Source organism: Triticum urartu, chromosome 4A, assembly GCF_056163025.1.
Source record: "Triticum urartu cultivar PI428250 chromosome 4A, HENAU_Tu73, whole genome shotgun sequence".
NCBI lineage: Eukaryota > Viridiplantae > Streptophyta > Magnoliopsida > Poales > Poaceae > Triticum > Triticum urartu.
In genome coordinates this window covers 554,987,455-555,059,543 of record NC_141876.1, presented here as the reverse complement: position 1 = coordinate 555,059,543, position 72,089 = coordinate 554,987,455, and the positions used below count along the sequence as shown (strand labels likewise).

Below are 72,089 nucleotides of genomic sequence, written 5' to 3'. Positions count from 1 at the left end.
CAAAATACCAAAAACATTACTTTTACCACTGTTACCTTTTGCTACCGTTACCACTACTATCATATTACTTTGCTACTAAACACTTTGCTGCAGATATTAAGTTACCACTACAACTTGCTAGGGCTAGAGAGATTGAAAATATTGAATCTGATGATACTGATGAAAGTGATGATGAAGAATCACTTGTAATTCCTAAGGGTTATGTTTTTGATCAAGAAGCTTCTTTCGCTATTTTAGCTTGCAAAAATAGAAATGAAAAATAGAAATGAACTCAAAAGGTTATTAGCTAAATGGAGTAAGCAATCTCTAAATGCTAGAATGAAACCTGACCCTGCTTTTGCTACTTCACCTATCTGTGTTACAGATAAGGATTATGAATTCTCTGTTGATCCTGATATAATTACTTTGGTTGAATCTGATCCTTTTCATGGTTATGAATCTGAAACTGTTGTGGCACATCTTACTAAATTGAATGATATAGCCACCCTGTTCACTAAAGATGAGAGAACTCGTTACTTTTATATCCTTAAAATATTTCCGTTCTCATTAAAGGGTGATGCTAAGATATGGTTTAATTCTCTTGATCCTGGTTATGTGTGTAGTCCCCGGGATATGATTTATTACTTCTCTACTAAATATTTCGCTGCTCATAAGAAACAAGCTGCTTTAAGGGATATATATATATAATTTTGTGCAAATTGAAGAAGAGAGTCTCCCACAAGCTTGGGGGAGGCTTCTCCAATTACTTAATGCTTTGCCTAATCATCCTCTTAAGAAAAATGAAATACTTGATATCTTTTATAATGGACTAACCGATGCCTCCAGAGATTACCTAGATATATAGTTGTGTTGGTTCTGTTTTCAGGGAAAGAACACCGGATGAAGCTGAAATTCTATTGAACAATATGTTGACAAATAAAATAATTGGACACCTCCGAAGCCAATTCCTGAGCCTATTCCTAAACCAACTCCGAAGAAGAGGGGTATTCTATTTCTCAGTCCTGAAGATATGCAAGAGGCAAAGAAATCTATGAAAGAAAAGGGTATTAAAGCTGAAGATGTTAAGAATTTACCTCATATTGAAGAATGCATGGTCTTAATTTACTGCCTGTTGAAGAAGCATATAATCTTAATCCATTACCTATTGAAGAAACTCGTGGTCTTGATAACCCGACACAGGTAGTAAAGGTAAACTCTCTCTACAGATATGATAAAGCTGAAATCCCATTTACTAAAATTGCTAGCCCATGCTTAGATGAGTTTGATAAATTTATGGCTAAGCAAGAAGACTTTAATGCTTATTTGGTAGACAATTGAAATACAATTCAAATATGCTTGAACACTTGGGTGATTATATGGCTAATGTTAAAGGTGAACTTAAACTTATTAGTAAACATGCTCCTATGGTTACCACTCAAGTAGAACAAGTACTTAAAGCTCAAAATGACTTGCTCAATGAATTGAATAGTAAAGATAATGATAATGATAATGTTGTTAGAGTGGCTACTAGAACCGGTAAAATGACTCAGGAACCTTTGTATCCTGAAGGCCATCCTAAGAAAATTGAGCAAGATTCTCAGAGAAATAATATAGATGCACCTAGTCCTTCTAAAAGGAAGAAAAAGAAAAATGATAGGACTTTGCATGCTTCTAGTGAACCTGTTATTGAACCACCTGAGAATCCAAATGATATTTCTATTTCTGATGTTGAAACACAATCTGGTAATGAACCTGAAACTAGTGATAATGTTAATAATAATGTTCATGATAATGCTCAACCTAGTAATGATAATGATATAGAAATTGAACCTGTTGTTGATCTTGATAACCCACAATAAAAAAATCAACGTTATGATAAAAAGGACTTTGTTGCTAGGAAACATGGTAAAGAAAGAGAGCCTTGGTTCAGAAACCCATGCCTTTTCCTCCCAAGCCATCCAAGAAAAAGGATGATGAGGATTTTGAGCGCTTTGCTCAAATGATTAGACCTATCTTTTTGCATATGCGATTAACTGATATGCTCAAAACCAATCCTTACGCTAAGTACATGAAAGATATTATTACAAATAAAAGAAAGATACCTAAAGCTGAAATTTCCACCATGCTTGCTAATTATACTTTTAAGGGTGGAATACCAAAGAAACTTGGAGATCCCGGTGTACCAACTATACCATGCTCCATTAAAAGAAACTATGTTAAAACTGCTTTATGTGATCTTGGAGCCGGTGTTAGTGTTATGCCTCTCTCTTTATATCGTAGACTTGATTTGAATAAGTTGACACCTACTAAAATATCTTTGCAAATGGCTGATAAATCAACTGCTATACCTGTCGGTGTTTGTGAGGACGTGCCTGTTGTAGTTGCAAACGTTACTATTTTAACGGACTTTGTTATTCTTGATATTCTCGAGGACGATAGTATGTCTATTATTCTTGGAAGACCCTTTTTGAATACTGCAGGGGCTGTTATTGATTGCACTAAAGGCAATGTCACTTTTCATGTTAATGGTAATGAGCATACGGTACACTTTCGGAGGAAACAACCCAAGTTCATAGTATCAACTCTATTGGAAAAATTCCATCGATTATAGTTGGAGGTTTTGAATTTCCTCTTCCTACTGTCAAGAAGAAATATGATATTCTTATTATTGGGGATGTGCATATCCCCGTTGAGGTAACGTAGTGTTATTCAAAATTTCTCCGGTTCCATGTTATTCGGAATGAGTTCGTTAACAAGACTTGATCAACCTTGTTAGTGGATTCCTTTTGATGACCATGAGATGGATGAAACTAGAAGGCACAACCCTCTGTACCCCACTTTTACTTTCTGTTATTTATATTAAATAAAATAAAAATAAATTTTTTTCTGTCTGTTATCTAATTATCCGTGCAATATAAAAATATCTCAAAAATAAAAGTTCTCCAAATGCCCTGAAATTTAAATATGATTTTTTCTAGAATATTTGAGAATATTTGGCACTAAGAACACAACAGGGGGGTCAACCACCTACCCACGAGGGTGGAGGGCGCGCCCCCTGCCTCGTGGGCCCACGGTGGGCCTCCTCCACTTATTCTTTCACCCATACACTTCTTCTTCCTCCCACAAACACGAATATCCAGCTCAAGCACGAGTTCTAGCTCATCTTGCTGCCATTTTTGATCTCCTTGCTCAAAGCACCTCTCACAAAATTGCTTGGGGAGGTTGTTCCTTGGTATGTGACTCCTCCATTGGTCCAATTAGTTTTTGTTCTAGTGCTTTATTCATTGCAAATTTTTGCTGCTTAGGTGACCCTGTTCTTGAACTTGCATGTCAAATTTATATGGTCAAAAGTAGTTTTGATGCATGATATAGGCCCTAGGCACTTGTAGGAATAGTTGCTATCAATATTATTGAGTTTGGTTTACTTTTATTTTGAAGTTACTAAAAATTTCAGAATTTTTCAAAAAATGATGAGGAGACTTTTGAGGGGCTCATCGAGCCAAAGCTCGAAGGAAAAGGAACCAAAGCCTAAGTATAATCTGCCTCGCACCCCGGAGGTTCGGGCGTGTGAATGGCCTTCCGATGATTTCTTGAGAGCAGCCGGTATTTATGAAGATTTTCATGAATTCGCTAAGAATGCAGGCCTCACCGCTTTCCTCCACGACCAATGCGGTCAGTATCTCTTACTCACAAATACCTTTGTGCAAAACTTTCATTTCCATTCTAGGAACTCGCCACCTATGGTGGAGTTTCATTTATATGATGAGCATAAGGAGATGTCACTTTATGATTTTTGTCGGGTTTGTTTAGTCCCTTTTGAGGGCAAGACAGAAGAACCACATCGCGATGATGTGGAGGGGTTTATTGATACTATCACTGTAGGGAAAACAAGGAAGGTTTTCGATGCACGAATCACTAGCATACATTTTCCTGTTTTACGTTATTTTGCATTATTTGCTAGTCGTTGCTTAATTGGTCGTGGAAACTGTGGAAACCTTAGTATCCCTGGTATTATTATTCTGCTCCAAGGTTTATACAGTGATAACTCTGTTAGTATGGGTGGTATTATTTCCAAACGGTTAAGTCTGAACCGTACCAAGGGCCCCATCTTTGGAGGCATCTATGCTTCACGCCTAGCTGCACATTTTAACATACCTATTAGGCATTTTGAGAAGCAAGAAAAGGTGCTGCCCCGTGTTTATCTAGATTATAAAAGTATGGTGGCACATGATTTTATTGTTAAGAATAGGGAAGGAGAGCTTAAATATCAATTGTTCTTTAATAAGCATCATCCTGAGACTATTACCCTTCCTGCTCCTTCTTTGTTTGATTTATCTTCAGGCACGTACCTTGTTCCGTTGAAGGCTATTCACGCCTATCAGAACCCTACACCAGCCGTGGAGCCAGAGCCGGAACCACAAGTTAATCCTTCACGACGGTCTAATTACCAGTGGGATCCAGAGATGATTGTCAGCCAGTGGCAATCAGAGTCTTCCTCTTCTTCTTCTCAGTACGACCCCAACTACTATTATGGATATCCGCCAGGCCAGCCATGGCCATAGACCAACTTAGGCCAAAAGCCTAAGCTTGTGGGAGTACGTATTTCCCACCGACATTACATTTATGTTCACACACTCATTGCTAGATGTCGGTGCTCATACTTTTTCATTGTATCATCCATGCTAGTTTATTTCCCTTTTTATGCTTTCTTCTTGTGTGTTTAATAAACATTAAGAAAAACCAAAAAAAATAGTTGTAGCTTTTAGTTAGTTTAATTTCCATGCTTGTAGTAGTAATTAAAAAGAAAACCCAAAAAGATTTCCTGTTCTTCTTTTGCTTGTTGGGAGCTTCCCCATGTAAATAGTTTTATTTCTTTTCTTTTCTTTGGGAGTCGATAGGAGAAGACCATAATTAAATTGTTGAAGTGGCTCTTATATGCATTATTGTTGATCTGACAAAAGAGCCCATATTGCCTTGTCTTCTCGTGTTTATTGAATTCTTGCAGATTCCAGCTTAGTCCAATGCACGTGCACTATTATTATTCACATCGTTCGGTCGTGCAAGTGAAAGGCAATTATGACGATATATGATGGACTGGCTGAGATGAGAAAAGCTGGTATGAACTCGACCTCTTTTGTTTTTTGTAAATATGATTAGCTCATCGTTCCTGATTCAGCCTATTATGAATAAACATGTTTGCAATGACAATTAGAGATCATAGTTTCTTGTGCCATGCTTGATTAGCTATGAGTTATAATGGTTTACCTTGCGTGCCAACATGCTATTGAGATAGTTATGATGTGGTATGATAGGGTGGTATCCTCCTCTGAATGATTTAAGTGACTTGAGTTGGCGCATGTTCACGCATGTAGTTGAAACAAAATCAACATAGCCTTCACGATATTTATGTTCATGGTGGATTATATCCTACTCATGCTTGCATTCGGTGTTGATTAATTTTAATGCATGTTCATGATTGTTGTCGCTCTCTAGCTGGTCGCTTCCCAGTCTTTTGCTAGCCTTCACTTGTACTAAGCGGGAATACTGCTTGTGCATCCAATCCCTTAAACCCCAAAGTTATTCCACATGAGTCCACTATACCTACCTATATACGGTATCTACCTGCCGTTCCAAGTAAATTTGTATGTGCCAAACTCTAAACCTTCAAATAAATATCCTGTTTTGTATACTCGAATAGCTCATGTATCAACTAGGGTTGTCTGTATCTTCCATGTTAGGCAGGTTATTCTCAAGAGAAGTGGACTCCGCTCCTCACTCACGAGATAAATGGCTGGTCACCGGGATGCCCAGTCCCATGCTTTATGCAAACTAAATCAAAATAATTGCAAACAAAACTCCCCCTGGGACTCTTGTTAGTTGGAGGCACTCGTTGTTTCAAGCAAGCCATGGATTGATGCTTGTTCGTGGAAGGGGGAGTATAAACTTTACCATTCTATTTGGGAACCGCCTATAATGTGTGTAGCATGGAAGATATCGCCATCTCTTGGTTGTTATGTTGACAATGAAAGTATACCGCTCAAAATATTATTCACCTCTATTTTAAAACCGAGCTCTGGCACCTCTACAAATCCCTGCTTCCCTCTGCGAAGGGCCTATCTATTTACTTTTATGCTCACTCATCATCCTCTTATTAAAAAGCACCAGTCGGAGAGCACCGCTGTCATTTGCATTCATTACTGTTAGTTTACATTGAGTATGACTTGACTGGATCTCTTTTACCATGAATTACAATGTCTAGTTAGTCCTTGGTCTTTAAAGGTGCTCTGCATTTATGCTTTGCGGTCTCGGAAAGGGCTAGGGAGATACCATCTTGTTATATCATATTATGATTGTTTTGAGAAAGTGTTGTCATCCGAGATTTATTATTATTACTCGCTAGTTGATTATGCTATTGATATGAGTAAATTTGAGACCTAAGCGTTATTGCAAATGTGGTTAGTTATAATCTTTGCTGAAAACTTGAATGCTGTCTTTACATATTTACAACAACAAGAGCAAACAGAGTTTGTAGAAGTTTTTTCTTTATCACTTTCAGTTTGTCAACTGAATTTCTTGAGGACAAGCAAAGGTTTAAGCTTGGGGGAGTTGATACGTCTCCAATGTATCTACTTTTCCAAACACTTTTACCCGTGTTTTGGACTCTAACTTGCATGATTTGAATGGAACTAACCCGGACTGACGTTGTTTTCAGCAGAATTACCATGGTGTTATTGATGTGCAGAAACAAACATTCTCGGAATGACCTGGAACTTCATGGAGCATCCACCTCGGTCATATCATCGTAGTGCTTAGGCAAAGCCCTGCGATGGTAGCATCATCATCACCATCATCACGCCATCGTGCTGACGAAGCTCTCCCTCGACACTCAGCTGGATCAAGAGTTTGTGGGACGTCACCGAGCCGAATGTGTGCAGATCACGGATGTGTCGTACTTTCGGTACTAGGACCGGTCGATCGTGAAGACGTACGACTACATCAACCGCGTTATCATAACGCTTCCGCTTACGGTCTACGAGGGTACATGGACAACACTCTTCCCCTCTCGTTGCTATGCATCACCATGATCTTGCGTGTGCGTAGGAATTTTTTTGAAATTACTAAGTTCCCCAACAGTGGCATCCGAGCCAGGTTTATGCGTAGATGTTATATGCACGAGTAGAACACCAAGGAGTTGTGGGCGTGGGTATATACATATTGCTTGCCGTCACTAGTTGTTTCTTGATTCGGCGGTATTGTTGGATGAAGCGGCCCAGACCGACATTACGCGTACGCTTAAGCGAGACTGGTTCTACCGACGTGCTTCCCACACAGGTGGCTGGTGGGTGTCAGATTCTCCAACTTTAGTTGAATCGGATTCAATGAACAGGGTTCTTTCTGAAGATCAAAAAGCAATCACTATGTCGCGTTGTGGTTTTTGATGCGTAGGTAAGAACGGTTCTTGCTCAGCCCGTAGCAGCCACGTAAAACTTGCAACAACAAAGTAGAGGACGTCTAACTTGTTTTTGCAGGGCATGTTGTGATGTGATATGGTCAAGACATGATGCTAAATTTTATTGTATGAGATGATCATGTTTTGTAACACAGTTATCGGCAACTGGCAGGAGCCATATGGTTGTCGCTTTATTGTATGCAATGCAATCGCCATGTAATTGCTTTACTTTATCACTAAGCGGTAGCGATAGTCGTAGAAGCAATAGTTGGCGAGACGACAATGATGTTTCGATGGAAATCAAGGTGTCAAGCCGGTGAAGATGATGATCATGACGGTGCTTTGGAGATGGAGATCAAAGGCACAAGATGATGATGGCCATATCATATCACTTATATTGATTGCATGTGATGTTTATCCTTTATGCATCTTATTTTGCTTAGTTCGACGGTAGAATTATAAGATGATCTATCACTAAATTTCAAGGTATAAGTGTTCTCCCTGAGTATGCACCGTTGCTACAGTTCTTCGTGCTGAGACACCACGTGATGATCAGGTGTGATAAGCTCTACGTTCACATACAACGGGTGCAAGCCAGTTTTGCACACGCAGAATACTCGGGTTAAACTTGACGAGCCTAGCATATGCAGATTTGGCCTCGGAACACTGGAGACCGAAAGGTCGAACGTGAATCATATAGTAGATATGATCAACATAGAGATGTTCACCATTGAAGACTACTCCATCTCACGTGATGATCGGACATATTTAGTTGATATGGATCACGTGATCACTCAGATGATTAGAGGGATGTCTATCTAAGTGGGAGTTCTTAAGTAATATGATTAATTGAACTTAAATTTATCATAAACTTAGTCCTGTTAGTATTTTGGCATATCTATGTTGTAGATCAATTGCTCGCGTATAGCTACCCCATTTTATTTATGATATGTTCCTAGAGAAAACTATGTTGAAAGATGTTAGTAGAAATGATGCGGACTAGCTCCGTGATCTGAGGATTATCCTCATTGCTGCATAGAAGAATTATGTCCTTGATACACCACTGGGTGAAGGACCTATTGCAGGAGCAGATGCAGACGTTATGAACGTTTGGCAAGCTCCGTATGATGAGTACTTGATAGTTTAGTGAGCTATGCTTTATGGCTTAGAACCGGGACTTCAAAAACGTTTTGAATGCCACGGAGCATATAATATATTCCAAGAGTTGAAATTGTCTCATACTCATGCCCGTGTCAAGAGGTATGAGACCTCTGACATTTCTTTGCCTACAAGATGGAGGAGAATAGCTCAACGAGTGAGCATGTGCTCAGATTGTCTGAGTACTACAATTTCTTGAATCAAGTGGGAGTTAATCTTCCCGATGAGATAGTGATTGACAGAGTTATCTAGTCACTGTCACCAAGTTACTAGAACTTCGTGATGAACTATAATATGCAAGGGATAACGGAAACGATTCCCAAGCTCTTCGCGATGCTGAAATCGGCGAAGGTAGAAATCAAGAAAAACATCAAGTGTTGATGGTTGACAAGACCACTAGTTTCAAGAAAAGGGCAAAGGGATATAAAGGTAACTTCAAGAAGAATGACAAACAAGTTTTCACTCCCGTGAAGAAGCCCAAAGCTAGACCCAAGCCTGAAGCTGAGTGCTTCTACTGCAAAGGAAATGGTCACTGGAAGTGGAACTGCCCTAGATACTTGGCGGATAAGAAGGATGGCATAGTGAACAAAGGTATATTGGATATACATGTTATTGATGTGTACTTTACTAGTGTTTATAGCAACCCCTCGGTATTTGATACTGGTTCAGTTGCTAAGAGTAGTAACTCAAAACGGGAGTTGCAAAATAAACAGAGACTAGTTAAGGGTGAGGTGATGATGTGTGTTGGAAGTGATTCCAAGGTTGATAAGATCACCATCGCACACTCCCTTTACCTTCGGGGTTAGTGTTGAACCTAAAATAAATGTTATTTGGTGTTTGCGTTGAGCATGAATATGATTGGATCATGTTTATTGCAATACGGTTGTTCATTTATGTCAAAGAATAATTGTTGTTCTATTTACATGAATAAAACCTTCTATGGTCATACACTCAATATAAATGGTTTATTGAATCTCGATCGTAGTGATCATACACATATTCATAATATTGAAGCCAAAAAAATGCAAAGTTAATAATGATAGTGCAACTTATTTGTGGCACTATCGTTTAGGTCATATTGGTGTAAAGCGCATGAAGAAACTACATGTTGATGGCCTTTTGGAATCACTTGATTATGAATCACTTGATGCTTGTGAACCATGCCTCATGGGCAAGATGACTAAGACTCGGCTCTCTGGAATAATTGAGCGAGCAACTGACTTATTGGAAATAATACATACTAATGTATGCGGTCCAATGAGTGTTGAGGCTCGCGGCGGGTATCGTTATTTTCTCACCTTCACAGATGATTTGAGAAGATATGGGTATATCTACTTGATGAAACATAAGTCTGAAACATTTTAAAAGTTCAAAGAATTTCAGAGTGAAGTGGAAAATCATCGTAAAAAGAAAATAAAGTTTCTACGATCTGATCACGGAGACGAATATTTGAGTTGCGAGTTTGGTCTTCAATTAAAACAATGTGGAATAGTTTCACAAATTCGTGCCACCTGGAACACCACAACACAATGGTGTGTCCAAACATCATAACCGTACTTTATTGGATATAGTGCAATCTATGATGTCTCCTACCGATTTACCACTATCATTTTTGGGGTTATGCATTAGAGACAGCTACATTCACGTTAAAAAGGGCACCATCTAAATCCATTGAGACGACACCGTATGAACTGTGGTTTAGCAAGAAACCTAAGTTGTCGTTTCTTAAAGTTTGGGATTGCGATGCTTATGTGAAAAAGTTTCATCCTGATAAGCTCAAACTCAAATCGGAGAAGTGCGTCTTCATAGGATACCCAAAAGTAACTGTTGGGTACACCTTCTATCACAATCCGAAGGCAAGATATTCGTTGCTAAGAATGGATCCTTTATAGAGAAGGAGTTTGTCTCGAAATAAGTGAGTAGGAGGAAAGTAGAACATGATAAGGTAATCGTACCTTCTCCCGAATTGGAAAGTAGTTCATCACAGAAATCAGTTCCAGTGATGCCTACACCGATTAGTGAGGAAGTTAATGATAATGATCATGAAACTTCAGATCAAGTCACTACCGAACCTTGTAGGTCAACCAGAATACGTTCCGCACCAAAGTGGTATGGTAATCCTGTTCTGGAAATCATGTTACTAGACCATGACAAACCTATGAACTATGAGGAAGCGATGATGAGCCCAGATTCCACGAAATGGCTTGAGGCCATGAAATCTGAGCTAGGATCCATGTATGAGAACAAAGTGTGGACTTTGGTTAACTTGCCTGATGATCGGCAAGCCATAGAGAATAAATGGATCTTCAAGAGGAAGACGGACACTGATAGTAGTGTTACTATCTACAAAGCTCGAATTGTCACAAAAATGTTTTCGGCAAGTTCAAGGTGTTGACTACAATGAGATTTTCTCACTTGTATCGATGCTTAAAAGTCTGTCTGAATCATGTTAGCAATTGCCGTATTTTATGAAATTTGGCAAATGGATGTTAAACCTGCATGGATTTCTTAAAGAAGAGTTGTATATGATGCAACCAGAAGGTTTTGTCAATCCAAAAGATGCTAACAAAGTGTTTGAGCACTAGCGATCCATTTATGGACTAGTGCAAGCATCTCGGAGTTGGAATGTATGCTTTGATAGTCTGATCAAAGCATATAGTTTTATACAGACTTGCGGTGAAGCATGTATTTACAAGAAAGTGAGTGGGAGCACTACAGCCTTTCTGATAAGTATATGTGAATGACATATTGTCGATCGGAAATGATGTAGAATTTTCTGGAAAGCATAAAGGAGTGTTTGAAAGGAGTTTTTTCAAAGAAAGACCTCGGTGAAGCTGCTTACATATTGAGCATCAAGATCTATAGAGATAGATCAAGACGCTTGATAAGTTTTTTTCAATGAGTACATACATTGAGAAGCTTTTGAAGTAGTTCAAAATGGAACAGTCAAAGAAAGAGTTTTTGCATGTGTTGCAAGGTGTGAAGTTGAGTAAGACTCAAAACCCGACCACGACAGAAGATAGAGAGAGAATGAAAGTCATTCCCTATGCCTCAGCCATAGGTTCTATAAAGTATGCCATACTGTGTACCAGACCTATTGTATACCATGCCCTGAGTTTGGCAAGGGAGTACAATTTTGATCTAGGAGTAGATCACTGGACAGCGGTCAAAATTATCCTTAGAGGACTAAAGAAATATTTCTCAGTTATGGAAGTGATAAAGAGTTCGTAGTAAAGAGTTACGTCAATGCAAGCTTTGACACCGATCTGGATGACTCTGAGTCTCAATCCGGATACATATTGAAAGTGGGAGCAATTAGCTAGAGTAGCACCATGCAGAGTATTGTAGACATAGAATATTTGCAAAATACATGCGGCTCTGAATGTGGCAGGCCCGTTGACTAAACTTCTCTCACAAGCAAAACATGATCACACCTTAGTACTCTTTGGGTGTTAATCACATAGCGAGGTGAACTAGATTATTGACTCTAGTAAACCCTTTGGGTGTTGGTCACATGACGATGTGAACTATGGGTGTTAATCACATGGTGATGTGAACTATTGGTGTTAAATCACATGGCGATGTGAACTAGATTATTGACTCTAGTGCAAGTGGGAGACCGAAGGAAATATGCCCTAGAGGCAATAATAAAGTTATTATTTAATTCCTTATTTCATGATAAATGTTTATTATTCATGCTAGAATTGTATTAACCGGAAACTTAGTACATGTGTGAATACATAGATAAAACAAAGTGTCCCTAGTATGCCTCTACATGACTAGTTCGTTTATCAAAGATGGTTATGTTTCCTAACCATAGAAATGTGTTGTCATTTGATGAACGGGATCACATCATTAGGAGAATTATGTGATGGACAAGACCCATTCGTTAGCTTAGCATTATGATCGTTACAGTTTCATTGCTACTGATTTCTTCGTGACTTATACATGTTCCTCGGACTATGAGATTATGCAACTCCCGAATACCGGAGGAACACCTTGTGTGCTATCAAACGTCACAACGTAACTGGGTGATTATAAAGATGCTCTACAGGTGTCTCCATGGTGTTTGTTGTGTTGGCATAGATCGAGATTAGGATTTGGCACTCCGTGTATTGGAGAGGTATATCTCGGCCCTCTCGGTAATGCACATCACTATAAGCCTTGCAAGCAATGTGACTAATGAGTTAGTTATGGGATGATGCATTACGGAACGAGTAAAGAGACTTGCCAGTAACGAGATTGAACTAGGTATGATGATACCGACGATCGAATCTTGGACAAGTAACATACCGATGACAAAGGGAACAACATATATTGTTATGCGGTTTGGCCGATAAAGATCTTCGTAGAATATGTAGGAATCAATATAAGCATCCAGGTTCTGCTATTGGTTATTGACCGAAGATGAGTCTCGGTCATGTATACATAGTTCTCGAACCCGTAGGGTCCGCACGCTTAACATTCTATGACGATTTGTATTATGAGTTATGTGATTTGATGACCGAAGTTTGTTCGGAGTCCCGGATGAGACCGGGGACATGACGAGGAGTCTCGAAATGGTCGAGACGTAAAGATCGATATATTGGAAAGCTATATTCGGACATCGAAAAGGTTCCGAGTGATTCGAGTATTTTTCGGAGTACCGAAGAGTTACGGGAATTTGTATTGGGCCTTAATGAGCCATACGGGAAAGGAGAGAAAGGCCTCAAGGGTGGCCGTGGACTGGTCCGGATTGGACTAGGGAAAGGGGATGCCCCCTTCCTTCCTTCTCCTTCTCCCTTCCCTTTTTCCTATTGCATGTGGGAGGTGGAATCCTACTATGACTCCACACTTTGGGCGCGCCCTATGAGGGTCGGCCTCCTCCTCCCTCCATCCTTTATATACGTGGCCAGGGGGCACCCCATAGACACACAAGTTGATCATTGATCTCTTATCCGTGTGCGGTGCCCCCTCCACCATAATCCACCTCGGTCATATCGTAGCGGTGCTTAGGCGAAGCCCTATTCTGGTAGCATCATCATCACCGCCATCACGCCGTCGTGCTGACGAAGCTCTCCCTTGACACTCTGCTGGATCGTGAGTTCATGGGACGTCACCGAGCCGAACATGTGCAGATCACGGAGGTGTCATACTTTCGGTACTAGGATCGGTCGATCGTGAATACGTACGACTACATCAACCGCGTTGTCATAACACTTCCGCTTATGGTCTACGAGGGTACGTGGACAACACTCTTCCCCTCTCGTTGCTATGCATCACCATGATCTTGCGTGTGCGTAGGAATTTTTTTGAAATTACTACGTTCCCCAACAATGTCATCATTCTTATTGCATTACTCCGTTTCTCCATGAACTTAATACACTAGATGCATGCTGGATAGCGGTCAATGTGTGGAGTACTAGTAGTAGATGCAGGCAGGAGTCGGTCTACTAATCTTGGATGTGATGCCTATATAATGATCTTTGCCTGGATATCTTCATGATTATTTGAAGTTCTATCAATTGCCCAACAGTAATTTGTTTACCCATTGTTGCTATTTTTCTCAAGAGAAGCCACTAGTGAAACATACAGCCCACGGGTCTCTTCTTTATTATATTTGCCTTTGCGGTCTATTTTTATATGCTTTCATTTTCAGATCTATTAATCCAAAAACCCAAAAATACCTTGCTGCAATTTTTATTTATTTATTTTATCTCGCGTTCCCGCGAGATCTATTTATCCAATCTACTATAATTTTACCTATCTTTTTACCCATGAGGGATTGACAACCCCTCTCTTACGTCGGGTTGAAAGTATATGTTATTTGTGTGCAGGAGCTATTTACGTGGTGTTGCGTGATTCTCCTACTGGTTCGATAACCTTGGTCTCATCACTGAGGGAATAACTAGCATAGCTGTGCTACATCATCCCTTCCTCTTTGGGGAAATACCAACATAGTTCAAGCCGCATCAGCTGCTCATCCGTGGTCAGGTGAAAAGAAGAAGAAAAAATAAATCGTTATTAAAGCGGTTGGGCAGTGAGCACATCCTTCTTCCCCAACAGAGTTCGGCTGACCGTGCGATTTTTTTTAGCTAGGAGTAGTGCCTAGGGGATGATAAACTGAAGAATGAATGGAGCAAGTAGCGGCATTGGCATCTTGTGCAGTAAAATACTAACGGCGGCAAGCATCACCAGAGTTGGGGAAGAAGGATGTGCCTCCGTCCATTCATGCGGTTGCTCATGTAAGTGAGGCTCGCGGCAAGGTGCCTCTTCCACCTATTGTTTTACACCCTGTCCTTGACGATTGTCCAGGTCGGGCACCCACAGCGGTCGTCGTCGGGTGAGATGACATTGCACACGGCGATGTACCCTTTTTGGTGTGAGCAGAGCCCGACCCACGCATCCAGCCATTGAATAAATTAGGCCTCGCCGTGGAAAGGTAGGAGCCAGCTCCCGTGACACGTCCAGGTGAGGCGGCTGGTGTCGAAGGAGAAGGTGCCTCTGTCCATGAGGGAGTGGAAGATGGTGGATTCGTTGGGATGCACCGCTTGGGACGAGACAAGGATGTGCAGCTTGATCGGCGGCGGGCAGAGGGACTCCCAGCGCCATTCACCCCAGCCACAACGTGCTATGAGCTCCTATTTCTATATGATCCTTTCAGGTGTTGCTGCTATATGATGAAAACTAGCCACTTGGACCATGGAATTTGATAAAAAAAGGTTCTTCATTTAAATTTAGGCAATTATCCACTGTTTGGAAGACATCGACCAAAGTAGATTATGCCAAGTAGATGGTATCTTTGTATTTGCGTTTTGACCAAATAATGATGGTTTTTTTTGCTATTATATAAATTACTATGATGGGTTCAAATCATATTGTTCATATGTCAAATTTATTTTAATATGGGTAAGTTGAAAAAACAGGTAATGAAAAGAACTAGTTGGATTATTATTTGGAGCTTATATTCACAGGAGCTTATTTTCATAGGATAACTCAAAAGAACTGGCCCTAAGAACCCTCGTCAATAGCAATGCCAAACAATTAACATGTACTCCCTCCGGTCCTTTTTACTCTGCATATTAGAATTCTCTGAAGTCAAACTTCACAAAATTTGACCGTATTTATATGAAAAAATATCAACATCTGCCATGCTAAAGTTATACAATATGAAACTTTAAGTCATGACACATTTATTGGTATTGATTTCAGATTGTGAATGTTGGTACTTTTTTCTATAAAATTGGTCAAACTTTACGAGGCTTGACTTCAGTCAAATCTTATATGCGAACTAAAAAGGGCTGGAGGGAGTACCATGATTGCAATGGAACTTACCATACCACATTGTATAGGCTCACAGTTGCCCCTCCTTTTTTGCAATGTTCCATGAAAATTCCCCATATATCTTGTACTAAGAAAGCATGTACTTTTTTATTGGTGCACCCCATCTGCAAGTTGACACAGCTAATTTGAGATATCTTTAGATGATAATACATTGCATATCCCTTGCACATAAATTAACCACCAATTAATGATTGCGTGTGTCGCATGAACTAGTCATGAATCTGTGTACTGGACTTGCAGGCACTCTTAGGGAGCTTAATTTTGTACACTAGCATTCCTCCATGCCACCTACGACTGTGTAATGTATGACGTCTATATATCTAATTTGGTAGCCAGTAGTGGTAATCATTGGCTACACAAAAAGGGATTATTGGTCGAAAATCTTAGCAAAGCGCGCAGGCAGGCACACAATACTAAAAGTGAGAGACCCACTTACAAGATCATACCAATGCTTCGGCCCAATATTTTGGTTGGCCAAGGTGTTAGATGCAGAAGAAACATCGTCCTTGTAGCTGTTGCCAGCTCCATAACATGTAACAGCGACCTGTTGGTATATTTGAAGTACAATAGGCAGGTGATGTTGGACGAGTTTAAAGGTGACAACTACCTAGGTCGCGGCAGTTGCTTGGCGTCATGGTAGATGGTGGGAATCAAGTTAAAAACGTAAAGGGTGATGCCACTGCGGTGGCTGTCAGGGTCCGGGAAGGAGATCTAGGACCGTAGACGAGGATGTTTGTGAAGCGGCTCCAGTAGTGTGGACGACGATGTGGACAAAGCGGATCTGAGGCCGTGGAAGAGTGCGTCGGTGAAGCTGCTCCGGCAGGGTTGAGGACGGTGTCGACGATGCGGATCTGCGGCCATGGACAAGGGCATTGGGAAGCGGCTCCAGTAGGGTTTAGGGTGGTGTCAATGAAGCAGATCTACGACCATGGACGAGGGCGTCGGGAAGCTGCTCCGGTGGGGTGGACGACGATGTCAACGAATCGGATCTGAGGCCGTCGACCGGGGCATCGATGAGGTGGCTCGAGAGGTGCGGACGATGGTGTCGACAAAGTGGCTCTGATGCGATGTAGGAAGGAGCCGCTGCAGATGCACCGCGGTTGACGAGAGCACCGGCGAAGCAGATCCGGCGCGGTGGACAAGACCGGCACTAAATGGGCTCTGGTACAGTGCTGGATGAGTAGACTTTTTAGGGGAGGTGGGAGGGGTAGATGCGGCCGCGGAAGTAGATCTGGCGAGGTGGACGACGCCAACAGTGAATAGGCTCTGCTCACCGGTGGATGAGCAGTCTAGGGTTTCAAGAGGAAGAAGGGGTAGAATCGTCGATGAAGTACGAATGACATGATGTAAGGTGGTCTGGTGCTATGGAGTAGTCGTTTTTGCATGAGGGGAGAGAAAATGGGGGTGCCGTGTGGTGTGGGGAACCGAAAGTTACCAAAGCAACCCCGACCTATTATGTAAATGAGGGTTGTGTTGTTCTCCGTGCACCAAGGTAGAAAGGGAATTTCGCATGCTCCATACTAGGTCGCGGAAATTTTAGAAGGAAGCGGGAGATTTTGCCGCCCGCGGGGTCGTTCGTATTCAATTTCAACTAATTTTTGACAGTGCAATCAGGAAGCTAGTGATGCGCGATTGTGTACAAGGCACACACGTCAGCAATAACTCGTATACTATCAAGTCGACCCTAGAAAAAAAGACAATAACTCCAGATGATGCACTAATAACTTCTTGTACGATCACACGGGCGCGGCTGATCGTATGGGTGTAACTGAGGCGCATTCATAAAAAATGGAGCAAACTCTCAGCCTATGTATTTCCCGTAAAACTATATAATTTTGTGTCATTGGTTATTTATTTTAAACACATTGCGTAACAAATGGATATTACGGTCCTCTACTTAGTCAGGGGTTTCATTTTTATTTATAGAATCTTTAGCAGTTTAGTTAGTGATTTATCCTTTCCGAAAAACTATCTTATTTAGTACAATAGAATGCTTGAGCTAAAAAGGTTGAATTATCATTATCCTTTCAGAAAGAAAAAAAACAATGAAACTACTCTTTTGTTACTTACAGATATATGCTATAACATATTACCTTTGTGCTTTTCAAATTTCAGTATACGCCTGCAAAAACAAATGTCATTAATATCAGTGCCTAAGAATTATTTTGTTTGTCATTCTAATCTGTTCAGCAAAGAGCGATGGATATAGAAGAAATATGGGCACAACTTTCCCTAGGTGCAGCATCTTTTGCTAATAACCAACCTCAGCAACAACCTACTCAGGTTACTTGTCACGCTAAAAGAAAAGCCAATCTTTCAATTGTTCAACATTAGTCCCTCTGTTCCTAAATACAAGTCCTTTTAGAGATTTCAAATACGAACTTCATATGAAGCAAAGTGAATGAATCTACACTCTAAAATGCGTCTATATACATCTGTATCTAGTCTTTATTGAAATCTCTAAAAGGGCTTATATTTAGAAACGGAGGGAGTAGTTCGAAAAAGCGGCATGGTCAATTTCGCTGATAAATAACTCTCCAGTCCTGAATGACAACTTGGTGGTGAAGCTCATGTGTTGGATGGATTTTAGATGGTCTTCTATCTCTGAATATCTCAAAGCTCCAAGGCCAGATGGAATGCCAGCCTTATTTTACAAGAGATTCTGGCATATTGTGGGAGAGAAGGTGATAGATGAAGTACTAAGGGTGCTGAGAGGGGGTGACATGCCCTTGGGCTGAAATGACACAATGGTGGTCCTCATCCCCAAGGTACACAATCCTGAAAAATTAAAAGATTTGAGGCCAATCAGCCTGTGCAATGTAGTGTATAAAATCATCTCCAAATTAATCACTAACAGGCTAAAAATCATTCTGCCTGAGATTATATCGTATAACCAAAGTGCATTCATCCCTGGGAGAATAATCTCCGATAATATTCTGTTGGCATATGAATTAACACATTTTTTGCAGAATAAACGAAGGGGAAGGAAGGGGTACACGGCCTTGAAGTTGGATATGAGCAAAGCCTACGATCGTGTGGAATGGGCTTTCCTCCATGACAGGTTGATGAAGCTGGGCTTTGATAGAAGATGGATCAGCTTGGTGATGAAATGTGTGACCACAGTTAAATATCAAATCAAGATAAATCAAGATGTAACAGAGACCATTATTCCTACCAGAGGACTTCGACAAGGTGATCCTTTGTCCACATATCTTTTCTTAATATGTGCAGAAGGCTTTTTGGCTTTACTGCAAGAAGCGGACATGCATAAAAAGATAGAAGGAATTAAAGTCTCTGTTAGGGCGCCAAGCGTTAATCATCTTCTGTTTGCAGATGATTCCCTACTTCTCATGAAAGCGGAAGCAAGCAATGCGTAGGAGATAGAGAGAATTTTGGAAACCTATGCAACTTGCTCGGGTCAAGTGATCAACAAAGATAAATCTGCAATCATGTTTAGCAAGAACACACGCGACAAAGATAAACAAGAAGTGATGGGGATCCTTCAATTAAGACGTGAAACAAGATCAGAGAAATACTTGGGCTTACCGGTGTTCATTGGCAAATCTAAAAGCAGGGCGTTTGAGTATTTGAAGGAGAAAGTATGGAAGAGGATTCAAGGTTGGAAGGAAAGAATGCTTTCAAATGCAGGGAAAGAAATCCTAATTAAGGCTGTAGCACAAGCAATCCCCATATATGCAATGGCGTGCTTTGATATAACCAAAACCCTGTGTGATCAGATGAGCACCATGATATGCAGATACTGGTGGAATCAAGATGACAAAGAGCACAAAATCCATTGGATTAGTTGGGAAAGATTATCACAACCAAAAAGGGAGGGTGGATTAGGCTTCCGCGATCTTCACGCCTTCAACATGGCTATGCTTGCAAGACAATCTTGGAGACTCCTTCAAAATCCACAATCCTTATGTTCTCAGGTGCTCTCAGCAAAATACTTTGCAGATGGCCATATCCTAAAGGCAAAACCAGTTAGGGGAATGTCGTACTCATGGCGAAGTAACTTAAAAGGAGTAAGGCTCCTAAATGAAGGTATAATATGGCGCATAGGAGATGGCTGAAGTGTTAATATCTGGAAAGACCCTTGGTTACCAAGGAATTATACTTGAAGGCCAATTACTCAAAGAGGGCAAAATATAATTCAGAAAGTCTCGGAGTTGATAGATCCAGTAACAGGAGGTTGGGATGAAGCCAAGGTCAATCAGACACTTTGCGAGGAGGATGCCAATTTAATTCTGCAGATCCCTATAAGCGAGGACTTAGAAGACAAGGTAGCATGGCACTATGATAAAAAGGACATTTTTTCGGTAAAGTCAGCTTATAAAGTCGTTGTTGATTGGGAGGCCAAGAAAACTAATAAAGCCATTCAATTAACTGCTGGTATCTCACAGAGTACATCTATGTTTGATTGGAAGAAGTTGTGGAAACTGCCCCTCCCAAACAAAGTACTTCACTTCCTCTGGAGATTTGCAAATAATAGCATGCCTTTACGCCACAAACTAATTAGAAGAGGGGTTGATGTCAGCCCAAAATGCCCTGTCTGTAACATTTATTATGAAGATGGAGGGCACTGTTTTTCCAAATGCAAGCAAGCTAAGCAGGTTTGGAGGGCTGCACAATTGGAGGATATGAGGGCACTGCTTGTAGAGTGCATCAACCCACAAGATGCTCTTACAGAAATTTTTAAGCGCAAAGAAGAGGAGATCTCCAAGATATGCACACTCCTATGGTTGTTGTGGTACGAGAGAAACAGAGAAAATACTGGAGAATGTTCAAGAAATTGCATAGAAATCGTATCATCAGTTGAACAACATAAGATGGAGTTCTTGGAATATAGCAAGAAGGGGAAACAGAATAGGGGTGTGGCTAAACAGAGCAGATGGATACCCCCACTTGGTCCTTACCTGAAGATAAATATTGATGGAGCTTTTCAAGCGAAAAGTCATACAGGTGGTTGGGGCTATATAATCAGGAACTCGGAGGGGTTAGTTGAAGCTGCTGGAGCAGGGAAGCTGCAGAATTTATCGGACGCTCTTCATGCAGAAACTACAGCATTTATCATGGCGGCAAGACGAGCCGGAGAGATAGGGTGCAGTCAGGTTATTTTCAAAACTGACGCTTTAGCACTAAAGCAAGCTGTGTTGGGTGTTGAATATGACCTCTCTTTACATGGTGCTCTGTTCTTGGAAGCCAAGTATTTACTGAGTATGTATTTTGATGATGCAACTGTAAATTGGTGCTCAAGATCATGTAATTCTGTTGCCCATGTACTCGCGTCTTATGGCGCAGGTTTGGAGGCTGGAAGCCAGCACCACTGGCTTACAGAACTCCCAGACTTTGTATCATCTGCAGTTGCTGGCGATTTAGCCAGCCTGTGAAAGTAATGGAATCTGAGTGTTCCTTCTCAAAAAAAAGTTCCTATGGAGTTGTTTCCACGAAGTGATGGGTGGAAGTTGGTGTCACAACAACTTCCCCGATCTCTTCGCTGAACTCTAGGCCTTACCACTCGCGGTTCACCACATTAGGTGGCTGACCATTGGGGTGCTTGCCTGGACGTTGTGGACGGTTCCGAATAAGCTTGTTATTCAATATATACCTCTGCGACGTGCTACTGAGGCTGTGTTCAAATGGTGTGGTTATTTGCAGCTTTGGTGGCCGCTTAGCCGCCCCCGAGACCGAAACGCCATCAATTCCATAATTGCACATCTTCGCGCGACAGCGCTCCGACTGGCACCGCCGCTTCCCCCTCCACCAGCAGAGCCGGACTAGATCTTTTCCATCTACGCCGTCACCTGTGTTGTGTTTTTATTTTCTTTGGGCTTGTTGAGCTGTGCCCTCAGCAAAACCTTCTTACTGTGTGTTGTGCTACTTTGCGTGTGGCGTGTGTGTATGTGCTTGTTGGGTACTGTGTTGAACCTTGTGCTCGGTAGTTTGCTTTATACATAAAGTGGGGCGAAAGCCTTTTTTGATACTTGTGTCGCTATTTTGCTAGGAGATTATCATTTTATCTCTGAATATTTGTATCCCTGAATATTTTTACTGAAGCTCATGCGTTGGATGGATTCTTCTATCTCTGAATATTTGTACTGAAGCTCATTGGTACTTGTGCTGACATTTTGCTAGGAGATTATCATCTTTTCTCTTGAGTATTTATACCGAAGCTCATGTGTTGGATGAATTTTAGATGACCTTGTATCTCTGTATATTTCTACTGAAGCTCATGGGCACTTGTGCCGATATTTTGCTAGGAGACTATCATTTTATCTTGTACTGAAGCTCATTTGTTGGATGCATTTTATATTGCCTTGTATCTCTGAATAATTGTGCAAGAATATTATTTCTTATGGCAATCTGTTTCTTTTTCTATACCTATACCTAATACCTAATACCTAGTGCCTATACCTTATATATAATATTAAGGAAGGAAGATTTCATAGTTTTTCTTGTGTCACTTTTTTATATCTATTGATTTTGTGGTAATCATAAAGATTGACAGCTAAGATTTAAAAGAAGTATTATTAAGGTTTTGTCCTCCCATCGTCCAGTCCCGATTTCATGTGTTATAACAGGCCAGCTGCTCCCGCGTGGTCTAATCCATTGCAAGTGTCGAAATTAAACACGACAACATGTTTTGCTCAATCATTGTACGGTGTCCTATTCGGATAATATAGGAATTAATCATGATTAGGACTTGCTATGAAAATTCAATTTGTACGGTTTCCGGTAGCACATGCTCCCGGGCCAAAAATAATTTTTCAAGTCAAAAAAATCAAGACAAAAGTTATGTGATCTTAGTCACATTAAAATGCTATCTGCAAATTTTAAGGCAAGAAGGCTAAGCATTTTGGCTTGTAAAAAATCAAATTGAAGACTAAATATCATCACAGTTTTGTTTTCTCACCGACGAAACACTGCTGCCCCATTTTGCATAAAATGTGTCAACTATGCTTTCAAGACTAACTCGAATATCTGCAAAAAAAAAATCAGATTTTTTGTTTTTTCATATATTTTTAAAATCTATTGTTCATCCGGGAGCCTATGCTCTCGGGAGCCAAAACGCCAGAGGTTAAGTCCACGTATTCACTGTAATCATATATATATATATATATATATATATATATATATATATATATATATATATAGGTAAAATGTTTGGGGCACCTAGGTGCATGGGCACCTAGGCTGTTTATGACAAGCCATTTTTATTAGTAGGTAAAATGTTTGGGGCACCTAGGTGCATGGGCACCTAGGCTGTTTATGGCAAGCCATTTTTATTAGTACATGGCGTGCAATCAATGAAACATTAGCTTTCCATTTTTTATTTGCATGCACTGCTGTCAATAATTGCTTTCCAAAAAAAATATTATGTTGATTTACTAGCAATAATCCCTTTCCAAATATTATATTGACATATTATATATCATATAAATATACACATACTCGGACTATTATATCTAACAAAAATATATACGTATCATAAGTATTGTGTAATGAAAAATATACATATTCCCGTCGTATTATATGTACTAAGAATATACACATACCTGCTGTATTATACAAAAAGATTATGGATATACCTCGGGTATCTCAAATACCTACTAACAAGACGTAATGAATATATCTAGATATATCATGAGTATGTCGATACCTAAAAAATATCATGAGTATATATGTAAATCTGGTATGTATATACTTAAATGGTGTACGTACTTCAAATCATTGACACATGCCGAGGTATCAAATACCCGCTAATGAGACACAATGTACGATACACTCACAAATCTCCTTGTATATACCCAGCAAACTTAAAAATAAAATAGTATATTCAATGTGTATGCGCGTGTATATACCTACGTGAAAAAGGGTAGGAAAATATTTTAGGCATCCCGTCAACATGTAGAAAGTAAAAATCTGATTGCGTATATACCTCGGTACATGAAATATGGTATCCATAGGTATCTAATATCGGAAGTGATAAAATCGTAGAAAAGAAAATGCTATCTTAATTTGGAATAATAAAAATGTTGTATGTGTCCAGCCAACCATGCAACATACGTCAGATCATACAAATATGAAAAAAATCTATGTATACCCAAGGACTTTTTCTCTCTCCAATTTGTATTACTAACGTCTCTCAACAAGGAAGGATGCCATGCATGGGTATTTTTTTGCATGCTAAAAAAGTGTTAACATGCATGGCGTGTTGGACCATATTTAATGGTATCCATTTATGGTTATCTTTATAACTCTTTCCAAACTACGTAATTATTTCCAAATCAGTAATCTGTGATGGATTGACCTCTAATGCAATTGAACGGTGGAAATGCAAGGAGCCTGGGCACCAAGGTGTCCCAAATGGTGCGTTTCTCTGATTTTTTCATCCGTTCACCGCCGAAAAGATTTTTCTTTTATTTGAGGTGGTACTAAATATTTTTGCATCCATGTGTTAGAAAAGAATAATGGTTTGTCCGGAATTTCGTATTTGGGCCACGCACGCTTTGACCAGCGAAACCAGCCAAGTTAATTTACTGCCCATGTAGTGGGGAAACACTATTTACTGCAGTGCGCGCCATATAGTCGGGCCTTCGCATAGGGCACCCAAGACTGGGCCGACCCATTTTCTTTTTTCCTTTATTTATTCTTTTTCTTTTTCTTTCCTGTATATTTTTTCTTTTCTTTGATTGATTTTTTTATTTTTGGTACAATTGTTTTAGAATTTCAATTTTGGTTAAATTTCTGAAAACTTTTCAGAAATTTTAAAAAGTAAAATTTTTGAACTATATTTTGGAATTTTATTATTCTCGCTCCAAAATTTGTTCAATATTCAAAAAATTATATTTTTTCCCAAATTTTCTTGAGATTTTCAAACACAGTAACATTTTTAAAAATGTTTTAAATTCTAAAATTATTTTTCTTTTACGAAAATGTGCACAAATTAAAAATAATTTTTGCATCTGAAAACCCATTTTTTAAAATTGTTCTGAATGTTGAAAACATGTTCCTATTTTTTTTTAAAAATACCAATTCAAAAAATATTAGTGATTTTATAAAAGGTTCATGTTTTCCAAAAAAGTTTATAAATTTCAAAAAACGTTCATGTTTCATATTATCTCTCCTGTTACAACGTACGGACATTTGTGTTAGTAAAAAAAATGAATCAGACCGACTACCTTTGTGTGCGCACGTGAGTTGTTACGGCCAGAATCAATCAAATCGATCTGCTAGCTAGGTTAAGTACGTACATGACTACATGTGTATTACTTCAGCCTCTTGCGACAGAAACCTAAGATATCTAGCGTGCGCTGTTCATCGTCATCGTGGCGTGTCACCATCGCTAAAAGTACTTGGTGTCGAGACTGGACCAATAAATAGCAGCAGTACGATACGTACCAAGGCGCTACGGTGCACCATCGTGCTAGCAGCTGCAGAGGGGCACGATCACGGCCGTGCGCCGGAGCATGTCGTGCACGAGGATCAGCTGCGACTACGTACTGACCACAATCTAGCTCGTACGTGGGGTTCTTGCTCCTTTGCTTTCCCTGTACGTGATATACTCATCTATTCGTGGTATAGAACTCTAGGTGAATCAACCAGCTCAATCAGCCAAGTCGAAATACGGTTGCGAATCAACCTATCGTTGGATGGTTAGCTGGACAGTGATATCTCTAACTCATCGGGGCTATATTTGGTAGCGAAGTATTGTAAAAAACAAAGTAACGAAAAACCACATTATTTTAGCATGTAGGTACACAATACTGCAGTTTTGACATACCAGTGTATTTTGGAGTATTCAGAATACAGCAACCTGTTTGGCAAGCGATTATATACAACAACCAGGGGCGGAGCCAGGATTTGAACATGAGGGGGACGAGAAACCAATGCTTAGAATGAAAGAAATATCATGACATATTAAGTCTCGTAATAGCGTTGAGGACAAAGCATAAGAAATACTCATAGACCTATAAAATGAAGTTACATATCTATTAGCTTAAACTCAGCTCTACGACCACGAGTGTCGAACAAATTGATTATCTCATCAGACGTGATCTTTGCAGCTATTTCCTTCCCAATATAGATCACCATGTAATGCCGAAGAAAGTCATCTCCCATTCTGTTTCGAAGACGTGTCTTGACTAGTTTCACAGCTGAAAAAACTCGCTCGGTTGTCGCGGTTGACACCGGAAGATTTATGACCAACCGTAGTAATCTATCAACCATTGAGTACGTAGCAGCTTTACCTGCATTTAATAATCAAGCAGTCAAATAAGCAAAAGTTATGAACAACTGCAGTAGTCTATCAATCATTCAACCATTGAGTATGTAGCACCTTTACCTGTTTTAACTAATCCAATAGTCAAATCAGCAAGTGTCGGTAACAAAACCGGCGGATCTCGGGTAGGGGGTCCCGAACTGTGCGTCTAAGGCGGATGGTAACAGGAGGCAGGGGACACGATGTTTTACCCAGGTTCGGGCCCTCTTGATGGAGGTAATACACTACGTCCTGCTTGATTGTTCTCGATAATATGAGTAGTATAAGAGTTGATCTACCACGAGACCGAAGAGGCTAAACCCTAGAAGTTAGCCTATGGTATGATTGTATGTTGTCATACGGACTAAAACCCTCCTGTTTATATAGACACCGGAGGGGGCTAGGGTTACACAGAGTCGGTTACAAGGAAGGAGATCTACATATCTGTATTGCCAAGCTTGCCTTCCACGCTAAGGAGAGTCCCATCCGGACACGGGACGAAATCTTTAATTTTGTATCTTCATAGTCCAATAGTCTGGCCAAAGGATATAATCCGGCTGTCCGGATACCCCCTAATCCAGGACTCCCTCAGTAGCCCCTGAACCAGGCTTCAAGGACGATGAGTCCGCGCGCGCAGATTGTCTTTGGCATTGCAAGGCGGGTTCCTCCTCCGAATACTTCATAGAAGATTTTGAACACGAGGATCGTGTCCGGCTCTGCAAAACAAGTTCCACATACCACCATAGAGAATAATATTTGCACAAATCTAATCTGCTGACGTACCCTGTAGTGTGTCATCTAGGGGTGGAAATTGGTAGCGGATAATCCAAAATATCCGATATTCGTATTCGAGAAAATGCCTATTCGTATCCGAAACATCCGCATCCGAACCAAAATGGAAATGGAAATTATCCGTATCCGAATTTATTAAACAAATAAAAAATAAAATATGGTAGGAGATTTTGAGACAAATATGGATATGGAAGTTGATATATCCGTATCCGAATAAGATTATGGTAGGTAATTTTTAAAATTCTAGACCCAATATTCCAATTATCCAACATAAAAGCCAAATAAGTAGTCAAATTTTACTCTTTATATGATTAAACTTATAAATTATTATGCATTACAATAGTATTTATTCATAAACCTATTTATTATTGACTTATTGTATGTCACAAGTTGATTATTTCAGGTCACATAGCTATCGACTAATTTACTTAAGCAATATGTTGATATTATTCCTATCCGTTCCGAATCAAGAAAATATCTGATACATATCCGTATTCGAATACTATCCAAGCCGCATCCGTATCTGATAACATCCGTATTCGGATTCGTATTCGTTTTGAAAATATGAAAATGGAAATGGCAAGAGCACTATCCGATCCGCATCCGATCCGTTTCCACCCCTAGTGGCATCACACCACAGCCAGGTCTTTATTCGAATCGTTTTTCATAACCTATCTCAGCGTGTTTTGCGAGGTGGTTTCCTTGGCACGTCTTGTCGAAGCAGAGATCGTGTCCCCTTATTACGGGATTCCCATCAATACGGACGTGGGTAACCCAACCGCGCCATCAATTACGGTGCTTGGAGGATAAGCGAGTTTTACCAGACTGGTGGGGGCGCATAGTTTCATCCGCCCTTATAAAGGGATAAGGTTTCACCTTTTTCTACCCACGCCTTCTTCCTCCTTGCTCATCCATTCTCGCGCACTCGAGCTCCAGCGCTCAAGTCCACATCCTTCTCCTCAACTCTCTCCAAACATGTCCGGAGCGGGAGGCAAGTGGATGGTCTCCTCCGTCACGGAGGGACACATAAAAAAACTACGTGGGGCCGGATACTTAGCCGCGGATATTGCGCACCGGCTGCCAGCCGCGGGGCAGATCGTCCCTACCCCGGAACCTTACGAAAGGGTGGTTTTCCTCCCCCACTTTGTCCGCGGACTGGGGTTTCCCCTCCATCCATTCGTCCACGGCCTTATGTTCTATTATGGGCTGGACTTTCATGATCTGGCCCCGAATTTCATCCTCAACATCTCGGCATTCATCATCGTGTGCGAGGCTTTCCTCCGCATCCGGCCCCACTTCGGCCTGTGGCTGAAGACCTTCAATATCAAGCCGAAGGTAGTAGGCGGCCAACAAGCGGAATGCGGTGGAGCCATGGTGGGCAAAATGCCCAACGTTACATGGCTCGAGGGCTCCTTCGTGGAGACCATAAAGGGGTGGCAATCGGGGTGGTTCTACATCACCGAGCTGTGCGACACCAACTGGGTGGCGGCCCCTGAGTTTCGATCCGGAATCCCCATGCGGCTCACTTCCTGGAAGGAGAAGGGCCTGTCCTGGGGCTTATCGGTGGAGCTGGACGGACTCCTGAAGTGTATCTGAAACATGATAAGCAAGAAGCTTAAGCTTGTCAACATAGTCCAGGTCATGCTCTTCCGCCGGATCCTCCCGTGTCAACAACGGGCTTTCAACTTATGGGAGCTCGACCCGACCCAGCACCAGACTCTAAGCGAGCTCTTCGACACGACGCATAAGGACGTCTGGAAGGTGCTGTTCAAGGGCGCCGAGGTCCCCCCTTCTCTTACCGAGGACCGCGGGCTAAGCGCGAAGCGCCCTGCAAATCCGGTAAGTTCTGTACATCTGGTAGGGTATTTATTTCCCATAGCTTAACCATGTGCGGGGTCTGAGCTCCCATGCCTTTGACAGGACTGGGTGGAGACATCGGAGCAGATTAACTGTCCGGCCCCTCTGCCCGAAGACCCTGCAGACACTCTCCTGATGGAGATGCGGACTCCGGCTCCTTATGAGGTGCCGGAGAAGACCAAGAAGAAGGCCACGGGAACCCGAAAGAGTTCCCAGCGCCAGGTAGTATCGGACTCATCGTCCGATAACTCCGAGACACACGCCTCCCGTGAAAACGAGGAGGAGGAAGATGAAGATTCTCCCCCTCCAGCCGGGGGAGACAAGAAAAGGAAGGCCGCCCCAACCGGGGAGGCCGAAGGGTCCAAGAAGGGAAGGACTCTCCTTTCGGACTGTTCCACCACCGTCGCCGACGGCGAAGACGAGTGGTTACTCAAGGCCAAGCCCCTGGCGAAGTCATAAGTATTCGGATACCAGAGTAACTCATAGCATACTTTTGTTGCACTGCTTCTCCTAACGTTGAATAGCCCGTATCGACGTATCCTCATCGGACGGTTCCTTGGACTCGTTGGATATGAATAGTGATACACTTCCAACCGCCTCCTCTCCTTGCCCTACGGACAATGTCGAGGTATTGTCTCAAGGGGCACCAAGCCGCGGGGAGATAGTCCCGGAGGCGCCTCAAGGTGACCTTCCGGACTACAGGCGCGAAGGGAGCAAGACTCCCAAGGGCTCCAAGTTCGGCCCCCAGCCGAACGCCGCACCGGAACCTCCAGTGGTTCCGGACTCCGGCAGGCGGCCCCCTTCCAAGAGGGGCAAGCCGCCCGTGTCGGTGACCTCTGTCCATCCAGAGGCACCGGACAACCTACTGGGAGCGCTTCGTGGCACTTCCATCGACGAAGAGCACCGCACTATTATGAGTGCGGTGATCAAGAAGGTTCAGTCCGCCAAGAGCGGACTAACTGAAGCCTGTGCCAGCCTTCTAACAGGCTTTGAGGTAAGTATTTAAAATATAGGAAAATATTACCGCATAGACAGTAGCCCCTGATGCTCTGTTTGGTGTTCACAAAGAAAAGCCGAATAGAGGATCAAATAATATCTGCAGGAGTCTAATATAAGTATGTCTATATGCGTATGCAGGCTTCGCTGCTGACCTCTGCCGCACTGAATGCGGAGGTCGCTGCACTGAAGCAGAACCTCGAGCGGTCCGAGAAAGAGCTCGGTCTTGCCAAGAGGCAGCTCGAGGAGAACAAAGGTAAGTAATACCTTGTCTATCTCTCTCTCTCTCTCTCTATATATATATATAGATGCGGTTGCAAAATGATAGGATCATCATGGATGTGCCAGGGGCCACGACCGAAGTGGCGACCCTGAAGCAAGCGTTTTCCGAGGCCGAAAACAAAGCGGCCAAGGAGTGCACCGAGCGGGAAAAACAAGAGGCACGGGTGGGCGAGGTGCAGCAAGAGCTCCAGGCTCTCGTGAAGAAGCACGAGGCTTTAGAGCTTGACTCGAAGACGCGAGAGTCTGAGCTTGCCGCGGCCCTCGAGAGCACAAAGCATGCCAAGGCTGAAGCCCAAAAGGCCCTCTAGGAAATTGAGGTGATGAGGAAGATAGCGGCGGGTAAGGCATTCAATATGCAAAGCAAGCATGTGAAAGTAAATTACTTGTTATTGACCCGAGTCCGGAGCTCTCCAGGAGCATTCGCAGATTTGCCCCGCAGCGTGTCGGATGCCGCGAAGTATTACCAGGTCGAGGAGGGAAACTCGACGGAGAAGTTGTTCTGGTATCAGTATACTGGGACCGAACACCCGATGCCTGTGAGCGACCAGCTACAGCAACTGGTCGAGCTGCACAAGGCGGCCGAACAGTCCATGAGGGGCCTTATAGTCCGGATGTGGCCTGGCGACTCCCTTCCCAACAGCTACTTTGGCCTAGTGAGGCGGCTTGTGGACGCCTGCCCACGGCTGGAAGTCATAAAGTGGTTCGTCTGCATCGAAGGTGCCCGCCGGGCTTTTGCCCGTGCGAAGGTGCACTGGGCCAAGATGGACGCCGAGAAGCTGGTGAAGGAGGAGCCGCCGCAGGGCAAGGAGCATCGCCACCCCGAAATGTATTATGAGGGTGTCCTGAAGGGTGCCCGTCTTGTGGCGGACGAGTGTGCGAAGGATGTAATTTTTGAATGAACTTGCTCGTGTGATCCTGTATTATGAAAACTTGTTCATATGCGCTATGCAACGCTTGTTTGAATTTAAAATATTACCTTCTGTGTGGCTGTTTATTAAATCTGAGAGATGGCCAGTCGTCAGCTTCTGCCCCCATGCCACGAGTGCTGGGGTGTTCGGGATAAATCTGAGCACTCTTTTTCCCATTGTTGGGTCCTTCGAGGGAGGTGCTCAGGACAACGAACAAGGCAATCGGACTATAATGCTTTATCACTCTCACTTAGCCATAGAAGTCTACAATTTTAAATTTTAGCGAAGCCCCTAGTATTCGGAAGGCCGAATTCGGGGCGCTATGCACGCCTTAAGCCGGACAAAGCCGACTCCTCGCTCTAAGCGGCATGAGTCTTTAGGGACTCGAGACCTCTCGAACAGCGACCAGCTCTCGCCTTATCATGACAGTCAGTTTTAGCTTTCTCCACTGAGGTGCTTGCCCAGATGAACCGGGGCATAATCGTAGTAGTTCTCCCAGTGTTACCTTAGCCGATATAGCGGAACGTAAGGTACCAAAACATGGGAGCCGGGCAAACCCAACTATTGACCCAAGACATGATTCAGAGCTGATGCATATAATGCTATAAGTTCGGGGTGCCGCACTGTCGAAAGTGTTCGGACTTCTCACATCGTATTATGGGGTACGCTTAAGCCCCTGGCGTATTGGCCGTACCAGAGTGTACGGGTGCTGAATGTCATGAATGAACATATATATAAAAAAGAATAGAGAATGCGGTAATAGTCTAGTGCTATGCGTTGTTTATTCAAAAAGGTGCGTCGAAGCAGAATGATACAAGTAGTGCGATAAGCAAAAAGTAGGACTATTTGACATGTCCCCTCCAAGGGCAAGCTGAGGAATGGTATTTAAAGCAAACATTTCACTCGTTATCAGAGACCACCTGGGAGTTCCATGGTGCGACGTAGCTTTCTGCCTCCTTGGTTGTTGCATCGTGTGTCCGGCAATCGTACTGCCGGACGGGGTTTCCAGAGAGTAAAGTCCTGAAAGAGAGAAAAATAACAAAGCGGGAAGCCCCTAGTGCGGTTGAGCCACATCTTGGGGCGTGCCGTAGTCGTGCCCCCTCCCCACCTATGCCCATGGAATTTTCAATGCGTAATTATGTACGTGTGGCACGGATTTCACCGTTTGGCTGCGACTGAGGTGGGGGCCGCATTGCTATGCGAGCTCGGAACGTGCCAGGCGGTCTTAATGCCGATTACTCCAGGCGCGCTTGAATATGTCCGGGTGTTTAATCGCCGAACTGGTGGATTGCCTTAAGAGGCTGCTTTGTGCTTCTGCTGCGAGGGCCGCAGTGTGCTCCTCCGTGCGGAGAGAGCGCTCTGTGTTTCCATTGACTGTGATGACCCCCCGAGGTCCTGGCATCTTGAGCTTGAGGTATGCATAATGCGGTACCGCATTGAGTCTCGCAAATGCGGTTCGCCCGAGCAGTGCATGATAGCCACTGCAGAACGGGACTATATCGAAGATTAACTCCTCGCTTCGGAAGTTATCCGGAGATCCGAAGAGCACTTCCAGTGTGACTGAGCCTGTGCAATGGGCCTCTACACCTGGTATGATGCCTTTGAAGGTTGTTTTTGTGGGTTTGATCCTTGAGGGGTCTATACCCATTTTGCGCACTGTGTCCTGATAAAGCGGGTTCAGGCTGCTACCGCCATCCATAAGGACTCGAGTGAGGTGAAATCCGTCGATGATTGGGTCTAGGACCAGTGCAGCGAATCCACCATGACGGATACTAGTGGGGTGGTCCCTGCGATCGAAGGTGATCGGACAGGAGGACCATGGGTTGAACTTTGGGGCGACTGGCTCCAACGCATATACGTCCCTTAGCGTACGCTTCCGCTCCCTCTTGGGATGTGGGTTGTGTATATCATGTTCACCGTCCGCACTTGTGGGGGGAACCTCTTCTGTCCTCCGGTGTTCGGCGGCCAGGGCTCCTCCTCGTCATCGCTATGTAGCCCCTTATCTTTGTTTTCGGCATTTAACTTGCCGACCTGCTTGAACACCCAACATTCCCTGTTGGTGTGGTTGGCTGGCTTGTCGGGGGTGCCGTGTATTTGGCACGAGCGATCGAGTATACGGTCCAAACTGGATGGACCTGGAGTGCTTTTTTTGAATGAATTTTTCCGCTGACCGGATTTAGAGCCTCTGAATCCGGCATTGACTGCCGTATCCTTGGTATTGTCGTTGTTGATGCGGCGCTTGTGTTTGTTGCGACGTGACCTGCCATTGCTATTCTTGGTATCCGAAGTACCATGGTTCTTTGATATGTTATTGCTTCGAGCCAGCCAACTGTCCTCTCCCGCGCAAAAGCGGGTCATGAGTGTCGTGAGGGCTGCCATAGATTTTGGCTTTTCCTGGCCAAGGTGCCGGGCGAGCCACTCGTCGCGGATGTTGTGCTTAAAAGCTGCTAGGGCCTCTGCATTCGGACAGTCGACGATTTGATTTTTCTTTGTTAGGAACTGTGTCCAGAATTGCCTGGCAGATTCCTCTGGCTGCTGAATTATGTGGCTCAAGTCATCGGCATCTGGTGGTCACACATAAGTGCCCTGGAAGTTGTCGAGGAATGCGGCTGCCAGATCCTCCCAACAACCAATGGATTCTGCTGGCAGGTTGTTGAGCCAATGCCGAGCTGGTCCTTTGAGTTTGAGTGGGAGGTATTTGATGGCGTGTAGATCGTCACCGCGGGCCATGTGGATGTGCAGGAGGAAGTCCTCGATCCATACCGCAGGATCTGTTGTGCCGTCGTATGATTCGATATTTACAGGTTTGAAACCCTCTGGGATTTGGTGATCCATTACTTCGTATGTGAAGCATAGGGGTGTGCGGCGCCTCTATACCGGGCTATGTCGTGACGCAGCTCAAATGAGTGTTGTCCGCTGTGTTCGGCCCGGCCAGATTTACTTTTACAATATCCGGCGTGACGATTATCGTCTCGCGTAGTGGCGCGCCCTTGTGATCCGTAGATCGATCTTGCGTGTTTTGCTTTGTCCTCCAATACGTCTCGCAGGTCTAGCATGTTTCCTCGTGCCTTGACATTTTTATTTGGGTGGCATCGGGGTGCGGGCTGAGCTTTTGGCTGAATTGCCTCTTTGTCGTGGCCACGAGGTGGCCGATCAGCCGCGTCATACGCTGGAGATGTAGGTTTTAATGCTTCCTCCTCCAGTCGGGGTAGCAACCTACGCTTTGGGTGACTCTTGGAGGGGCGTTCGAGTTCATATTCCTCGGCCGCAAGGACTTCAGTTCATCTGTCAGCTAGCAAATCTTGATCAGCTTGAAGCTGCTGTTGCTTTTTCTTAAGGCTATTTGCCATGGCTATAAGTCGGCGCTTGAAGCGCTCTTGCTCGATGGGATCCTCAGGCACGATAAATTCGTCATCGTCGAGGCTTACCTCGTCTTCGGAGGGAGGCATGTAATTATCATCCTCCGCCTCTCCATCTGCCGCTCTCTCGGGAGGGCTGGCTTCTCCATCCTCCTGCTCTAAATCTTGCTGGAGGGGATTGTTGTCATCTTCGGCACTGTCCGGAGTGCTATTATCTCCTGTGCCGGTATCACCGCTTTTGCTTTGGAGAGACTTAGAGCGGCGCCGCTGACGTCGGCGCTTGGGTTGCTTCTTGGAGGGGTCATCCTCCACCCTCCCGACGCCATTGCCTTCTTTGGGTGTGTCCACCATGTATATATCATATGATGAGGTGGCTGTCCAGTGCCCTGTGGGCAGTGGTTCCTGTTCGTCTCCCTCATCGTCGTCCATACCATCGATGTCTTCGGAGTCGAAGTCCAGCGTGTCGGTCAAATTGTCGACAATGGCTACTAAGTGGGTGGTGGGTGGACGCGAATTTCTTCGTCATCCGCATCCCAATCCTGCCGGACATAGTTTGGCCAAGACTCTCCTGAAAAGGAGAGAGGCCTTAATGAGTTCAGTATGTCGCTGAAGGGCAAGTGCTGAAAGATATCCGCGGAGGTGAACTCCATGATCGGCGCCCAGTCGGATTCGATAGGCACGGGCGCAGGCGGTTCGGAGTCCGTGGCCGGGGAAGAATCCGGCAGTTCAGCGTCACGGCTCCCGTGAAGGGTAAGGTCGATACTCGGCTCGATCGCCGCTGAGAATGTGGCCTCCATGGCGGGGTCTATCCACTCATCCATGGATGGCGCAATTGGCTCCGAATTGAGGGTCGGAGCGGTTGCCGGTGGGATTGATACGTCCATTTTGCATCATACTTTTATATCGATATTTATCGCATTATGGACTGTTATTTCACTTTATGTCACAATACTTATGGCTATTCTCTCTTATTTTACAAGGTTTACATAAATACAGAGAATGCCGGTAGCTGGTCTGGGCTGGAAAAGGAGCAAATATTAGAGACCAATTCTGTGCAACTCCAGAAGTCCTGAAACTCCACGGAACGTCTTAAAATAAATAAAGAAAAAATCCTCGCCAAAGATGAAGGCCAGGGGCCCACACCCTGCTCACGAGGGTGGGGGGTGCGCCCCCCCCTAGGGCGCGCCCCCTACCTCGTGGGTCCCCTGGTGGCTCTCCGACGTCCATCTTCTCCTATATGAGGTCTTTCGATGAGAAAAAAATAGGAAGGAACTTTTCGGGACGAGACTCCGCCGCCACGAGGCGGAACCTTGGCGGATCCAATCTAGAGCTCCGGCAGAGCTGTTCTGCCGGGGAAACTTCCCTCTGGGAGGGGGAAATCATCACCAACGCTCCTCTCATCGGGAGAGGGCAATCTCCATCAACATCTTCACCAGCACCATCTCATCTCCAAACCCTAGTTCATCTCTTGTATCCAATTCTTGTCTCAAAGTTCGGGATTGGTGCTAGTAGGTTGCTAGTAGTGTTGATTACTCCTTGTAGTTGATGCTAGTTGGTTTAATTGGTGGAAGATCATATGTTCAGATCCTATATGCATATTATTACCCCTATGATGATGAACATGAATATGCTTTGTGAGTAATTACGTTCGTTCCTGAGGACAAGGGAGAAGTCTTGCTATGAGTAGTCATGTGAATTTGGTATTCATTTGATATTTTGATAAGATGTATGTTGTCTAGCCTCTAGTGGTGTTATGTGAACGTCGACTACATAACACTTCACCATTATTTGGGCCTAGAGGAAGGCATTGGGAAGTAATAAGTAGATGATGGGTTGCTACAGTGACAGAAGCTTAAACCCTAGTTTATGCGTTGCTTCGTGAGGGGCTGATTTGGATCCATATGTTTCATGCTATGGTTAGGTTTACCTTAATAATTTTGTTGGAGTTGCGGATGCTTGCAATAGAGGTTAATGATAAGTGGGATGCTTGTTCAAGTAAGAACAGCACCCAAGTACCGGTCCACCCACATATCAAATTATCAAAGTATCGAACGTGAATCATATGAACGTGATGAAAACTAGCTTGACGATATTCCCATGTGTCCTCGGGAGCGCTTTTCCTATTATAAGAGTTTGTTCCGCCTTGTCCTTTGCTACAAAAGGATTGGGCCATCTTGCTGCACTTTATTTACTTTTGTTACTTGTTGCTCGTTACAATTTATCCTATCACAAAACTATCTGTTACCACTTATTTCAGTACTTGCAGAGAATACCTTGTTGAAAACCGTTCATCATTTCCTTTTGCTCCTCGTTGGGTTCGACACTCTTACTTATCGAAAGTACTACGATAGATCCCCTATACTTGTGGGTCATCAAGACTCTTTTCTGGCGCCGTTGCCGGGGAGTGTAGCGCCTTTGGTAGGTGGAATTTGGTAAGGAAAAATTTATATAGTGTGCTGAAATTTACGGTCACTTGTTACTATGGAAAGTAATTCTCTGAGGGGCTTGTTCGGGGTATCTTCACCCTGTCTAGAAGAGCAAGGAGTTGCTCCTCAACCTACTGAACCTATTGAAAATGAAACTACTTTTGAATTTCCTTCGGGTATGATGGAAAAACTGCTAGATAACCCTTTTACAGGAGATGGAACAAAGCATCCTGATGAGCACTTAATATATCTGGATGAAGTTTGTGGATTATTTAAGCTTGCAGGTATACCCGATGATGTTGCTAAGAAGAAGGTATTCCCTTTATCTTTGAAGGGAGAGGCATTGATATGGTATAGGCTATGTGATGATATGAGATCATGGGACTATAAAAGATTGAAGCTGGAATTTCATCAAAAGTATTACCCAATGCATCTTGTTCATCGTGATCGCAATTATATATATAATTTCTGGCCTCGCGAAGGAGAAAGCATCGCTCAAGCTTGGGGGAGTCTTAAATCAATGTTATATTCATGCCCCAATCATTAGCTCTCAAGAGAAATGATTATTCAAAATTTATATGCTCGGCTTTCTGATAACAATCGCACCATGCTTGATACTTCTTGTGTTGGCTCTTTTATGATGAAGACTACTGAATTCAGATGGAATTTATTGGATAGAATTAAACGCAACTCTGAAGATTGGGACCTCGACGAAGGTAAGGAGTTAGGTATGACACCTAAGTTTGACTGTGTTAAATCTTTTATGGATACCGATATTTTTCGTAAGTTTAGCACTAAATATGGACTTGACTCTGAGATAGTAGCTTCTTTCTGTGAATCTTTCGCTACTTATGTTGATCTCCCTAAGGAGAAGTGGTTTAAATATCATCCTCCCATAGAAGTAAAAGTAGATGCACCTATTAAAGTTGAAGAAAAGACTGTCACTTATAATGATCCTATTGTTCCTACTTCTTATATTGAGAAACCACCTTTCCCTGTTAGAATAAAGGATCATGCTAAAGCTTCAACTGTTGTTCGTAAAAGCAATATTAGAACTTATACACCTCCTGAGCAAGTTAAAGTAGAACCTAATATTGCTATTGTTAAAGATCTCTTGTCTGATAATATTGATGGGCATGTTATTCAGTTCGAAGGTGAAACTGCTAGAATTGCTAAACCTTGTGATAAAGATAAACATAGACCTGTGGTAGGCGTGCCTGTTATTTCTGTTAAAATAGGAGATCATTGTTATCATGGCTTATGTGATATGGGTGCGAGTGCTAGTGTTATACCGCATACTTTATACGAAGAAATTAAGAATGAAATTGCACCTGCTGAGTTAGAAGGTACTGATGTTACAATTAAACTTGCCAATAGAGATACTATTTCACCAATTGGAATTGTTAGAGATGTTGAAGTCTTGTGTGGGAAAACTAAATATCCTGCTGATTTTCTTGTTCCTACTTCTCCACAAGATAGCTTTTGTCCCATTATATTTGGTAGACCCTTCTTAAATACTGTCAATGCTACCATAGATTGCACAAAGAATGTTGTTACTGTTGGCTTGGATGATATGGTTCATGAGTTTAATTTCTCTAAATTTAGTAAACAACATCGTGAGGAAGAATTACCTAGTAAGGATGAAATTATTGGTCTTGCTTCTATTGCCGTACCTCCTAGTGATCCTTTAGAACACTATTTGCTAGACCATGAAAATGATATGTTCATGAATGAAATAAGGGAAATAGATGAAGTATTCTTTAAACAGGAACCTATTCTGCATCACAACTTGCCTGTTGAAATCTTAGGGGATCCTCCTCCACCCAAGGGTGATCCCGTGCTTGAGCTTAAACCTTTGCCTGATAATCTTAAATATGCTTATCTTGATGAAAAGAAGATATATCCTGTTATTCTTAGTGCTAACTTTTCAGAGCATGAAGAAGAAAGATTATTGAAAACTCTGAAGAAGCATCATGCTGCTATTGGATATACTCTTGATGATCTTAAGGGCATTAGTCCCACTCTATGTCAACATAAAATAAATTTGGAAGCAGATGCCAAACTAGTTTGTGATCCTCAACGACGTCTGAATCCTAAAATGAAAGAAGTGGTAAGAAAAGAAATACTAAAGCTTCTGGAGGCAGGTATAATCTATCCCGTTGCTGATAGTGAGTGGGTAAGTCATGTCCATTGTGTCCCTAAGAAAGTAGGTATTACTGTTGTTCCTAATGATAAAGATGAATTGATTCCACAAAGAATTATGACAGGTTATAGGATGGTAATTGATTTCCGCAAATTAAATAAAGCTACTAAGAAAGATCATTACCCCTTACCTTTTATTGATCAAATGCTAGAACGATTATGCAAACATACACACTATTGCTTTCTAGATGGTTATTCTGATTTCTCTCAAATACATGTGTCGGCTAGAGATCAATCAAAGACTACTTTTACATGCCCTTTTGGTACTTTTGCTTATAGACGTATGCCTTTTGGTTTATGTAATGCACATGCTACCTTTCAAAGATGCATGATGGCTATATTCTCTGACTTTTTTGAAAAGATTTGTGAGGTTTTCATGGACGACTTTTCCGTCTATGGTTCCTCTTTTGATGATTGCTTGAGCAATCTTGATCGAGTTTTGCAGAGATGCGAAGAAACTAATCTTGTCTTGAATTGGGAAAAGTGCCACTTTATGGTTAATGAAGGTATTGTCTTGGGGCACAAAGTTTCTGAAAGAGGTATTGAAGTTGATAAAGCCAAGGTTGATGCTATTAAAAAGATGCCATGTCCCAAGGACATCAAAGGTATAAGAAGTTTCCTTGGTCACGCCGGATTTTATAGGAGGTTCATTAAGGACTTCTTCAAAAATTTCTCGGCCTCTGACTAATTTATTGCAAAAAGATATACCATTTGTCTTTGATGATGATTGTGTAGAAGCATTTGAGATACTTAAGAAAGCATTAGTCTCTGCACCTGTTGTTCAGCCACCTAATTGGAATTTACCCTTTGAAATTATGTGTGATGCTAGTGATTATGTTGTAGGTGCTGTTCTAGGGCAAAGAGTTGATAAGAAATTAAATGTTATTCATTATGCTAGTAAGACTCTAGACAATGCTCAAAGAAATTATGCTACTACTGAAAAAGAGCTTTTAGCAGTTGTATTTGCTTGTGATAAGTTCAGATCTTATATTGTTGATTCTAAAGTAACTATTCAAACTGATCATGCTGCTATTAAATATCTTATGAAAAAGAAAGATGCTAAACCTAGACTTATTAGATGGGTTCTCTTGTTACAAGAATTTGATTTGCATATTGTTGATAGAAAGGGAGCTGAGAACCCCGTTGCAGACAACTTGTCTAGGTTAGAAAATATTCTTGATGACCCACTACCTATTAATGATAGCTTTCCTGATGAACAATTAAATGTTATCAGTACTTCTCGTAGTACTCCATGGTATGCTGATTATGCTAATTATATTGTTGCTAAGTTTATACCACCTAGCTTAACATACCAGCAAAAGAAAAAAATCTATGATTTAAGACATTACTTTTGGGATGACCCACCTCTTTATAAAGAAGGAGTAGATGGTGTTATTAGACGTTGTGTACCTGAGAATGAACGGGAACAGATCCTACGCAAGTGTCATTCCGAGGCTTATGGAGGACACCATGCTGGAGATAGAACTACACATAAGGTATTGCAATCTGGTTTTTATTGGCCTACTCTCTTCAAGGATGCCCGTAAGTTTGTCTTGTCTTGTGATGAATGTCAAAGAATTGGTAATATTAGTAGACGTCAAGAAATGCCTATGAATTATTCTCTTGTTATTGAACTATTTGATGTTTGGGGCTTTGATTATATGGGACCTTTTCCTGCCTCTAATGGATACACACATATTTTAGTTGCTGTTGATTACGTTACTAAGTGATTAGAAGCTATTCCAACTAGTCGTGCTGATCATAACAATTCTATTAAAATGCTTAAGGAAGTTATTTTCCCGAGGTTTGGAGTCCCTACATATTTAATGACTGATGGGGGTTCACACTTTATTCATGGTGCTTTCCGTAAAATGCTTGCTAAGTATGATGTTAATCATAGAATTGCATCTCCTTATCACCCACAGTCTAGTGATCAAGTAGAATTGAGCAATAGAGAGCTCAAATTAATTTTGCAAAAGACTGTTAATACGTCTAGAAAGAATTGGTCTAAGAAACTTGATGATGCATTACGGGCATATAGAACTGCATGTAAAAATCCTATGGGTTTGTCTCCGTATAAAATGGTTTATGGAAAAGCATGTCATTTACCTCTCGAACTAGAACATAAGGCATATTGGGCTATTAAGGAGCTCAACTATGATTTTAAACTTGCTGATGAGAAGAGGTTATTTGATATTAGCTCACTTGATGAATGGAGAACCCAAGCTTATGAAAATGCCAAGTTGTTTAAAGAAAAAAATTAAAAGATGGCATGACAAAAGGACACAAAAGCGTGAGCTTAATGTAGGTGATTATGTATTGCTATACAACTCTTGTTTAAGATTTTTTGCAGGAAAACTTCTCTCTAAATGGGAAGGCCCCTATGTTATCGAGGAGGTCTATCGTTCCAGTGCCATAAAAATCAACAACTTCGAGGGCACAAATCCGAAGGTGGTAAACGGTCAAAGAATTAAACATTATATCTCAGGTAATCCCATAAATCTTGAAACCAATATTATTGAAACCGTAACCCCGGAGGAATACATAAGGGACACCTTCCAGACCGTTTCAGACTCCGAAAAGGAATAGGTATGTGGTACGGTAAGTAAATCGACTCCAAAACAATTTTAAGGCAATATTTCTCCCTTTTGGAATATTTAGAAAAATAGAAAAATAAGTAGCAGTCCGGAAAGGACACGAGGGTGGTGGGGGCGCCCTACCCCTCTGGGCGCGCCCCCCTACGTCGTAAGCACCTCGTGTGCTTTCCGGACTCTGTTTTCTTGCACAAAACATTATATAACCTCCCGAAGGTTTTGACTCCCGTATCACGCAAACCTCCTCTATTTTTGTTTTCGAGCTGTTGCTGCTGCAGATTAGAGCAATATGTCTTCTCAAGAGTCAATCGGGGAGAGCCGGGTATCTAACCCGGCACCGGAACCAAGGGCAAACACTGACGCTGACCATTTTGGGCCAACAACGGAGGAAGAGATGGAGGTTGACTTGATGAGAGTAGATGCCATGGAGGATCAAGAAGTCACCTCTCGCCTCCGAGCTGGGTTCACGATGGGGGAACTACAGAGCTAGGCTATTCCAAACTCGGTTATCCCTTCTAATGTTAGATTTCTTTCTTATGAAAATATGAAGAGGAGTGTCACTTGTTCTTCTGCAGCTATGCAACACCCTTGGGTGCAAGGAGCTTTAGCTGTCACCAGAAAGCTTCGTAAGGAAATAATGGACCTCAAACAGCAAGTCAATACGCTCGAGGAGGAGAACCACATCCTGAGGGGAATCATCGCCAAGAATATTACACCGACAACAAAGAAGGAGATATAATCACATGGGTATGGGCACTCCCCTTGGCAACTGCCAAGCTTGGGGGAGGTGCCCCAGTATCGTATCACAATCACAACTCCTATCTTTACCGTTTTTGTTAGTTCGATCCTATTAGTAGTATCTTGATCTAGTAGAATAAAGTTTATGGCATGATCTAGTTTTGAGTTTTGCTTTATGATCTCTCTTTGTAATCGAGTCCGTGAGCTATATATAATAGAGATTAGTGTTGAGTCAAGGTCTTGATTATTTTTCCATGATCTTGGGTGAATAAAAGAAAAGAGAAAATGAATAAAAAGAAACAAAAAGTTCATATTGATCTTATTGAGAGTAATGACTTCACATAGAAAGAGTATGATGATTAAAAGTTGTTGGGAGTTGGCAGACATAGCTTTGGTCATTGTTGCAATTAGTAGGAAGTAATAAGGAAAGAGAGGTTTTCACATATAGATATATTATCATTGACATCTTTTATGATTGGGAGCACTCATTAAAATATGACATGCTAAAGAGTTGATGTTGGACAAGGAAGACAACGTAATGAGTTATGTCTTTCTTATATCTGAGATAAAGTATGTTGTCATGGATCCTCTAACTTTTTGAGCTTGCCTTTCCCCCTCATGCTAGCCAAATTCCCAGCACCAAGTAGAAATACTACTTGTGCTTCCAAAATCCCTAAACCAGTTTTGCCATGAGAGTCCACCATATCTACCTATGGATTGAGTAAGATCCTTCAAGTAAGTTGTCATCGGTGCAAAGCAATAAAAATTTCTCTAAATATGTATGATTGACTAGTGTGGGAGAAATAAGCTTTATACGATCTTGTGATGTGGAAGTAATAAAAGCGACGGACTGCATAATAAAGGTTCATATCACAAGGGGCAATATAATGTAGCGTAACCATAGAGCTTTCCACCAGCCAAATATGCATATAGTATAGTCGTTTCATTCCATTACTCTCTATGTGTTACATTGCCAGCATATTCCATGTGCTGACCCGTTTCGGGCTGCAACGTTAATGCTGCAGACTTTTCAGACGAAGATTAAGGAGTTTTAGGTCGTGGTCCTATACTCAGTGATGCCGTTGGAGTTGATGGACTCACTTATCTTCCAAGCCTTCCGTTGTTATCGTTATTAGATGGCCTTAAGCCATACTTACTGTAATAAGTTCTCTTTTGAGACACTCGATGTAATAAGTGTGTGATTGCTACTCTGTTATAAATCCTTCGAGTACTGTGTGGTGTCAGCATTACTGATCCAGGGATGACACCAGAGCACAGAGATCAGACTGTTTGAGGTCTGGTCGCTACAGAGATGGTATCAGAGCACACGCTGACTGTAGGGCACGACCACTAAGCTAAAGACCTAGATCACTACTCACTCTCTTCTCTTCTGACCTCTCATCTTTTCTACTCTTTAGGATGGCGGATGCAAGGAACAAGTTCACACAACCGGATGAAGATACACCCTTTGGATGCCACTTGAAGGAAGTCACTAGATACCTGAATATAGGAGTACCAAGCTTCACGGGAACCTACAACGCCACTTTACCTGAAGAAGAGCGCTGGATGGTTCAAGTTCAAGTTCCAGGAAGGACGTTCATGCCAGTCACTGAGCCCATAGAATTTTCTTTTGATGCACCAACTTTGAGTCTAGGAAAGAGCATGGCAGCTCACATCGCCGTGGGACGCATTGGAGAAGTCTACCGCAAGGTGCCGGGGTAGCTGATCCACGGGCACCTATGGGACCGGCGGACCGGGTCCCTTTCGGTTCGGCGGGGGGCGGAGGTGGCGCAAAGAGCAGATCGAGGCGGAGCACGCGAGCGATTTACCCAGGTTCGGGCCGCACGGATGCGTAAAACCCTACTCCTGCTTTGTGGTTTGTATTGATTTCTAGCTCGGGAGCGCGGAGTGCTACAGTACACACTGGCGGCTGGCAGGACCGAGCGTGAGTGGATGAACTGGCCCCCCCTCCTCGTTGCACTCGGGCCTCCTTTTATATGCTCAAGGGGTTACCGACATAGCAACGGGGGGCAAAAATGTAAAAGTGGTGGTTGGTACAGCTACCTGTACAGTGCTATCATACCTAACCCTGGCGGCAGGGGACAAGGGCATTAATTGCCCGTTTATGTCGCCTAAACAGTACCGAAATGGACCGCTAGGGACGCCACCGTTTGCCACGATGGTTACCTTGTCAGCGCCTGCTTGCCACGATGGTTATCTTGTCAGCGCCTGCTTGCCACCGCGCACCCCTAGCTGCACGGCCTCTCTGCCACGTGTGCTTGGGAGGGTCCCAGAGCGACACGTTGGCAGGTGTGCTGGAGCGCGGGCACGAAGTGGGGGTTTCCCGCGGCAAGCTCCTTGCCGCGGTCATCGCCTTGTCGTATTCGGGAGCTTGTCGCTCACCGGGCCTTGCCGGGACGCACGGCGCGTCGCGGCAAGCTTTCTTGGTATGCCTTGAGTGGTCTTCTCGGCAAGCTCCTCTTGCCGGGGTCTTGTTTCCTTCCCGGCAAGCTCCTCTTGCCGGGGCCTTGGTTTGAGTACTTTGTTCTTGAATGGTCTTCAAAGTAGCCGCGGAGGGTCTTGGCGGCCATCGTGGCAAGCCTTGCCGCGGGATGCTGCGACTGCCCGTGCACAAGTTCGGGGTACTAGGGTACCCCTACTCGAGTACACCGACACAAGGATCTCAAGGATACTATCTACCAGATTTGTGGGCGCTGAGATGAACACTGGGAGATGATCAGCACCAGGAAGGATAGATCAATCGCAACTTTTATCCAGGAGCTAAACCAGCACATTCGACGACAGGAGAACCAGATGTGCGCCGACATGATAGACCTGAAGAAGGCAAAGACTAGAATCAAGGAACTGGAGGAAGAACTCAAGGCTACACGTGAAGATTATGAAGAGGAAATTGAAGTATTGGTGGAGAAGAATGATGACCTGATCAAGAAGATTGGAATATTTATGGGAGACCCTACGCCAGTAGATGAAGACGAAGAACCCCAGGAAATTAGCCCGGAAGACTACATCATCATCGACGGCACCGATTCGGAACCAGATAGTAGCGATGATGACTATGTTGATGAAGCTGGAGCAGATATTATGGAGTCAACGACCGTAGAATATTTCTAGTAGACCACCTCATCAGTAGTAGTAGTCCACCATGTAAATATAGTAGTCCGAGCACTTTTGCGATAGATAGATCGATTGTATGCCCTTGTTTGATTGATTGAAGTGAATTGTTTGTTTTGCCTCATGTGCATATGGGTAGTGTTTTCTCTTTAGACTCCTCTATTCTTATATCTCATCTTTTCTAAACCCTCAGATGCCTCTGAGACGTGACCCCGGATTTACCTTTCCACCAGAGCTCACCCAGTTGATCCAGCAGCAGAACACATTGATGCAGTTACTAGTCCAGAATCAGAATCAGGGGAACAACAACAACCCACCACCACCACCACCTGTTGACCACTTAGCCCGTTTTCTTAGGCCGAATCTGCCGGTGTTTTCCAGTAGCACCGAGCCGATAGTAGCAGATGATTGGCTCCGCAAGACAGCTAGGGAGTTGACCATAGTAGGATGCACAGATGCGGAGAAGGTGAAGTTTGCCGCACATCAGCTAGAAGGACCCGCAGCATCATGGTGGGAAAATTTCACAGCCACTTTTCCAGTTAACACTGTCACATGGGACCAATTTCAGCAGGCTTTTCGTACTGCACATGTTTCAGCAGGAGCTATGGCCATGAAGAAGCGTGAGTTTCGCAACTTGCGCCAAGGAGGACGGACAGTTGGCCAGTATGTGGAGGAATTTAGTATGTTAGCACGTTATGCCCCAGATGACGTCGCTACGGATGCAGCTAAGCAGGAGAAGTTTCTGGAAGGACTGAATGATGAGTTGAGCATGCAGTTGATGGTAGCCACCTTCAACAACTACCAGGAGTTGGTAGATCGTGCTCTTATGATTGAAGGTAAGCAGCAGCAGATTGAGAACCGCAAGAGGAAGTATGGACAAGGAAAGTACAATTCAGGAGCTCAGCAGAAGCCATGTTTTACCCCTAGACTGGGAGGACATTTTCAGCATACCCATGGAGGAGGTAGCTCGCACAATCACAATGGCACCAAGAATGGTAATGGCAACGGAGGAAGCAACGGCCAGAACCGCACCAACCCCTCAACCCCAGCCAAGAAGGACTTGAGCCAAGTCACTTGCTTTAAGTGTTCAAAGACAGGACATTATGCCAATGAATGTCCTGAATTACAAAATGGAAATAGCAATGGAAGTTCTGGGAAGAAGCCGAACCCTTTCAACAGGGGACAGGTGAACCACGTTAGCGTGGAGGAGGTTGAAGCTCAGCCCGATGCAGTAATAGGTAAGTTTTTGGTTAAGTCATTTACTGCACTCGTTCTTTTTGATACTGGTGCATCGCATTCATACATCTCAAGGGGATTTGTGGATAAGTATAACCTACCAACCCAAGCCCTTAGGTCACCCATGTTGGTAACCTCGCCCGGAGCAGAGTATGTGGCTAGTCTATGGTGTGATCGGTTACCATTAAGGATTGGTAACTATGTTTTTCCCTCAGACCTAATAGTATTGGAATCTCAAGGATTGGATGTGATATTAGGCATGGATTGGTTATCAAAGTATGAAGGGAATATAGAATGTGCTAGTAAGTCAATTTTGCTTACCACCCCAGAAGGGAGAAGGATCAAGTATGTACCCCGGCATGTGCCAAAGAGGACTCAAGTAAATTTCCTAACAGGAGTTGTGCAGGAGGAAGTACCAGTGGTAAGGGATTTCTCTGATGTATTTCCAGAGGAGTTGCCAGGCATGCCACCGGATAGAGATATCGAGTTTTTGATTGAGCTATTGCCAGGCACAGGGCCAATATCAAAGAGACCATATAGGATGCCAGCAAAGGATTTGGTGGAAATTAAGAAGTAGATTAAGGAGTTACTGGATAAAGGATATATTCACCCAAGTTCTTCACCTTGGGGATCGTCAGTACTTCTAGTGGAGAAGAAGGATGGATCGTTAAGGATGGTTGTAGATTATCGAGGATTGAATGAAGTAACGATCAAGAACAAGTACCCACTACTGATGATCAATGATCTGTTTGATCGATTGCAAGGAGCTAAGGTATTTTCCAAGATCGATCTGCGATCAGGATACCACCAGTTGAAGATTCGAGAACAGGATATTACGAAGACAGCTTTTACCACCAGGTATGGGTTGTATGAGTATACCGTTATGTCATTTGGTCTGACTAACGCACCTGCCTATTTTATGAACATGATGAACAAAGTGTTTATGGAGTTTTTGGATAAGTTTGTCGTAGTGTTCATTGATGATATCCTGGTTTACTTGAAGAATGAAGAGGAACATAAGGAGCATTTGCGTTTGGCACTTGGAAAGCTCAGAGAACATCAATTATATGCCAAGTTCAGCAAATGTGAGTTTTGGTTGAAGGAAGTAGGATTCCTCGGACATGTTATATCTGGAGAAGGTATAGCAGTAGATCCCGCTAAAGTTGAAACCGTGACCAAGTGGGAAGCCCCAACAACAGTTGGAGAGATCTGGAGTTTTCTTGGACTCGCAGGATACTACCGGAGATTTATTGAGAATTTCTCAAAGATTGCGAAGTCTATGACTGAGTTGTTGAAGAAGGATACCAAGTTCATATGGACAGAGGAGTGTGAGGCTAGTTTCCAGGAGTTGAAGAAACGTTTGGTTACCTCACCAGTGTTGATTTTGCCAGACCAGACCAATGATTATGAGGTGTATTGCGACGCTTCACGTCGAGGACTTGGAGCAGTGCTTATGCAGGAAGGGAGAGTTGTTTCATATGCCTCATGACAGCTGAAGCCTCATGAGTTGAATTATGCTACACATGATTTGGAGTTAGCAGCCGTAGTGCATGCATTGAAGACATGGAGATATTTCCTCATTGGAAATCATTGTGAGGTGTACACGGATCATAAGAGTTTGAAATACATTTTAACACAGAAGGAGTTAAACCTCAGACAAAGGAGATGGTTGAAGCTCATCAAGGATTATGATATGAGATTGCATTACCACCCCGGAAAGGCTAATGTAGTAGCTGACGCATTAAGTCGCAAGAGCCATGTCAATACATTAATGACGGGAGGAATACCAAGGGAGTTAGCCGAAAATCTTCGTGAACTATGTTTGGAAATAGTTCCGAGAGGTTATGTAGCAGCAATGGAGATTCAGTCAACCTTGATGGATAAAATCAGGGAAGCTCGGAAAGCTGACAAAGAGATTGCCGCTATAAAGGAGAAACTGAGCAAAGGAAAAGCTAAGGGATTTCGTGAGGATGAATACGATACCCTATGGTTTGAAGACCGCGTTTACGTGCCCAATGACCCGGAGATCAGGAAGTTGATTTTGCAAGAGGCACACGACTCACCGTATTCGATTCACCCAGGAAATACCAAGATGTATCTGGATTTGAAGGATATTTTTTGGTGGACCGGAATGAAGAAGGATATACCGGAGTATGTAGCAGTTTGTGATGTATGTCAGAGAGTAAAGGCAGAGCATCAGAAGCCAGCAGGATTGTTACAACCATTGCCGATACCCGAATGGAAGTGGGATAAGCTAGGCATGGATTTTATCACGGGATTGCCCAGGACTCGTTCAGGCCATGACTCGATTTGGGTTGTAGTTGATCGATTGATGAAAGTAGCTCATTTCATCCCAGTAACCACTTATACCAGTGCTAAGTTGGCAAAGATATACATGACCAGGATCATATGTCTGCATGGAGTTCCAAGGAGTATCGTATCGGATAGAGGAACCCAGTTTACCTCAGAGTTCTGCAAGCAGTTGCACGAAACTTTGGGTACCAGGCTAGAATTCAGTACAGCTTTTCATCCACAGACAGATGGACAGACCGAGAGAGTCAATCAGAGTTTGGAGGATATGCTGAGAGCTTGTGCGCTAGATTATGGATCTAGTTGGGACGATAATTTGCCATATGAAGATTTCTCTTACAACAACAGTTACCAAACCAGTTTGAAGATGGCCCCTTTCGAAGCTTTGTACGGAAGGATGTGCAGGACACAGCTGTCATGGGACGAAGTTGGAGACCGCCAGTTGTTCGGACCTGGCTTGATTAAAGAGTCTGAACAGAAGGTGAAGTTGATTCGCGATAGGCTCAAGGTAGCCCAGTCCAGACAGAAGAGTTATGCAGATTCTAAACGCAAGGAGACAATTTACGAAGTTGGAGATAGAGCTTATCTTCGAGTATCACCACTTCGGGGAACAAAGTGTTTTGGAGTTAAAGGGAAGTTAGCACCACGATTTGTAGGACCATATCGAGTTTTGGAGCGTATGGGAGAAGTAGCCTACAAGTTGGAATTGCCCGAAGGATTGTCAGGAGTACATGATGTGTTCCATGTTTCTCAGTTAAAGAAATGTCACGCGGAGATGGCTGACATACCATTGAGAGATACAGTGCCTTTGGAAACTATTCAGTTGGATAACGATTTGACCTACGAGGAGAAACCAGTCAAGATTCTCGAGTTTGCCAACCGAGTTACTCGCAGCAAGGTTATTAAGTTTTGCAAAGTTCAGTGGAGCCACCACTCAGAGGATGAAGCCACCTGGGAGCGAGAGGAAGATTTGATCAAGGACCACCCTCACCTATTTTCTAGCCAACCCGAATCTCGAGGGCGAGATTCATCTTAAGGGGGGGTAGGTTTGTAACATCCCAAATTTTCAATTTGGAATGTTACACATTAGATCATCATGCATATCATATTTTATTTTTGCATTTTGGTTGATCCTAGAAATTCTACGCAACTCAATGACCCACGGAGAGAGTTGGGGATTTCGTTATTTTCATATTTGAGTTTTCTCAAATTTTGAGAATAGGATCATTTGATTTTATTTATTTTATCATCAATTATTTCTACTACAAAAATATGAGAGAGGGAATAAAATGACTTTCCAAAAATAAAGAAATATTGAGGATTTAATAATAAAATCAAATAAGATTTTATTTCGGAGTTTTTCGGTGTTTTATTTGAATTTAGGAAAAAGTCCGTTTTTCAAAATTGCATTTAGGGCCCAAATAAATGTTCACCTTGTGCGGCTTGATTTTAGAAGCCCGTGAAAATTTATTTCGGAATTTTTGGAGTCCGTTTAGTATTTCTTTTTATTTTTCATCCGAGCGGAATAATTAAAAAAACGAACCGACTTCGGGCCGTACCCGAGCGGGACACCGTCCGCGGGCAGCCTTTAAATAGCGCCGCCCCGAGCCGCCCCAGCCCATCAGCCCCGCCTCGATCTGCGCGCGCCGCTGGAGCCGCCGCCGCCGCCGACGATCCCGCCGCCCGAGGTTCGTCGTGCCTCGTTTTCCGTGCCGAAAAAAAAGAGAAAAAAATTCGGCGTTCGTCGTTTTTATTTTTCTCGGATTAAATCCGTGATTTTTCTGTTGCGATTCCTGATCCGATTTTCGTTTTAGTTTAACTTTTCGCTCATTTATCGGAATCAGGCGACTCAAGCGCCTAGGGATTCGTCTCAAAACCCTCTATTCGTTTAACCAACTTAAACAAGATTTTGCTACTGTAAAATTTTCCCTAGATCCAGATTAGTAGAATGAAGTTGTTTTCTTTCACAGTTTGATTTGCGTTGCTTCGTTCGATTTGATTCTTTTTGCGAACCGGAGTTCTTAAGTTGAACCTTCTGGTTAGATCTCTTATTTGAGTTTTACCTGTTCATTAGATGAGTACTTATTGTATACTTGTTTGTTTGTCTGCGATAGAGTACCCGGAGTGCGCCGCCTGTTACTTCGAATCGTTAGGTTTCGCGGATCATCAGCAAGGCAAGTAACACTTTGATCATACCTTTTCTACTACCCAGTTTTATTGCATTAGATCAATCCTCACACATTGCACGATTAGGACCTAATTAAATTGTGGGATGGGAAGTAGATGAGGTAGTACCTATTACCTGTTTATTATCAAACCTTTGGGAGTTACTTCTACGTTTGCTTATTGTGCCATGCTATGCTAGTAGACGTGGATTGGGTGAGTGAAATCCATGACAGATGTGAGTTTGATTAATTAATGGTTTATCTAAGGTGGAAACTTAAACACACATCTGGGTGGATTGAGGCACCTGGATATTCCAGGACTTGCCTGTTTTCTTTTGGACCGCCACCCAGGCTCAAAGGGATCATGAGACTATTCATACTAGAAACTTTCGTGTGCAGCCACAAGCTATTATGGGCTCTAGCATAGTTGACTAAGTTGTGCGAACTCTTATAGTGGTAAACTAGCAGATGTAGGGGATGTAGGTGGTACGGTCTATCCATCGTAAGGTGCTAGCGCTTCTGAAAGACTATGTCTCGGTCATCCGTCTTCTCAAACACCATGTAGTGCGAGAAACCAAACGGAGGTGATCGAGTCTTGTGGGGAAAAGTGAGCAAACCTCTGTAGAGTGTAATAAACTAATCATGGTTAGTCGTGTCCCCGGTTATGGACATCTTGAGTATCTAGTACCTGGATTTTCATGTGAATCTCAACATGTTACTCTAAATTAATTTTGTTGGGTTATGTTTAATGATGATGTTTAATTGGGATTGAGAATGCTGTCAACCATTCTCAATGTTTAACAACTACCATGATAGTTAAAATTTATTCCTTTAAAGTAGGGAAAAATTGGCTTTACGCAAAACTGTAACCATAGAGCTTTCCACCAGCTAAATATGCATATAGTATAGTTGTTTCATTCCATTACTCTCTATGTGTTACATTGCCAGCATATTCCATGTGCTGACCCGTTTCGGGCTGCAACATTAATGTTGCAGACTTTTCAGACGACGATTAAGGAGTTTTAGGTCGTGGTCCTATACTCAGTGATGCCGTTGGAGTTGATGGACTCACTTATCTTCGAAGCCTTCCGCTGTTATCGTTATTAGATGGCCTTAAGCCATACTTACTGTAATAAGTTCTCCTTTGAGACACTCGATGTAATAAGTGTGTGATTGCTACTCTGTTATAAATCCTCCGAGTACTGTGTGGTGTCAGCATTACTAATCCAGGGATGACACCGGAGCACAGAGATCAGACTGTTTGAGATCTGGTCGCTACACTAAGCATGAACAGGAACAGATCCTACGCAAGTGTCATTCCGAGACTTATGGAGGACACCACGCTGGAGATAGAACTGCACATAAGGTATTGCAATCTGGTTTTTATTGGCCTACTCTCTTCAAGGATGCTTGTAAGTTTGTCTTGTCTTGTGATGAATGTCAAAGAATTGGTAATATTAGTAGACGTCAAGAAATGCCTATGAATTATTCTCTTGTTATTGAACCATTTGATGTTTGGGGCTTTGATTATATGGGACCTTTTCCTGCCTCTAATGGATACACACATATTTTAGTTGTTGTTGATTACGTTACTAAGTGGGTAGAAGCTATTCCAACTAGTAGTGTTGATCATAACACTTCTATTAAAATGCTTAAGGAAGTTATTTTCCCGAGGTTTGGAGTCCCTAGATATTTAATGACTGACGGTGGCTCACACTTTATTCATGGTGCTTTCCGTAAAATGCTTGCTAAATATGATGTTAATCATAGAATTGCATCTCCTTATCACCCACAGTCTAGTGGTCAAGTAGAGTTGAGAAATAGAGAGCTCAAATTAATTTTGCAAAAGACTGTTAATAAGTCTAGAAAGAATTGGTCCAAAAAACTTGATGATGCATTATGGGCTTATAGAACCGCATATAAAAATCCTATGGGTATGTCTCCGTATAAAATGGTTTATGGAAAAGCATGTCACTTACCTCTCGAACTAGAACATAAGGCATATTGGGCTATTAAAGAGCTCAACTATGATTTTAAACTTGCCGGTGAAAGGAGGTTATTTGATATCAACTCACTTGATGAATGGAGAACCCAAGCTTATGAAAATGCCAAGTTGTTTAAAGAAAAAGTTAAAAGACGGCATGACAAAAGGATACAAAAGTGTGAGTTTAATGTAGGTGATTATGTATTGCTATACAACTCTCGTTTAAGATTTTTTGCAGGAAAACTTCTCTCTAAATGGGAAGGCCCCTATGTTATCGAAGAGGTCTATCGTTCCGGTGCCATAAAGATCAACAACTTCAAGTGCACAAATCCGAAGGTGGTAAATGGTCAAAGAATTAAACATTATATCTCAGGTAATCCCATAAATGTTGAAACCAATATTATTGAAACCGTAACCCCAGAGGAATACATAAGAGACACTTTCCGGAATGTTTCAGACTCCGAAAAGGAATAGGTATGTGGCACGGTAAGTAAACCGACTCCAAAACAATTTTTAAGGCAATATTTCTCCGTTTTGGAATATTTAGAAAAATAGAAAAATAAGTAGCAGTCCGGGAAGGACACAAGGGCCCCACGAGGGTGGTGGGCGCGCCCCCTACCTCGTGAGCACCTCGTGTACCTTCCGGACTCCGTTTTCTTGCACGTTACGTATTTTGGTCGGTAAAAATTCATTATATATTCTCTCGACGGTTTTGACTCCCGTATCACGCGAACCTCCTCTGTTCTTGTTTCGAGCTGTTTTTCTGACAGATCTAGATTATCATGACGTCCCCAAGTGCTTCCAAGGACAAGTTCTTTGATAAGGTCATCAACCCTTACCTCGCGGAGGTGCTACGACACCCTCAAACCATTGAGATGCGTGATAGGTTGTTGCACATCCGCGATGTTGAGGGACCAAAGGAAACCGGAAGCGTGGAGACGAGGCTCGAAGCAATGGAGCAACAAGTTTTCAAGTGCCAGGGGATGGTGGAGCGTGGAATCAACGCTAGCCACACGATGCTCGCGGAGTTCACCAACAACTACAAGCCGGATGCCAAGAACACCGAGGAGGCCATCTTCAAGCTATATGAGAAGATCGAGCACCTCCAAGCCCAAATCTATGACCTGCAAAACCAAAACTGTGAGTATGAATATAGATTCAAAAGAATGAGTTTGGCTGCAGATTCGAGGATTCTGGAGACTCGATCATCCTTCTATGATGGTGAACCTATGCCTTGGAAGATGGATGACAAGCCCGCATCATCAACAACACCTCCACCTTCTTCACCAACCAAGGAGATATAATCACATGGGTATGGGCACTCCCCTTGGCAACTACCAAGCTTGGGGGAGGTGCCCCGGTATCATATCACAATCACAACTCCTATCTTTACCGTTTTTCTTAGTTCGATCCTATTAGTAGTATCTTGATCTAGTAGAATAAAGTTTATGGCATGATCTAGTTTTGAGTTTTGCTTTATGATCTCTCTATGTAATCGGGTCCGCGAGCCATATATAATAAAGATTAGTGTTGAGTCAAGGGCTTGATTATTTTGCCATGATCTTGGGTGAATAAAAGAAAAGAGAAAAGGAATAAAAAGAAACAAAAAGTTCATATTGATCTTACTGAGAGTAATGACTTCACATAGAAAGAGTATGATGATTAAAAGTTGTTGGGAGTTGGCAGACATAGCTTTGGTCATTGTTGCAATTAATAGGAAGTAATAAGGAAAGAGAGGTCTTCACATATAGATATATTATCATTGACATCTTTTATGATTGGGAGCACTCATTAAAATATGACATGCCAAAGAGTTGATGTTGGCCAAGGAAGACAACGTAATGAGTTATGTCTTTCTTATATCTGAGATAAAGTATGTTGTCATGGATCCTCTAACTTGTTGAGCTTGCCTTTCCCCCTCATGCTAGCCAAATTCTCAGCACCAAGTAGAAATACTACTTGTGCTTCCAAATACCCTTAAACCAGTTTTGCCATGAGAGTCCACCATATCTACCTATGGATTGAGTAAGATCCTTCAAGTAAGTTGTCATCGGTGCAAAGCAATAAAAATTGCTCTAAACATGTATGATTGATTGGTGTGGGAGAAATAAGCTTTATACGATCTTGTGATGTGGAAGTAATAAAAGCGACAGACTGCATAATAAAGGTTCATATCACAAGGGGCAATATAAAGTGACGTTCTTTTGCATTGAGATTTTATGCATCCAACCATAAAAGCGCATGGCAACCTCTGCTTCCCTCTGCGAAGGGCCTATCCTTTATTATTATCTTCTATCTTATGCAAGAGTCATGGTGATCTTCACCTTTCCTTTTTCATTTTATCCTTTGGCAAGCTCAGCATGTTGGAAAGAACATGACATATATATCTAATTGGATGTCGGGGAGCATGAACCATTATTGTTGACATTACCCTTGAGGTAAAAGGTTGTGGGGCAAAACTATAAGCCCCTATCTTTCTCTGTGTCTGATTAAAACTCCGTAACCATAAGTATCGCGTGAGTGTTAGCAATTATGGAGGACTAAATGATAGTTGAGTATGTGGACTTGCTTTTTAGCTCTGACATAGACTCTTTCCGATGTTATGATAAATTGCAATTGCTTTAATGACTGAGATTATAGTTTGTCGGAGCCCAATAAGGTTTATGATTTATACTTTTGCATTGTGAATAGATCATCACTTGAACATAAGTAATCATATGACAAAATCTATATATGTTGTTGTTATGAGAATAATCATGATGCCTTCATGTCCGTATTTTATTTTTATCGACGCCTCTACCTCTAAACATGAGGACATATTTATTGTTATCGGCTTTTCGCTTGAGGACAAGCGAGGTCTAAGCTTGGGGGAGTTGATACGTCCATTTTGCATCATGCTTTTATATCGATATTTATTGCATTATGGACTATTATTTCACTTTATGTCACAATACTTATGGCTATTCTCTCTTATTTTACAAGGTTTACAAAAAGAGGGAGAATGCCGGCAGCTGGAATTCTGGGTTGGAAAAGGAGCAAATATTAGAGACCTATTCTGCGCAACTCCAAAAGTCCTGAAACTCCACGGAACGTCTTAAAATAAATAAATAAAAATCCTCGCCAAAGATGAAGGCCAGGGGCCCACACCCTGCTCACGAGGGTGGGGGGCGCCCCCCCTAGGGCGTGCCCCCTACCTCGTGGGCCCCCTGGTGGCTCTCCGACGTCCATCTTCTCCTATATGAGGTCTTTCGATGAGAAAAAAATAGGAAGGAACTTTTCGGGACGGGACTCCGCCGCCACGAGGCGGAACCTTGGCGGATCCAATCTAGAGCTCCGGCAGAGCTGTTCTGCCGGGGAAACTTCCCTCCGGGAGGGGGAAATCATCACCATCGTCATCACCAACGCTCCTCTCATCGGGAGAGGGCAATATCCATCAACATCTTCACCAGCACCATCTCATCTCCAAACCCTAGTTCATCTCTTGTATCCAATTCTTGTCTCAAAGTCCGGGATTGGTGCTAGTAGGTTGGTAGTAGTGTTGATTACTCCTTGTAGGTGATGCTAGTTGGTTTAATTGGTGGAAGATCATATGTTCAGATCCTATATGCATATTATTACCCCTCTGATTATGAACATGAATATGTTTTGTGAGTAATTACGTTCGTTCCTGAGGACAAGGGAGAAGTCTTGCTATGAGTAGTCATGTGAATTTGGTATTCCTTTGATATTTTGATAAGATGTATGTTGTCTAGCCTCTAGTGGTGTTATGTGAACGTCGACTACATAACACTTCATCATTATTTGGGCCTAGAGGAAGGCATTGGGAAGTAATAAGTAGATGATGGTTTGCTAGAGTGACAGAAGCTTAAACCCTAGTTTATGCGTTGCTTCATGAGGGGCTGATTTGGATCCATATGTTTCATGCTATGGTTAGGTTTACCTTAATACTTTTGTTGTAGTTGCGGATGCTTGCAATAGAGGTTAATCATAAGTGGGATGCTTGTTCAAGTAAGAACAGCACCCAAGCACCGGTCCACCCACATATCAAATTATCAAAGTATCGAATGTGAATCATATGAACGTGATTTAAACTAGCTTGACGATATTCCCATGTGTCCTCGGGAGCGCTTTTCCTATTATAAGAGTTTGTTCCGGCTTGTCCTTTTCTACAAAAGGATTGGGCCATCTTGCTGCACTTTATTTACTTTTGTTACTTGTTGCTCGTTACAATTTATCCTATCACAAAACTATCTGTTACCACTTATTTCAGTACTTGCAGAGAATACCTTGCTGAAAACCGCTTATCATTTCCTTCTGCTCCTCGTTGGGTTCGACACTCTTACTTATCAAAAGGACTACGATAGATCCCCTATACTTGTGGGTCATCAGGGATCTCCTGAACATCGTCCGATGGTAGAGCTAAATCATGCTCATCGTGACCGTGCGACGCACTCGGCAGGGGCTCAAATCTGTCGAAGATCAAGTCTCCACGGATGTCGGCCATGTAGTTTAAGCTTCCAAACCTGACCTGGTGGCCAGGGGCGTAACTCTCGATCTGCTCCAGATGGCCAAGCGAGTTGGCCCGCAGTGCGAAGCCACCGAATACAAAGATCTGTCCGGGGAGAGAAGTCTCACCGTGGACTGCATCGCTATCGATGATTGAAGGAACCATCAAGCCTAATGATGACGACACAGAGGAACTCTCAATGAAAGCACCAATGTCAGTGTCAAAACCGGCGGATCTCGGGTAGGGGGTCCCGAACTGTGCGTCTAAGGCGGATGGTAACAGGAGGCAGGGGACACGATGTTTTACCCAGGTTCGGGCCCTCTTGATGGAGGTAATACCCTACGTCCTGCTTGATTGTTCTTGATAATATGACTAGTACAAGAGTTGATCTACCACAAGATCGAAGAGGCTAAACCCTAGAAGCTAGCCTATAGTATGATTGTATGTTGTCCTATGGACTAAAACCCTCCGGTTTATATAGACACCGGAGGGGGCTAGGGTTACACAGAGTCGGTTACAAGGAAGGAGATCTACACATCCGTATTGCCAAGCTTGCCTTCCACGCCAAGGAGAGTCCCATCCGGACACGGGACGAAGTCTTAAATCTTGTATCTTCGTAGTCCAATAGTCCGGCCAAAGGATACAATCTGGCTGTCCGGATACCCCCTAATCTAGGACTCCCTCGGCAAGTGAGGGCGAACTCTTTAGCTCCGGATGGTTGCAAACATCAAGCTGGAAATGGGGAAGTTGAGACTCCAAATGAGCTCGTTCTTGACTAGAAAAGTCAACAGGATAAAAAATTTTCCACTAATGTGCATATATTAGAGACGTCAAATGAGTCATGCTGTGGATCCAAAGATGCACAAAGTGTCAAAAGCTCTGTGTTTTGAACACCAAAACGATCATTTAGCTCAACCTATTGCTGATCTATGGCAACATTTAACACATCTGCTTTGTAGTGATGTAATGTAGTAGTGTTATCATGTTTGTTGCGAGACTTTGTTACATCTACATACATACAAATCACATCATATATTAGTAAATGTGATAAATAATATTCTATATTATATGAATAAGAAAATATATGTTACCTGCTATTCAGATCAGGGATGTCAATCTCATGCTTCAAACAAAAAGATTGAACCTCCTGAAGAAGGGGATCCCAACCATCTTCTCTCAGCTTACCAAGTAGCACCTTTGTGGTTGATACCAAATCTAATGCATTCAGAATATCTAGTGACTTCTTTTGGAGTGTTTGACATAAAACATCAGTGATTTTCATGATTTTCTCCATTAGATGTAAAATGCACACAAAATCAAATGACATAATTATTTTTAGGGCTCCTACGGCATCTCCTCTAGAATATTTCGAGGCTGCACGGTCATTTGCTATACTCCTTAGGACCTCAACTGTAGCGCCAAACATCTTCTGTAAACTCTGAATTGACTTGAAGTGGGAACTCCATCTAGTGTCACCAGGTCTTTGTAAAGTCCCTATCTGATTTTGCCCTTTTCCTGTATCGAGTTCTCCCAATTCAATTTCGCGTGCAATCTCCGCAGCTTTATTTGCTAACAACTCATCATTACATTTAGTCGATGTGCGAACAACATTTATAATGAAATTTGCATTTTGGAAAAAGTTATGCACATCATGTACCTCCCTTGACGCGGCAACACGCGCTAACTGTAACTGATGAGCCATGCAATGCACATAATATGCATAAGGACAGTCATTCAGAATTAGAGCCTTCAATCCATTCCATTCACCTCTCATATTAATTGCCCCGTCATAGCCTTGTCCTCTGATGTCTTGGACATTCAAATTATTATCAGAAAGGACTTTGCAAATTGCCTTCTTGAGAGTCAAAGCAGTAGTGTCAGTGACATGAATTACATCAAGAAAACGCTCCTGTATGAACCCCTCGGTGCTTGGGAATCGAAGAACCAATGCCATTTGCTCTTTCTTTGATTCATCTCATGCTTCGTCTACCATTATGCAGAACTTGCTAGTACCAATCTCATCTCCAATTTTTTTTCCTTAACTCTACTAGAAAGTAATGTGAGGATTTCTAGTTGCACTGTATGGGAGGTGTACTTCGCATTCCTTGGAGCATTTTCCAAAACAACCGCATTCACCTCTTTGCTATAAGAAGCCAAGAACCTCACCAGATGAAGAAAATTACCCTGATTACTTGATCCCGGAGATTCGTCATGGCCTCTATAAGCACAAGCTTGGAATGTTAACCATTTGATGAAATCAACAAGAAAAAAGGTCATAACTTGCTTTATTGTACATTATAAAATATTTGAATTCTCAAAACAGAAAAGTTTGCTTACTTGATGCAATCAATTGTAACTTTAAGCCTTAGCCTTGCATCCGCGACCTTTTTTGCACACACTTTCACCATTGCCTTGTCGATGTGAGTCAAACTATTTTTCAGATTATCATGACACCGCCGAGAAAAGTTATGAGCGGAGTTAAGAAAGCACATTCGTTTCCATCATTCACCTTCTTCCAATTATTAAATCCCTTGACTGTGAATGCATCAGAGCCACACCTTTCACTTGGCCTTTTTGTGAAGAGAAAACAAGGTAGGCAGTATGCACGATGTGTTTCCATCGAATACTCAAGCCAAGGAAAAGAATTGAAATAACTGTATTGAAATCGATGACGATTTTTTCCTGGTTTATTATATGGATATTCTCTCATGTATGGTTGATAAGCTCCCTTCAAAATATAGAAGCGGCGTGCTTCTTCTTTCTCATCATGAGGGAGTTCCCAAATTTGCTGGCGCATACCAGGGTCCCTTACATATTTTGTGCTTTCAATTGTACCTTCTCCTGCTGCAACTTCTTCCGGTGCCACAACCTGTTGCTCATCAGTTTGCATATCAACAAGAATATCATTTGTTTGGTTATCTGCAACAGGTTGCTCCTCAGATAGAATCATATTTTCGGCACCAGTAGTGTTGGAGCTTGAAGTTGATCCAACTGGCGTGAAAAAGGAATTTATCCCCCTAGTTGTTGGTGTTTTTCGCTTCCTCATTGACTACTATATAAAGGAAAACCATGATTAATAGATTAATTCACTATTCTGTAGACAACACTAACACACCAGATTAGGATGGTAGGATTTTAATTCATAATAACTGATAGCTACAAGTACATAGTGATACCTTCCTCTATCTGATCTTCCTTTCTCACTGCAAAACTCTTATGTAATGAAGCCTCCTTCTCTCCTCCAGTACTTCTTCCTTAGTCCTTACACACTGGACACACAGCGAACAAAGATGACAGATCAGCGCAACCGATAGAATAGGGGCGGCGGCAGCGTGATGACTGGTGAGCGCCTTACCTGAGCGGGAGAGGCAGCCAGGCAGTGGCGGCTGGGCGGCAGCGGCAAACAATGCCCTAGTGCAGGACACGGTCAATGGATGGATTGATCGCATGGCCGCATGGATGGATTGACAATGAGTCAATGACATGGGTTATTGGGCTTTCGGTCTAGAATAGTTATTATATTAGTACTCATATGGGCTAATTTCTAATCTTATATGGACTAATGATGTGATTATCTCCGGCCAATTAGCGTATATACAATATACTACGTATACTACTACCTACTAGATATCGTTGGGAGGGGGGGAGGCGAACGATTGGCAGGGGTCTAGCCCCTGCTCGCCCCCTTGTCTCCGCCCCTGACAACAACGTAAATTAACTAGCTAGCTAGCTGTATTGAGCAGTTGCAATGCGCCCGGCCGGTGCTAGCTAACTAGCCGCATGACTGAACGGCCATGCATAACAAGCAGCCGCATACACTGAATTGCCATGCACAAAGCTAGAAGGAGGCAGTTGAACACGACACGGAGCTGCCAGCGGCTCCGCGTGGACTCAGGCTTGTCCTCAACTAGATTGAAGATGGCATTTGTCCTGTCCATAACCTGCTGCAAGCTTTCCCTGTTGTATTGGATTGGATCCCTTGTGCTAACCAAGGGCAGCGTGCCGGCCAACTTCACGACAGGGCAACAAGACAATTTCGCTCTCCGTTTATAATGGCCTTTCGTTCCTCTCGGCTGGCACTGGACAGCAGGAACGGGAACGATGCGGCCGTGCGGAGGCAGGAGAACGAAGATCAGCATACGCGTGTTGATCTCTCCTTTGCATGCTGGCTGTGGCTTAAAGGCAGGAAGGAGACGAGCGATGCAGCGTTTCTTTGGCGTGCTCAGTTTTAAAAAAAGAGGTCGAGGGTTCTTTTTTTAGACGGAGAAAAAACTGTGGTTTTTAATATACTGTTATTTTAATACTCTGTTTTCTCTAATAGCCAAACAGCTCTCAAGAATTAAAATTGTGGTATTTTAAAAAACTGTAGTATTCTTTGAATACTTAGAAAAAACTTTGTTACCAAATAAGGCCTAAGTCCTGATGCTCGCATTTATTCTGGATTTATTTTAAGATTTCTGGCGATACGCGTTCAGTGGGAGAAGACGTTTCCGTCGACTACGAGGCGCCTACAATGTTTTCGTAAAATCTAAAGATGATATGCCGGTTCAGTCTCTCGGAGATGTTCATAGAGATAGGGTGTGCGTGTGTGCATTCATAGAGATGAGCGTATTCGCGTTTATATAAGCATTTGTATCTGTACTGATGTTCAAAAAAGTCAAAATACGGTCAGTGTCCATTCAAGTCTCGGACTCACAGGAAACAGGAATTTTTGATTGTTTGGGCCGCAGATGTAAACGGATACGAGGATTCCTCCTGTCTGACGCTCATTGAGTCAATTGTTTTTAGCAAAACACATTTGGACTTTATTATTAATGTTTTGTAGGAGAAACTTTCAATCTACTCATTATCTATCATGACATTACAGAGAATATCATAATTTTAAAAATTATAATTAAATCCGTGGATCACCTAGCGACAACTAAAAGCATCGGAGAGCGTATATCATCGCCCTTTCCTTGTGGAAGCCGGACAAACATTGTTACAACAGATAGTCAAAAAGTCTTGCTAAGGGCCCAAAGTATTAGGGCATCGAAACAGCATCTGCCACCCATAAAGAGAAACGTATACGAAATGATCAAATCCAGAAAGCGGTAGGTGAACGACAACATTCCAACTCCCAGTGAGGACATTTGTAAAGCATGGTGCGCATGTCGACCGCCCGAACCTCACCGCTATGCTGGCGCTCAACCCGGAAGGTTGCCAGTCGAAGCAGCATCCGCGTCCTGGACTCGGTGAAAATGTCATAGCCCTTGCGTGTGATGGTCTCGAGGAGACAGAACTCAGCGTTGCCTATGTAAGTGAGGCTCGCGGCAAGGTACCTCTTCCACATATTGTTATACACCCTGTCCTTGACGGTTGTCCAGGTCGGACATTCACACGGGCCGTCATCGGATGAGATGACATTGCACACGGCGATGTGCCCTTTTTGGTGTGAGCAGAGCCCGACCTACGCATCCAGCTCGCGCACGAAGTAGGCCTTGTCGTCGAAAGGCAGAAGCCAGCTCCCGTGACGCGTCCAGGCGAGGCGGCCGGTGTCGAAGGAGAAGGTGCCCCTGTCCGCGACGGAGAGGAAGATGATGGATCCGTCGGGATGCACCGCTTGAGACGAGACAAAGATGGGCAGTTTGATCGGCGGCGGGCGGAGGGACTCCCACCGCCATTCACCCCAGCCACGGTGGGGCGCCGGTCCAAGTTTCTCCATCGAGGGAACAAAGTTGTAGTTGAAGTGGTCGTAGTCGGTCCGATGACGTAGATGTCGACGCCGACAGTTAGGAACTCGGCGAGATCCTTTGGGGCGAGCAGCGGAGGGCATACGGCCACCTGCGACGTCGCGCTGTCGTACACCATGGTGCTGCGGCCGGCGTCCTTGTCCTTGTAGAAAGCGAAGATCTTGCTGCCGACGCACACGAACTGGTCGTTCTGGTGGCGGTCGGGGGACGCCATGCGGATCGCCACGCAATCATGTGGCAGCCGCCGCGCCGTGGACTCCAAGTGGTCGTCCGTGCCCGTGCCCGTGTCCGGTGGGAAGGCGTCGACGTCCAGCTTGTACACCGTGCATCCCCGCGCGTAATCATGCACGATTAGATGGAGGCGTCCCCGACGAGGCCGCTCGGATGCGCCTGCTTCGTCCTCACTTCGCCGACGCTTCCCCATCCCGGCGCGGCGTGCAAAAGCTACTGGCGACCTGTTCTCGTTTCTCTTTAATTAATCTCCCTCGGTCGGTACACAACCTATATATAGCTCGTACGTGGGGTTCTTGCTCCTTTGCTCTCCCAACTATACGTGATGATATACGCTCAGTATCTATATATAGAACGAACAGGTGAATCAACCATCCAAGTCGGTATCCATCCAAGTCTCGGACTCGGGAGGAAACGTGATTTTTTTTAGAAAACGGCCCGCCTGGATCGCAAGGGCGCAATGGCCCACTAGACTCGTCTATGTATTCACGCAAAAAGAAAAGAAAGAAAAAGCGAGCAAACCATCCATCAAACGCGTCACTCGCTCGGATCGAAAACGGAAACGCAAACACGTTTACGACAGAGACCAACCGGAAACGGGCATCGATGGTGTGTGTCGCCTTCCTTCCTTCCTTCCTATTCGCAAGGAAATTCAAGTAAACGCAAACGCCGTTTCGATCCAACCAACCAAATAATGCCTTTTTTTTCTTTTCATTTCAATAAAAAATGAATTGGTCCACGCACGCGCAACATATCCTATCCGCTGGGAGTGGGACCCATCCACCCTCCCATTCCCATGCAACCCCCCCCCCCCCCCCCCCCCCAAACCTCATCTTCGTCGAGTTCCGACACGATTGGTCCGACCATGCAAGCACATTTACCGCCGACCGGGAATCCTACCTACCTCGTCGCATCGATTTGTTTGCCCTCTTTCTCGCCTCCGCCATGGCATTTCTTCCTAAAAAACTCACGTTTTTTTTCTTTCTCACCATCACCCCCCCCCCCTCCCCGATGACGCTACACGCATCATCGAACAAGGATCAGACGTGGCAGCCATTATTTCTCGTAGGGGACGTTGTCGTCACCACACAACCCCAACCAAGATGTTGAACAAAACAAGAACAAGAGCGAGATACCTCCCGCCGGCGAGGGGGCGTGGTCCTCCGCACCTCCATGGCCTTTGGGCCATGGGAGGCGAGGCAGACTGGCGGCTGCCGACGAGAGGAAGGGAAGCCCTAGTCACCTAAGAGTAGTTTCTTGCGAGGAGGAAAGGAGAGGACATTTATGATTTACACCCAGACTTTACTAATGAACAATATGATGTTTTACATAGCCTAGGGCTCCAAAAGCCAAACATAACGGCCTGGAACAAACTAGGAAAAAACATAAAACCTGTTCACGTGCGTTTGAGGGGCCGGATGTGCAAATTACGGCTGTAGATGCTCTTATAGTAGACAGTCAGGAAGTCTTGATAAGGGCGCAAAGGACTAGGGAACTGGAACAACATAGATGAAAGGATCAAATGAACTAATGAACTACAATAATGAACTAGCGGAAGTAACCCTTGGGGTTAACCTAATCATTTTGCTAAACAGTGCATGATCATCCTTGATCCTATCCTTTTCAAATTCCACTTGAATTCAAATTCAAATATTAAGTGAAATTCAAAATTCTCAAACATGAAAACTAAAAATGTTCATCTTGTGGTAAATATTCACTTGTTAATATTGGTGGTGAACCAACATTTATACAAAGTGTTTTAATGCTCTAAAACAATTAATGTTGTGGTTAAAACAATTATTGATGCGAAGTAAAAAAAAGTTACAAAAATGCACAGACAATTGAAGCCCAGAGATCACACACGTGAAAGGGGATAGCCAGTGGAGTTAGCAAGTGCAAGTTATTAAAAGTCAGCGCTAAAAAATAAGAAGAACTAGCGGCATATTCGAAAACTTTTCCAAATAATTCAAAACATTCCACGGAAATTGTGAACAATTTTTTAAAAGGCAAAAAAGTTTGAAAATCCAATCATTTCTTGAACAATGCAAACAAAATTTGAAATTTCACATTTCTTTGAAAGCACGAACCATTCTTGGCAAACATTAAGAATTTCTGAAGCTGTGAACAAGTTCTGAAATTATGAATATTTTTAAAATTTTAGATTTGTTTTGAAATTTCATACTTTTCTTGTACAAGCCAAACAATTTTCAAAATTTCACATTTTTTAAAAAGCAAAAACATTTCGAAGTTGTATTTTTCTTGAACAAGCGGGAACTTTTTTTAGACCTCAAACAAAATTGATGATTTATTTTGAAAAGTTCGACACAATTTTTAAAAGTACAATTTTCTTTTCAAAATTTCTGAACAGTTTTTGAAATATGAATATTTTTTTATTTCATCGACAGAATTTTCAAGTAAGAATAATTTTTGAAAATCCCAGACAATTTTTGAAGACCTTGAAATCTTTTTGAAATTTAAAACTTTCTTCAAGTAATTTTTTGTCAGAATTGTGAACTAAATTTTGCAAAATAAGAACATTTTTTTGAATTTCGAACAATATTTGAAATCAAATCATTTTTAGATTTTTTTTTCAAAAAGTAAAAAGAAAAGGAAAAAGATAAAGTAAATAAAAACTAAAACCTAGAAAACAAATAAAACCTGTTCTGCAACCTTCTGGAAGGTTTCCAAAACTTGCCAGGAACCTTCCAAAAGATTCCCCAAAGCAGGATCAGTATTATGCTTTGGCGTGTCGGCCCAGAACATTCGCTCTCTCGTCACTGTACGCTCGAGGCGCCAAATAGGAGCCGCACGAACAACTTTCTGGCGAGAGCAACTAGTTAACTAGCGCTCCTTCGAAAGCCTCACAACAGTCAGTACCATTTGACGCGTTCTCAGCCGTCATGTGTCGTTCTCTGGGCGCTCCCTTCCGATTTTATTTTTTATTTTATTTTTCCGCACATGATTTTGGTTTTTTCTGGATTTTTTCGACCTTTCGGTTTTCTATCGGTCTTCTTTAGCTTTTGGGTGAAAAAAATCGATTTTTTTACGCCAAAAAACGTGTTTTCTTTTTTTTTTCTCTTTCACAAGAGTCGTGGTTTTGCTTCCGCGAAAGGCACGGTTGTACTTTCGCGAGAGTCACGGCCGTGCCTTTCGGAAACAAAAAAACGCGTTTTCTGTTTTTTTTTCCTTCCGCGAGAGGCACGGTTTTGTTTTCGCAAGAGGCACGGTTGTGATTTTGCGAGAGTCACGGTCGTGCCTTTCGGAAACGAAAAAAACGCGTTTTCTGTTTTTTTTCCTACCGCGAGAGGCATAGTTTTGCTTCCGCGAGAGACACAGTTATACATTCGCAAGTCACGGCCGTGCCTTTCGGAAAAGAAAAAAAACATATTTTCTGTTTAGGCACGGTTTTGCTTCCGCGAGAGTCACGGCCGTACCTTTCGAAAACGAAAAAAACACGTTTTCTGTTTTTCTCCTTCCGCGAGAGGTACGGTTGTGCTTTCGCGAGAGTCACGGCCGTGTCTCTCGGAAACGAAAAAAACACGTTTTTTCTTCTGCGAGAGGCATGATTTTGCTTCTGCGAGAGGCACGGTTGTGCTTTCACGAGAGGCACGGGTGTGCCTCTTTCGGAAAGGGAAAAAACCCGTGCTCTCGGGTCGGTTTTTTGTCCGGGTTTTTTCGTGAAAAAAAAGTTTGTCAAAATCTATCAACATAGGATCTAGTTTTGAATATCTTGACACGAGAAATTTCAACAATGAAAACTGTTTAAGATTTGAACGCACGGTTTAAAAGATAAAATGTTTTGAATAAACAGATCTACGAAAAAATGAAACATTCTCAGGTTGCGACAAGTGGCGCACATACAGCGTGTCACTTGTCGCGACCCGGAAAGGTGGGAGTGATCTTTGTGACGAGTACTCCTCAACTAGTGATTTCGAGAAACAAACCAACATGTGGTTGGATGATTAGAGGGACTACGGTATTCACAGTCCACCAAGGTTCAAATCCTAGTACTTGTATTTATTTTTGAATTTACTTCAAGAGGTACTCATAGGATAGTGTATGCGTGTGTGTGTATATAAGCGCTTGTGTGTACTGATGTTAAGGAAACTAGTAATTTCGAGAAAACAACGCACCCTCCATGAGGCTTTGGCGGGCCAGACTTAGGCTGCTTGTAGTGAGTAGTATCATACCTTAGTATTATGCATATGGTACTAAGGTATGATACTATCTCCGTAATGCACAGTATCATATACTAATATCATAGGTAACTTTATTTATTGCCATGCATAACATATAGTAGCATAGTATTTAATCGTTAATACGTATCATGATATGATTTTCAACACTCTCTTTCTTCATTTAATTCTATGCAACCTTAGCAAAATAATCTAGTTGACATGCATGATACTAGCTATGATACTATTATTACGATCAGTCTTAGATTGCCAACCTGCGCAGGCGGTGGTCGACGACTTTGTCGGCATGTTTGAGCTTGTATTGAGTGGCCGAGTGGGTGCAGGTGCAGCTCCGGGCCCCGGGCGGAGTCGCCGGCCGGACAGCGTCTCATGGCTTTGCCTCTGCGTCTGGGTCCTACACTGCCAAGTCGGCTTAATGGCTTATCATCAACTTTGCTATGCCAAGGTGCTGGTGTTGGCTTCGATGGATACAGTGAGTGAACTGAAGGTCTGGAGCCTTGTGCACTTTGTTGTGCTGAAGGTGCGCTCCTGATATTTTTTTTCATCGGTTCGTTAGATTCGCTGAAGTTTATTGTCTTTACCTAATAATAAATGGTTTTGCTATTTTGCAGTTGACTGTTTTCCAATTCGTTATCATTTAATTTTCTGTTCGTTCGATCTCGCACCAAGATTCGTGCTGAGAACTCTGGTTTTCAGGCACGGTTTTCTTTGTCGGGCGTGGTTTTATTTTGGGCCTGCCTGTTAGCGGCACCGGTCTCTCAGTTTCCTTTTCATTTGCCCCCTTTTGAATTTTGTTCCCATTTCATTTTAGGTGGCACTGTTTCGACAAGGCAGAGGGGCAGAGAGGAGGATAGGAGGAGGCGCTCAAGCGGCGGAGGAGAGGAGGCGATTCCATCAGTTCATGCCGTTTCCGAGCCCCCTCTTTGTTCGAGTTTGATTTTCCCTTTGATTATCGACTCCCCAGGTTGGTTGTTCATGTTTCTCCCTCTTTCTCGCGTTCAATTTCCCCTGTCTCTATTCGTGTAGCTTCCAGATCTAGGGCTGTCGATTGTTGGTAGTCGTTTTTTTATGTGCTCTTGTAGATTTTGTGTGCTATTTGAAGATTTGGCGGCTGCTTCGGCTGCTCGCGTCAGATATTTTGAATTGCTTGTCAGTTTTGCCTTGTGATTCCCCTGTTAGGTTTTAGGTGTTCTCGTTTTGTTATGCTCGGTGGCGGCGCTGGTAGGTTGCTCGTTTTTGTAGCTTTGTTGAGATGTTGGTCTTCTTAATTATGTGTGTGTGTGTGGGGGGGGGGGGTAGGGTTTGTGATTTCTGCTGTTAGGTTTTGGGATATTTGATTTGTCTGGCTCGTGTTGTGCATATGTAGTTCTACTATATGTTGTAGGTTGCTTCTTGGTGATATTTTTAGGTTTGCGATTCATCTGGCTCGTCCTATGCATGTGCACAGTACTATCATGCCTGTAGTAGTATGATGCGCTTGAAATGCTTCGGTTTCATTTGTCATGCCCTTGAATTGTAATAGAATGGAATTTAACTGTGTTTTACACTGAAATATAGGGCAGAATTCTACTGTAATATGCCTTAAATTGCACTGTAATTTTACCAACCCCAGATTTTAGTGTAATTTGTATGCTTGATCACTGTAATTTCCCCCTGATTTTCTCTGTAATTTACATGCTTCACTACTGCAATTGTTTGTAGGGTTACACTGTATTTGTCAATTAATTGTTGTAGGGCTTACACTGTAATGTACCAGAGTTTTACACTGTAATTTGTATGGTTGAGCATTGTAATTTATATTTCTCATACAGTGGATAGCTTTGAATTTCACGGCTTACAGTGTAATATACTGCAGTTGTACGCTTTAATTTGAATGCTTCATCTCTATAATTGTTGTATGGCTTACATAGTATCTGTTAGATTTATTACTTTGCTTCATCACTGTATTATACCCCATTTTTCTCTGCAATTTATGTGCTTCAGAACTGTAATTGTTTCTAGGGTTACACTGTATTTCTCAAATAGATTATAGTGAATTTACCTTTGTACTGTTGTAGGGCTTACACTGTAATATACCAGAGTTTTACCGTGTAATATGGCTGAGGACTGTAATTGTTGTAGGGCTTATACTGTAATTTACCTGAGTTTTACTCTGTAATTGTTCTAGGGCTTAAAGTATTTTGTTAGATACGTACATTACAGTGGTTTTTACCTTTGCATTCTGGGGCTTACACTATGATATACTGCAGATTTAGACTGTAATTTGAATGCTTCAGCACTGTAATTGTTGTAGGGCTTACAGAGTATTTTTCAGATAGATCACAATGGATTTTATGGTGTATTTATGAGTGTTAATACCTGGGAATAACAGTGTAATTCCAGGGGATTTACAGTGTAATTCATGGGCACTTTCACTGTAATTCGTGGGTGTTTACAGTGTAACTTCATCAGTTATTCAAGTGTAAATCCTTGGGAACTTGCAGTGTCATTTTCTTTGTATTAACAGTGTGAATCCACTGTATGCCTTTTTAGAGTTTGCACTTTAATTTTCAGCTATCAAGACTTGCAGTGTAATTTATATGCTTTTGCTATTGTAGTTTTTGACTTTAGGCTGCAAAATTTCCGTAATTCCAGAGTTCTATAAATGCTAGCGATCACACATTCCAGAGTCTCTTGTTGTCTCTGGAATTTCTATGTAACTAGTTTCTCTGATGTTTCTAGGTGAAGTGGGTGAAAGGGATGAAGAATTTGTGAAGCTGGTGAAGGGGCTTAAGAGTTGGAGTAGGATTTATGAGGGTTCCTGACCTGTAGATTGTCCGCTGATCTCCGCCAGTTTTTGGCTGTTATTCCTGGACCGGGTTGTGGTCCAGGTTTAGTTGATTCGGGTTTATTTTCTGACCCGTTTTATTTCTAATACAGCTACAGACAGTGCCTGCGGGGGTTGGTTTTGGACATACAAGTGGCATCTGCTTATTAGTCAGGATATTTGAATGTTTTCCAATTGTAAAACAGTCGAATGCTCCCTAATTTTCGTCCCTCGTCGTACGTCGTTAGAAGCAGAAAAATCATTCCGCTGCTGTGCCAACCAAGCCTCGTACGCCCCAACCAGCTAGCATGGGCCTCAGCCCATCAAACAATAGAACAGATCGAACTCGCGACGTGTTGTTCAGTTCAGAACCAGGCGTCCAACTGAGCTACACCATGTTTTTGTATGAAGGAGAGGTTTTGATTCCCTATTACATAATCCCACATCGCTTTCTTGTACACACATAAATCAATTTAAATACGGCTGCATGTTCAAATCAATAAGCCAACTGGGATGTGGGATCAATAGGCAAGGGTGGCAAAAGGAATTAGAACCGAGGCGAAAGATGGATAGATGATGATAATGAGGAAAAAGATACACCGTTGGTGGATGATGACCCTGAGGAAAAAGATATGGAGCGAGAAGGGGTGTGTTGTGTGTGTGGTGAGCATGAGTTGGTTGGGCTGTGACGCCATGGCCGCCGCCGAGCGTGTATGTGCTACCATGGTGCGGGGCTGACCATGGCGGAGGGGTGTGCTCTGTGTGTGTGGTGAGCATGAGTTGGTTGGGCTGTGACGCCGTGGCCGCCGCCGAGCGTGTTGTGCGAGGGCTGACCATGGTGGAGTCAGCGCGCTACCCCCGATGGCCCGATTGAAGAGAAACCAAGAGAGATTCGAGTTCGTACAGCTAGCGTGAGAAACCAACAGAGATGGCCCGATTGAAGAGAAACCAAGAGAGATTCGAGTTCGTACAGCTAGCGTTCTGAATTACTTGACTATATTGATCAATTTACTAGAATATTTATCATAACGCTTTTCCATAGAATATTTGATCTGTTTATTGGTTCAGTATAATCCTTACTATCTTTTTTTGCAAGTATAATCCTTAGCATAATACTAGATATATATTTCTAAATATGTACTACAAAATAACACCAAGTTATATAATTCAGTTACTATATTTTTTTATAAACTTTCAAAATTTAGTGTCCCATTTTTCATTTTGCTCCGGGGCCTCAACTTCCTAGAGATGGCCCTAGCAACACACATATTCGTGGTGCAAAATAAGTCAAGTGGGAGGCCGATGGTTTGGAGCCCACATACCCACCTGAATTTGGTTCGATCCCTCTCTTTGTCGGACATACTTCTGTGGCTGCGACCCCAACCATGACTGCAATGGTGGCTGCAGGCGCGACCCCCTCAAATGTTCATAGAAGCTTCCAAAGATCAAAGTGGCAGAGAAA

The 72,089-nt window shown here is 42.8% G+C and overlaps 1 long non-coding RNA gene and 1 pseudogene across 1 annotated transcript; one reads left to right on the top strand and one right to left on the bottom strand.

Moving 5' to 3' along the window:
* Positions 1 to 25,897: 25,897 nt before the first annotated feature.
* On the bottom strand, positions 25,898 to 60,746 carry LOC147976580 (uncharacterized; annotated as a pseudogene).
* A 7,505-nt stretch (positions 60,747 to 68,251) lies between these two features.
* LOC125554173 (uncharacterized) lies at positions 68,252 to 70,830 on the top strand. The gene is made up of 3 exons (XR_007304335.2): positions 68,252 to 68,341; positions 68,633 to 68,785; positions 70,543 to 70,830. It is a non-coding gene; the product is annotated as an uncharacterized LOC125554173 (long non-coding RNA).
* Positions 70,831 to 72,089: the final 1,259 nt, after the last annotated feature.